The 72,089-nt window shown below is 44.0% G+C and overlaps 1 long non-coding RNA gene across 1 annotated transcript; it reads left to right on the top strand.

The window, feature by feature from the left end:
- The first annotated feature begins 23,322 nt into the window (after positions 1-23,322).
- LOC130366934 (uncharacterized) lies at positions 23,323-58,803 on the top strand. Its single transcript, XR_008892006.1, has 3 exons — positions 23,323-23,528; positions 49,284-49,346; positions 58,694-58,803. It is a non-coding gene; the product is annotated as an uncharacterized LOC130366934 (long non-coding RNA).
- The last annotated feature ends 13,286 nt before the right edge of the window (positions 58,804-72,089 follow it).

Here is a 72,089-nt window from a genome sequence, read left to right as displayed (position 1 = left end):
AGGAGGAAGAGGAAAAGGCCAATCTACGAAATGCATTCTTCTCTACTGTATATAAACAGGAAAATCCACTGGTAGATGACAGGAGAAAGGGATATTGTAAATTTTCCAGCAAATCTCACTTGTTTAACCTCTTAAGGACCGAGCCCTTTTTCACCTTAAGGACCAGAGTATTTTTTGAACATCTGACCACTGTCACTTTAAACATTAATAACTCTGGAATGCTTTTACTTACCATTCTGATTCCGAGAATGTTTTTTCGTGACATATTCTACTTTAACATAGTGGTAAAATTTTGTGGTAACTTGCATCCTTTCTTAGTGAAAAATCCCAAAAGTTGATGAAAAAATTGAAAATTTTGCATTTTTCTAATTTTGAAGCTCTCTGCTTGTAAGGGAAATGGATATTCAAATGACATTTCTTTTTGGTTCACATATACAATATGTCTACTTTATGTTTGCATCATAAAATTGATGTGTTTTTACTTTTGGAAGACACCAGAGGGCTTCAAAGTTCCGCAGCAATTTTCCAATTTTTCACAAAATTTTCAAATTCAATATTTTTCAGGGACCAGTTCAGTTTTGAAGTGGATTTGAAGGGTCTTCATATTAGAAATACCCCATAAAGGACCCCATTATAAAAACTACACCCCCCAAAGTATTCAAAATGACAATCAGTCAGTGTTTTAACCCTTTAGGTGTTTAACAGGAATAGCAGCAAAGTGAAGGAGAAAATTCCAAGTCTTCATTTTTTACACTCACATGTTCTTGTAGACCCAATTTTTGAATTTTTACAAGGGGTAAAAGGAGAAACTTTTTACTTGTTTTTGTAACCCAATTTATCTCGAGTAAGCACATACCTCATATGTCTATGTAAAGTGTTCGGCGGGTGCAGTAGAGGGCTCAGAAGGGAAGGAGCGACAAGGGGATTTTGGAGAGAACATTTTTCTGAAATGGTTTTTGGGTTGCATGTCACCTTTAGGAAGCCCCTAGGGTGCAAAAACAGCAAAAAAAAAAAACAAGACATGGCATACCATTTTGGAAACTAGATCCCTTGGGGAACGTAACAAGGGATTAAGTGAGCCTTAATACCCCACAGGTGTTTCATGACTTTTGCAAATGTAAAAAAAAAAAAAAAAAAATTACCTAAAATGCTTGTTTTCCCAAAAATTTTACATTTTTAAAAAGGGTAATAGCAGAAAATACCCCCCAAAATTTGAAGCCCAATTTCCCCGATTCAGAAAACACCCCATATGGGGGTGAAAAGTGCTCTGCTGGCGCACTACAGGTCTTAGAAGAGGAGTCACATTTGGCTTTTTTTTAAAGCAAATTTTACTCTGGGGGCATGCCACATTTAGGAAGCCCCTATGGTGCAAGAACAGCAAAAAAAAAAACACATGGCATACCATTTTGGAAACTAGACCCCTCAGGGAACGTAACAAGGGGTAATGTGAACCTTAATACCCCACAGGTGATTCACGACTTTTGCATATGTAAAAAAAAAAAAAAATTTACCTAAAATGCTTGGTTTCCCAAACATTTTACATTTTTAAAAAGGGTAAAAGCAGAAAATACCCCCAAAATTTGTAAAACAATTTCTCCCGAGTACGGTGATACCCCATATGTGACCCTAAACTGTTGCCTTGAAATACGACAGGGCTCCAAAGTGAGAGCGCCATGCGCTTTTGAGGGACTTGCATAGAGGTGGACATAGGGGTATTCTACGCCAGTGATTCCCAAACAGGGTGCCTCCAGATGTTGTAAAACTCCCAGCATGCCTAGACAGTCAGTGGCTATCTGGCAATATTGGGAGTAGTTGTTTTGCAACAGCTGGAGGCTCCGTTTTGGAAACAGTGGCGTACCAGATGCTTTTTTGTTTTCTTGGGGAGGGGAGGGGGGCTGTGTAGGGTTGTGTATATGTAGTGTTTTTTACTTTTTATTTTATTTTTTGTTAGTGTAGTGTTTTTAGGGTACAGTCGCACGGGCGGGGGTTCACAGTAGTTTCTCGCTGGCAGTATGAGTTGCAGCCGGATACTTACTGCAGCCGGATACTTACTGTAAACCTCCGCCCATGTGAGTGTATCCTGTACGTTCACATTGGGGAGGGGGGAACATCCAGCTGTTGCAAAACTACAACTCCCAGCATATACGGTCTATCAGTGCATGCTGGGAATTATAGTTTTGCAACAGCTGGAGGCTCCGTTTTGGAAACAGTGGTGTACCAGACGTTTTCATTTTTATTGGGGAGGGGAGGGGGGCTGTGTAGGGGTATGTGTATATGTAGTGTTTTTTACTTTTTATTAAATTTTTTGGTAGTGTAGTGTTTTTAGGGTACAGTCGCACGGGCGGGGGTTCACAGTAGTTTCTCGCTGGCAGTTTGAGCTGCGGCAGAAAATTTGCTGCAGCTCAAACTTGCAGCCGGATACTTACTGTAAACCTCCGCCCATGTGAGTGTACCCTGTACATTCACATTGGGGGGGGGGGGGGGGGAGAAACATCCAGCTGTCGCAAAACTACAACTCCCAGCATGTACAGTCTATCAGTGCATGCTGGGAGTTGTAGTTTTGCAACAGCTGGCGCCACACGGGTTGTGAAACACCGAGTTTGGTAACAAACTCAGTGTTTTGCAACCAGTGTGCCTTCAGCTGTTGCAAAAGCTACAACCCCCAACATGTACGGACAGCGGAAGGGCATGCTGGGTCTTGTAGTTATGCAACAGCTGGAGGCATACTACTTTGGCTGGGGATGCTGGGGATTGTAGTTATGCAACAGCTGGAGACACACTGGTTTGCTACTTAACTCAGTGTGCCTTCAGCTGTTGCAAAACTACAGCTCTCAGCAGTCACCGACAGCCAACAGGCATGCTGGGAGTTGTAGTTATGCAACCAGCAGATGCACCACTACAACTCCCAGCATGCACTTTAGCTGATTGTGCAAGCTGGGAGTTGTAGTTATACAACAGCTGAAGGTACACTTTTCCATAGAAAAAATGTGCCTCCAGCTGTTGCAAAACTATAAGTCCCAGCATGCCCATAATGGAATGCTGGGAGTTGTGGTGGTCTGCCTCCTGCTGTTGCATAACTACAGCTCCCAGCATGCCCTTTTTGCAACGATCCACGCCGCGCAGGTCAGTCCCTCGTCGTCGCCGCTGCTCCTGGGGCCTCGATCCCAACATTAACGCCGGGGATCGGGGTCCCCAGCTCCCGGGGTGCACGTCCCGCACCCACTCACGTCCTCCGGAAGAGGGGCGGAGCGGGTTGTGGGAGTGACACCCGCAGCAGCGCCCTGATTGGTCGGCCGGTAATCCGGCCGACGAATCAGGGCGATCGTGAGGTGGCACCAGTGCCACCTCACCCCTGCAGGCTCTGGCTGTAATTCCGGGTCACCGGGTCACTGGAGACCCGATTGACCCGGAATCGCCGCAGATCGCTGAACTGAATTGTCCAGCGATCTGCGGCCATCGCCGACATGGGGGGGCATAATGACGCCCCCTGGGCGATATGCCAGGATGCCTGCTGAACGATTTCAGCAGGCATCCGGCTCCGGTCCCCAATCGGCTAGCGGTGGGGACCGGAATTCCCACGGGCGTATGGATACGCCCTCGGTCCTTAAGGACTCGGAATGCAGGGCGTATCCATACGCCTTATGTCCTGAAGAGGTTAAAAGAAGATAAACAGTTGAAGATTACTATTGTATGCCATGCTCTTATTTATTGATAGACTGGGGAGTATAGAGCCTCCAGCTTGCATGGTTTAACACATCCAATGTGTCTAATTGACCTGTCTACTATTAGACAGAAAAATCATAGCATTAACTCAATTTGTGAATACAGACTCAGGGGAGGTTTATAACGACTACATATCCTGATCTGAAAGAGGTAGCAGCAGCATACATATAGAGCTGGGAGGTTTGGGAAGGGGTCTAGGAGCTGCATGGAAGGATCTCATAGGTGATAATGTCATCCTGTAATTCAGAGGAAGTCAGCTGGCCCAGGACAGACCACTTCATGAGATACATAAAGCCATGTAAATTTCTGGTTGTCTGAATGCTGGTCACATGACACAGCTACAATAATGAAGTAATATGGATGCAGTTGTGATGTGATTAAACAGATGGCATCTTGGAATAGTGATGATGAGTGTGCATCATATGGTAAAAAAAATGTAATCTTTCTTTAGGAAATTTTCACACGGGAAGCTTTACAGCGAGTTTCCTGCTGCGAGTTTGAGCCATAGCAGATTTACTGCTGACTTCAGTGGGGCTGAAACTCACAGTGGGAAACTGCTGTAAACCTGCCTGTGTGAAGATGCCCTTAACCTAGTGGTTAACCCCTTGGTGACTGAGCCCATTTTGACCCTAAGGACCAGATCATTTTTTTGCAATTCTGACCACTTTCACTTTAAGCATTAATAACTCTGGGATGCTTGTACTTATTAATTTGATTCAGAGACAGCTTTTTCATGACATATTCTACTTTATGTAAGTGGTAAATTTTCATCAAAATGCTGCATTTTTATAACAAGCTCTCTGCTTGTAAGGAAAATAGACATACCAAATAAATTATATATTGATTCACATATACAATATGTCTACTTTATGTTTGCATCAGAAAGTTGACATGTTTTTACTTTTTGAAGACATCAGAGGGCTTCAAAAATCTGCAGCAATTTTCCAATTTTTCAAGTAAATTTCAAAATCTGAATTTTTCAGGGACTCGATAAGTTTTAAAGTGAATTTGAGGGTCTTTATGTTAGAAATTTCCCATAATGGACCCCATTATGAATACTGAACCCCTCAACGTATTCAACATGACATTCAGAAAGATTGTTAACCCTTTAGTTGTTTCACAGGAATAGCAGCAAAGTGGAGGCGAAAATTCAAAATCTTCATTTATTACACTAACATGTTCTTGTAGACCCATATTTTGTATTTTTACTATGGGTAAAAAGAGAAAAAGCCCCACAAAATATGTAACCCAATTTCTCTCGAGTAAGGAAATACCTCATATGTGGATATTTTTGGGGGGCATTTAGGAAGCCCTTATGCCAGAAAAGCGAAAACACCCATCATGGCATACTATTTGGGAAATGACACCCTTCAAGGAACGTAACAAGTGGTACAGTGATCCTTAACACCCCACAGGTGTTTGACAGATTTTCAATAAAGTTGGAAGTAAAAATGAAAAATTTATTTTTTTTCTTTTCACTAAAATGCTGATGTTACTCCAAAATTTTTAATTTTCACGAGGGTAATAGGTGAAAATGTCCCCCAAAATTTGAAACACCATTTCTCTCGAGTAAGGAAATATATCATATGTGGATGTAAAGGGATCTGTGGGTGCATTAGAGGTCTCAAAAAGGAAGGAGCAACATTGGGCTTTTGGAAAGTGAATTTTGCTGAAATGGTTTTTGGGGGGCATTTTCATTTTGGAAGCCCCCATGGTGCCAGAACAGTGAAAAGCACCCCACATGGTATACTATTTGGGAAACTAGACCCCTCAAGGAACGTAACAAGGAGTACAGTGAGCCTTAACACCCCACAGGTGTTTGACAACTTTGCGTTGAAGTTGGACGTGAAAATGAAAAATGTTATATTTTTTTAATAAAATGCTGATGTAACCCCAACATTTTCATTTTCACAAGGAGTAATAGGTAAAAATGTCCCACAAAATGTGAAACCCCATTTATCTCGAGTATGGAAATACCTCATATGTGGATGTAAAGTGATCTGGAGGTGCACTAGAGGGCTCCAAAGGGAAGGAGCGACATTTGGCTTTTGGAAAGCGAATTTTGGTGAAATGGTTTTTGGGGGGCATGTCACATTTAGGAAGCCCCCATGGTACCAGAACAGCGGAAAACAACCCACATGGCACACTATTTGGGAAACTACACCCCTCAAGGAACGTAACAAGGGGTGCAGTGAGCATTTACACCCCACTGGCGTTTGACAGATCTTTGTAACAGTGGGCTTTGCAAATGAAAAATTACATTCTTCATTTTCACGGACCACTTAGTCACCTGTGGGGTGTTAAGGCTCACTCTACCCCTTGTTATGTTCCGTGAGGGGGGTAGTTTCCAAAATGGGGTCACATGTGGGTATTTATTTATTTAGCGTTTATGTCAGAACTGCTGTAACCAGCAGCCACCCCTGTGCAAATCACCAGTTTAGGCCTCAAATGTATATGGCACTCTCTCACTCCTGAGCCCTGTTGTGCGTCCGCAGAGCATTTTATGTCCACACATGGGGTATTTCCGTACTTGGGAGAAATTGTGTTACAAATTTTGGGGGTCTTTACTTCCTTTTACCCCTTATGAAAATGAAAAGAATGGGGCAACACCAGCATGTTAGAATAAAAATGTTTTTTTTATTTTTACACTAACATGCTGGTGTAGACCTCAACTTTACCTTTTCATAAGGGGTAAAAGGAGAAAAAGCCCCCCCCAAAAAAAATTTGTAGCGCAATTTCTCCCGAGTACGGAGATGTGTGGCCCTAAACTGAAATACGACAGGGCTCTGAAGTGAGAGAGCGCCATGCGCATTTTAGGCCTAGATTAAGGATTTTCATAGGGGTGTACCCAGATGCAAGCGTTACACTTGCCTCCTCCACCAAAAATACTGTACGTCAGTTTTCCCAAAACAGGGTGCCTCCAGCTGTTGCAAAACTCCCAACATGCCTGGACAGTTAACGGCTGTCCTCGCAATACTGGGAGTTGTTATTTTGCAACAGCTGGAGGCTCCGTTTTGGAAAAACTGACGTACAAGAGGTTTTTACTTTTATTGGGGGGGGGGAGGGCACAGTGCAAGGGTGTAGTGTATATGTAGTGTTTTACTCTTCATTTAGGGTAAGTGTAGTGTAGTGTTTTTAGGGTACATTCACACAGGCAGAGGTTTACAGTGAGTTTCCTGCTGCAGCGGAAAATTTGCCGCATCTCAAACTTGAAGCAAGAAACTTGCTGTAAACCCCAACCATGTGAATGTACCCTGTACATTCACGTGGGGGAGGGGGTGGGGGGGGGGGGGGGGGGAAACTACAACTCCCAGCATTCACTGACAGAACATGCATGCTGGGAGTTGTAATTATGCAACAGCTAGAGGCACACTGGTTGGTATTGGGAAAAACTGAGTTAGGTAACAGACTACTGCAGTGTTTCTGCACCACTGTCTGTTTCCTAACTCAGTGTTTCTCAACCCATGTGCCTCCAGCTGTTGCAAAACTACAACTCCAAGCATGCATTGTCTGTCAGTGCATGCTAGGAGTTATAGTTTTGCAACAGCAGGAGGCACACAGGTTGGGAAACACTGAGTTAGGAAACAGACAATGTTTCTCAAACAGTGCGCCTCCAGTTGTTGCAATACTTCAACTCCCAGCATGCCCAGACAACCGAAGTACATGTTGGGAGTTGTAGTTATGCAACAACTGGAGGAGAACAGTTTGGAGACCACTTTGTAGTGGTCTCCAAACTGTAGCCCTCCAGATGTTGCAAGACTTCAACTCCAAGCAAGCCCAGACTGCCCAGGCATGCTGGGAGTTGTAGTTCGGCAACATCTGAAGGGCCAGATGTTGCCGAACTACAACTCCCAGCATACCTGGACAGTCTTGGCATGCTTTGAATTGACATCTGGAGCGCTACAGTTTGGACACCACTGTATAGTGGTCTCCAAACAGTGTCCTTCCAGATGTTGCAAAACACACAGCATGCTGTCCAAGCATGCTGGGAGTTGTAGTTCTGCAACATCTGAAGGTCCAGATGTTACAGAACCACAACTCCCAGCATGCCTGGACAGTGCTGAGAGTTGTAGTTTTGCAACATCTTGAAGGACAGTGGTCTCCAAACTGTGGTCCTCCAGATGTTGCAAAACTACAACTCCCAGCATGCCTAGACCGCCAAAGGCTGTCTGGGCATGCTGGGAGTTGAAGTTTTGAAACTCCTTTATGGCAATGTTTACTGCAGTATCTGGGAAACCGCTGCCTCCTGTCAGCTGCTGGCCCCTGGTCCTCGGTTCGCCGGAAACCAGGTAACCGGCACCGGTGGTCCCCGCAACGGACATTCGCACATTGCCCCCATCTTCCTCCGCTCTGCCCCGACATCCAGGGGCAGGCAGAGCGGGGGAAATGAACGTTCACCCCACCCCTGCCCTGTAATTCACTGATCTCAGTCCTGATTGGCCAATCGCAGGGCATAGGAGGAGGTGACACCCCTGCCACCTCGCTCCTATCCTTCAGTATGGTCGGAGCTGTCTCTGACAGCTCCGATCATCCCTATTTTCCGGGCTATCGGGTCATCAGAGACCCAATCCGCCCGGAATCAGTGCGTATCACCGATCTGAATTGAGTATCAGGACCCCCCAGGCATTTGCACGGAATGCCTGCTGAATGATTTCAGCACGCATCCCGTTCGGATCCTTGTCCGGCTAGTGGCGGGGATCGAAATTCCCACGGGCGTACAGGTATGCCATTGGTCTTTAAGTACCAGGACACAAGGGCATATCCATATGCCCATGGTCCCCAACAGGTTAAAGGGGTACTCCGCCCCTAAACATCTTATCCCCTATCCAAAGGTTAGGGGACAAGATTTCTGATTCCTGGGGTCCTGCCACAATCTGTCTTGCAGCACCCACTTGTCATTAGCTGCATGGAGCGAAGCTTGCTCTGTGTCTGATAACTCATGATACAGGGGCCGAAGTATCGTGATGTCATGGATCCGCCCCCTTGTGACATCACCCCCATCAATGCAAGCCTATGGGAGGGGGCGTGATGGCCGCCATACCCCTCCCATAGACTTGCATTGTAGGGGTGGGACATGATGTTACAAGGGGGCGGAGCTGTGATGTCATGATATTCCGGCCCCTGTATCGTGAGTCATCAGACACGGAGCGATCTTCTCTCCATGCAACTAATGACAAGTGGGTGCTGCAAGACAGATTGTGGGGGTCCCCAGTGGCAAGACCCAGCGATCAGACATCTTATCCCCTATCCTTTGGATAGGTTATACGATGTCTAGGGGCAGAGTGCCCCTTTAAGACACATATTTCTGTTTCCTTTAAATTACTTACTTATCAACAAGGCAACAATGGAAGAGATATATTTAAAAAAAAATCTTAGGAAACCTACATATGATTCATATATATGATGTTCAGAAATCATAATACAAAATTTGCTCTCTTCAAACAAACTTGTTTTCCAAGATAAGAAAGTGAAATAATATAATAAGCACCACTTTTAATGCACGTGTTCTAATAGAAGTTGGGCCATTTGCTGTGATGGTGCTATTGAATTTCAAAAACATTGTTGTCATCCACATTATAAGATAACATTATAATGAAATTGAGCTAGCGAACAAATCCATTGAAAAGAATATTTTATCATGTGTCTTACATTGTGGAGCTTTTCATATGTAACAGCCTTATCCAGCCATCGTTTTATATTACACAAGATCATATCTGAACATTATGAATCAGTAATTGAAGCAATTGCAAGTCTATCTGTGTCTGTATTAGAAAACTTGTTGCAAAATCCTAACATAAGCCATTGTCTTCAATCCAACTGGAGTTTGTGTTACCTCTATATTTTGTGCTTTTATTAAGTTGCATCAGCCACCCATTGTGCAAGCATGGTGGTACTCATTGTGCCAGCATGGGGGTACTTATGGGGGTACTCCGGTGGGGGGAAAATACATTTTATATGAACTGGATCCAGAAAGTTAAACAGATTTGTAAATTACTTCTATTAAAAAATCTTAATCCTTCCAGTACATATCAGCTGCTGTATACTACAGAAGAAGTTGAGTTGTTCTTTTGTCTGACCAAAATGCTCTGGTGACACCTTCCTCTAGAACAGCAGCTGATAAGTAGTGGAAGGATTATGATTTTTTAACAGAAGTAATTTACAAATCTGTTTAAGTTTCTTGAGTTGATAGTTGATAAGAAAAAAATTGTTTTCCACCAGAGTACCCCGTTAAACATAAACTCTCATCTTCATTCTATGGATTCATGGGGTTTCTGCAATCGGAACTAAGCTATTAGAAAGATTCTAACATATGAAAATAAAAAAGTAAGATTATAATTTTCAAGCAACTAAAATTTTTACTCCACCTTCCACCGCTTGTTATGCTCCAACCCAGTAAGGAAGAGGTTAAGTAGCACTACTCAGCAGTACTCCATGGGGCGAATGGGGGGGTGTATACATTATATTATTATATTATGTATACAGTGAAGAGAGGGATGATTACCATCTCGTTGCTGGTGCGGGCCTCTACTTGTGTAGCCCCGTAGCCTCTAGCGATGACATTACAAGGGAGTGGAACTTCTCAAGAAGAGGCCCGGACCAGCTGGTGGCAATTATTACTATCTTTAATGCATACATTACTCAGCCATATAGATGGCTGTATAATGTATAACCCCCCCCCCCCCACCCCCCCCCCCACCCCCCCAGGAGTTAACTAGCACTGCTCAGAAGTACGGCTGTCAGATTATTATTTTTAGCAAGCTCTAAAATTTTAAATCCACCTTCAGTATTTACTAGGACTTATAAATATCAGAGCAGATGACTAATGTGGCCATACTGTATAATACTGTATATACACTGCTCAAAAAAATAAAGGGAACACCTATACAACACAAAGTAAATCCAAATCAATCTCACTTCTGTGAAATCACACTGTCCGCTCAGGAAGCAACACTGATTGACAATAAATTTCACATGCTGCTGTTCAAATGGAACAGACAACTGGTGGAAATGATAGGCAATTAGCAAGACACCCTCAATAAAGGAGTGGTTCTTCAGGTGGTGACCACAGACCTCTTCTCAGTTCCTATGCTTCCTGGCTGATGTTTTGGTCACTTTGGAATGCTGGCGGTGCTTTCACTCTAGTGGTAGCATGAGACGGAGTCTACCACCCACACAAGTGGCTCAGGTAGTGCAGCTCATCCAGGATTGCACATCAATGCGAGCTGTGGCAAGAAGGTTTGCTGTGTCTGTCAGCGTGGTGTCCAAAGCATGGAGGCTCTACCAGGAGACAGGCCAGTACATCAGGAGACATGGAGGAGGCCGTAGGAGGGCAACAACCCAGCAGCAGGACCACTACCTCTGCCTTTGTGCAAGAAGGAGCAGGAGGAGCACTGCCAAAGCCCAGCAAAATGACCTCCAGCAGGCCGCAAATGTGCATGTGTCCACCCAAACGGTCAGAAACAGACTCCATGAGGGTGGTATGAGGGCCTGAGGTTCACAGGTGGGGATTGTGCTTAAAGCCCAACACCGTGCAGGACGTTTGACATTTGCCAGAGAACACCAAGATTGGCAAATTCGCCACTGGTGCCCTATGCTCTTCACAGATGAAAGCAGGTTCACACTGAGCACATGTGACAGACTTGACATAATCTGGAGATGCCGTGGAGAACGTTTTGCTGCCTGCAACATCCTCCAGAATGACCGATTTGGCGGTGGGTCAGTAATGGTGTGGGGTGGCATTTGGCATCTGGGACATTATGTCTCGCTCCATACACCAATGTCACGTTGCATTACAGACTGTCCAGGAGTTGCCGGATGCCTTAATCCAGGTCTGGGAGGATATCCCTCAGGAGACAATCCACCACCTCATCAAGAGCATGCCCAGGCGTTGTAGGGAGGTCATACGGGCACGGGGAGACCACACACTCTACTGAGCCTCATTTTGACTTGTTTTAACCCCTGAACTACACAGGATTTAAATGTACGTCCTGGTGAGCTTGTACTTAACGCACCAGGACGTACATTTACGTCCTATACATAACCGCGAGCATCGGAGCCATGCTCGGGTCATGCATGGCAGGTCCTGGCTGCTGATGGCAGCCAGGGACCCACTGGTAATGGCCAACATCCGCGACCGCATGGATGTCCGCCATTAACCCCTCATATGCCCTGATCAATACAGATGGATAAAATGGATGATCGGATCACCCGCAGCATTGCCGCGGCGATCCGATCATCCAGAATGGCAGATGGAGGTCCCCTTACCTGCCTCTGCTGCCTTCCACAGGTCTTCCGCTCTGGTCTAAGATCGAGTAGACCAGAGAAGATGACCAATAACACTGATCAGTGCTATGCCCTATGCATAGCACTGAACAGTATTAGCAATTGAATGATTGCTATAAATAGTCCCCTATAGGGACTATTAAAGTGTACAAATAAAAGTTTAAAAAAAGTTTTTTAAAAAGTTTAAAAAATTGGAAAAAAGCCCTCCCCTAAAAAAAAACGTAAATTGTCCCATTTTCCCTATTTCGCCCCCAAAAAGTGTAAAGAAAAAGAATGTAATATACATATTTGGTATCGCCGCATGTGTAAATATCCAAACTATTAACCCCTTAAGGACCCAGCCATTTTACACCTTAGGACACGGCTATTTTTTGCACATCTGACCACCGTCACTTTAAACATTAATAACTCTGGAATGCTTTTACTTATCATTCTGATTCCGAGAATGTTTTTTCGTGACATATTCTACTTTAACATAGTGGTACAATTTTATCGATACTTGCATCCTTTCTTGGTGAAAAATCCCCAAATTTGATGAAAAATTAGAAAAATTTGCTTTTTTTCTAACTTTGAAGCTCTCTGCTTGTAAGGAAAATGGATATTCCAAATAATTTAGTTTTTTATTCACATATACAATATGTCCACTTTATGTTTGCATGATAAAATTGACGTGTTTTTACTTTTGGAAGACGCCAGAGGGTTTCAAAGTTCAGCAGCAATTTTCCAATTTTTCACAAAATTTCCAAACTCACAATTTTTCAGGGACCAGTTAAGGTTTGAAGTGAATTTGAAGGGTCTTCATCTTGGAAATACCCCACAAATGACCCCATTATAAAAACTGCACCCCCCAAAGTATTCAAAATGACATTCAGTAAGTGTTTTAACCCTTTAGGTGTTTCACAGGAATAGCAGCAAAGTGAAGGAAAAAATTCACAATCTTCATTTTTTACACTCGCATGTTCTTGTAGACCCAATTTTTGAATTTTTACAAGGGGTAAAAGGAGAAAATTTATACTTATATTTGTAGCCCAATTTCTCTCGAGTAAGCACATACCTCATATGTCTATGTAAAGTGTTCGGCGGGCACAGAGGGCTCAGAAGCGAAGGAGCGACAAGGGGATTTTGGAGAGTTCATTTTTCTGAAATGGTTTTTGGGGGGCATGTTGCATTTAGGAAGCCCCTATGGTGCCAGAAGAGCAAAAAAAAACAAAACATGTGGCATACCATTTTGGAAACTAGACCCCTTGAGGAACGTAACAAGGAATAAAGTGAGCCTTAATACCCCACAGGTGTTTCACGACTTTTGCATATGTAAAAAAATAAAAAATGTCATTAAAATGTGTGTTTCCCCCCAAATTTCAAATTTTTCCAACGGTTTATAGCAGAAAATACCCCCCAAAATTTGTAACCCCATATCTTCTGAGTATGGAGGTACCCCATAAGTTGACCTGAAGAGCACTACGGGCGAACTACAATGCTCAGAAGAGATGGAGTCATATTTGGCTTTTTGAGAGCAAATTTTGCTCGGGGGCATGTCGCATTTAGGAAGAACCTATGGTGCCAGGACAGCAAAAAATACCCACATGGCATACCATTTTGGAAACCAGACCCCTTGAGGAACGTAATAAGGAATAAAGTGAGCCTTAATACCCCACAGGGGTTTCACGACTTTAGCATACGTAAAAAAATAATAATAATTTAACTAAAATGTGTGTTCCCCCAAAAAATTTCACATTTTTGCAAGGGTTAATAGCAGAAAATATCCCTCAAAATTTGTAACTCCATCTCTTCTGAGTATGGAGGTACCCCATAAGTTGACCTGAAGTGCACTACGGGCGAACTACAATGCTCAGAAAAGGAGTCATATTTGGCTTTTTGAGAGCAAATTTTGCTTTGGAGGCATGTCGCATTTAGGAAGCCCCTATGGTGCCAGGACAGCAAAATAACCCCCACATGGCATACCATTTTGGAAACTAGACCCCTTGAGGAACGTAACAAGGGGTACAGTGAGCATTTACCCCCCACTGGTGTCAGATCTTTGGAACAGTGGGCTGTACGAAATTTTTAATTTGCACAGCCCACTGTTCCAAAGATCTGTCAGACACTAGTGGGAGGTAAATTCTTACTGCACCCCTCATTACATTCCGTGAGGGGTGTAGTTTCCGAAATGGGGTCACATGTGTTTTTTTTTCTTTTTTGTTGCATTTGTCAAAACCGCTGTAACAATCAGCCACCCCTGTGCAAATCACCTTAAATGTACATGGCGCACTCTCCCTTTTGGGCCTTGTTGTGCGCCCCCAGAACACTTTGTGCCCACATATGGGGTATCTCCGTACTTGGAAAAAAATTGCGTTACAAATTTTGGGGGGCATTTTTCCCTTTTACCTCTTGTGAAAATGCTGGTGTAGACCCCAACTTCACCTTTTCATGAGGGGTGAAAGGAGAAAAAGCCCCTCAAAATTTGTTAGGCAATTTCTCCCGAGTACGGCGTTACCCCATATATGACCCTAAACTGTTGCCTTGAAATACGACAGAGCTCCAAAGTGAGAGTGCCATGCGCATTTGAGGCCTGAATTAGGGATTTGCATAGGGGTGGACATAGGGGTATTCTATGCCAGTGATTCCCAAACAGGGTGCCTCAAGCTGTTGCAAAATTCCCAGCATACTTGGACAGTCAACGGCTGTCCGGCAATACTGGGAGTTGTTGTTTTGCAACAGCTGGAGGCTCCATTTTGGAAACAGTGGCGTACCAGACGTTTTTCATTTTTATTAGGGAGGGGGGCTGTGTAGGGGTATGTGTATATGTAGTGTTTTTTACTTTTTATTTTATTTTGTGTTAGTGTAGTGTAGTGTTTTTAGGGTACAGTCACACGGGCGGGGGGTTACAGTGAGTTTCCCGCTGCGAGTTTGAGCTGCCGCGCAAAATTTGCTGCATCGCAAACTTGCAGCCTGATACTCACTGTAAGCCCCCTGCCCATGTGAATGTACCCTGTACATTCACAGGGGGGGGGGGGACCTTCAGCTGTTGCAAAACTACAACTCCCAGCATGCACAGTCTATCAGTGCATGCTGGTAGTTATAGTTTTGCAACAGCTGGAGGCACACGGGTTGGGAAACACTGAGTTAGGAAACAGACAATGTTTCCCAACCAGTGTGCCTCCAGTTGTTGCAAAACCACTACTCTCAAACATTCTCAGGCATGCTGGAAGTAGTAGTTCGGCAACATCTTTAGAGCCAGATGTTGCCGAACTACAACTCCCAGCATGGTTGGAGTTGTAGTTTTGCAACATCTGGAGGACTACAGTTTGCAGACCACTAATACAGTGGTTCCCAATCTGTGCCCTTCCAGATGTTGCAAAACTACAACTCCCAGTATGCCAAAACTGTCCAGGCATGCTGGGAGTTGTAGTTCTGCAACACATGAAGGGCCAGATGTTACAGAACTACAACTCCCAGCATGCCTGGACAGTAAGGACATGCTGAGGATGTGTAGTTTTGCAACATCTGGAAGGGCACAGTGGTCTCCAAACTGTGGACCTCCAGATGTTGCAAAACTGCAACTCCCAGCATGCCCGGATGCCAAGGGCTGTCTGGGCATGCTGGGAGTTGTAGTATACAGGGTCCCATTACAGCAATGCATATCGCTTTACGGCGACGTGCATTGCTGTAAAGGGCCCGACCGCGGCTGAAGAGGAACTCACCTGTCGCCGCCGTCTTCATCGCCGGGATCCGGGTCTTCAGGGACGAGGTAAGTACCGGGGCCGGGCCTCAGCACTCCCCCGTCCCCCGCCGTGTCCTCTGGTCTTCCTCCCGTCCTCTCCGGACTTCCAGGGGCCGGGCAGGGCGGGAGGAAGTAACCCCCCCCCCCCCTTGCGATTGGTCGGTTAGCTAACCGACGGATCGCAGGGGATAGGAGGAGGTGGCAGGCTTGCCACCTCGCTCCTAGCCTTCAGCATGGTCCTGGCTGTCTGTGACAACCGGGATCATGCAAAATTACCGGGCGGTCGGGTCCCAGAGACCCGATCAGCCCGGTATGGCCGCAGATCGCAGGGGCCCCCCTCTGCGTTTGCCCTGGATGCCTGCTGAAGCATTTCAGTAGGCATCCGCTTCCGATCCCCGCCCGGCGCGCGGCAGGGTCCAGAATTATCCATGATGTACGCGTATGTCATGGGTCCTTAAGTACCAGGTTGTCATGACATACGCGTACCTCAAGGGTCCTTAAGTGGTTAAAATATAATGTTTATGATAGCATATGGTGAACAGCATTAACATAAAAAAAAAAAAAAAGAGTCCAAAATTGCTGCTTATGTATAACATTCTATTCCCCATAAAATTGATACTAAATGTATTAAAAGTTTTATATGTGCATATATGGTATCAATAAAAAGTACAGATCACAGCGCAATAAATTAGCCCTCATACTGCCGCTAATACAAAAAAAATAAAAAGTTATAGGTCTTCAAAATAGGGGGATTTCAAACGTAATAATTTGGTAAAAAATTTTGCCTTTTTCTTTCAGCACAACAGTAATAGAAAAGTATGTTATCATGGGTATCACTTTAATAGTATACGGCAAAGAGAACAAATAGCCGGCACCACTACCTCCCCTTCTTATGTCTATCTAACAGTGCTGCGTAGCAATACCAATTTCCCAAGGCTGGGTAATACGTTCGTGCTGGTAAGCACAAAAACCTGAGTGGTTCCAAGTCCCTATAGACAGTAGCAATCTTGGAAATGCAATCACAAGAAAAAGCAGGGACGACACTCACAAGGATGCTGTTCAATATTCTTTAATTTCAACGGTGCAGTTACATGGTGCTCGGACGATGTCTGTAGGACTTCCGGGTGTGGGGCGGTATGAGGGCAAATTTTGTGCGTCATGATCTGAAGTTTTTAGCGGTACCATTTTTGCATTGATAGGACTTATTGATCGCTTTTTATTCATTTTTTCATGATAGAAAAAGTGACCAAAAATGCACAATTTTAGACTTTGGAATTTTTGGACTTTGAAAACCGTGCGGTTTAATTAACGATATATTTTTATATTTCAGACATTTCTGCAAGCGGCGATGCCACATATGTTTATTTTTATTTACAGTTTTTTTTTTATGGGAAAAGGGCGATGATTCAAACTTTTATTAGGGAAGGTGTTAAATTGAGCATTATTTAATAGGGATTAAGCAGGGATTTAATAGGGATTTAAATCCCTGCTTAATTGTGGATCGCAATATGTTATCTATCTCCTGCAATGCCCATGTGGCTTGCAGTACGTAGGGAGGACGATCAGATGCTTTAGAGAACGTCTTAATAAACACCGGAACAATAAAGTTCACGGATTTCTCTTACATAGTGTTTCTCGACACCTGACTGAGAAACACAATAGTGATTTAAATTCTGTTTATGCCACTCCCATTAAACACATCACTAAAAGTGTGAATCAGAGATATGATTTGTTGAGAAGGAAAGCTAATTTTTGGATTCACACTTTGGGCACTCTATCACCTAGGGGACTGAATGAGATGATTGAATGTAATTTATGATTTGTCATCTCATTATCTCCCGCATTTTTGTAGTGTGAATTTTTTGTTTTGTTTTTACTCTGCAGTGTAAACTTTTTTAATATTTTATATATATATATATATATATATATATATATGTATGTATTTTTTTATTTATTACATTTTGTATTGTATTTTTAACTCTATTGACATGATACTATATTATGTAGCCATGGTTTTACTGTATCCCATGGCCTTATAATTATTATTATTATTACTATTAGCATATAGCCAAGTTTACTGTGCAGCCATGGTTTTATCACATCCCATGTTTTATTACTTAGTCATACCTTTATTTATTTTTTTCTATTATCTATTTAACCATTACTCATTTATTTATTTATTTATTTATTTATATGAGCGCACATTTTTGCACCTTGATATCCCCCTGTCCCATTACCTCTGGAGGTCAGGTATATTGTCCAGTATTTATATTTTCCGGAATACATGAACATTGCCCACTGCATGTGTCTCTGGTCTCTTTTAGTATACTTACCTGCGGCCTCATTGATTTACGTTACAGTCCGATCTGCTCATATATGCTAGAGCTTCACCAATACTTTCTGACAGCTTAGAATTATTATGCCGACATCTCTGTATGTTCATTGGCTCTTTGTGGTCACGTGACGGCCGCTCCTTAGCGACGCGTCCGTGACTACATGTTCATTGGTTCACTGTTATCACGTGACGGGCGCTCCATAGGGACGCGTCCGTGACAGCAGTGTTTACCTTCAGACAACTGCACCAGCGTTCCGGTGCTTAACGAAACACCACTCCTGACAGCAGCCCGTTCCTAGCACGGCCCGGATGTTTACTTTTCTCATTCTGGATGCTGTCGTGAGCGGTGTATGAAGTACAGCCCAGATGTTTACATTTAACAGTCTGGATGCTGTCATTCTCTATTTATGAACTTATTTGATGTTTTGGTATATTCTTCTGTTAGTAACATGATGGAACGTATGGCGATCTTCTTCATTGTCATTATATTTAAGTTATTAATTGCTTATTTCTGTTTTTTGTGTTTGTTTGTATATCTTCACACAATGTACCATGTGATGTATGTGTGACTAGCTCCTCCCACTTAAGTGGTTGGCGCTCAGTCTTCATGTATTTAAACCCTGTCTGCATCTTGCTGTACACACTCTGATTTGAAGAAGGGGGTGGCTCCCCCGAAATGCGTAATCTGTATTTTATTGTTTTTTATTACAATAAACCTCCCAGTGCTTTGTACTATTACTACATGTCTGGTTTGATTTACTTTGTGGGAATCTGCAGCACCTATTGGGGTCTTGATGTTCTATATGCCTAAGTTTCATCAGGATTGGTTGTCTTTCCTCCCCTGTGGCAGCAGTCCTACCATCTCTGCAACTTCTGGTAACTCCACTGTGGGTTAATACGCAAGTTTTCACTTGCTCTCAGGTAAGCAGCCACTACCTAGGGGTGTGTCTTAGTTGACCCCCGATCTTTTGTGTTGCTTACCCATACGGTATAACACGAGGCGCCTCCCGCTGGTCTCTCCTTTTTTTCTCTTTTACAGGCTAAAAACAAAGGGGAGGAGTTACAGTGAACAGGTAAAATCACGGTACATTATACACAATAGTAATATGACATAATATATAATGTGGGCATATATAAAAACACATATTTATTAGGATATAGTACAGAAATGAAGCAGGGTTCATAGGCAGGTGTGTTTTTGCATTTTCTGCAGAACCGCAGTGGGCCGGAAGTGACCCACTATGGTGTGTAAATAGAAGCTCTGTTTTGTGAAAGTTGGATGTGTAAATGAAAAAATTTTTATTTTTCACAAAAATGCTGTTTTTTCCCCAAATTTTACATTTTTAGAAGGGGTAATAGGAGAAACTGACCCCCAAAATCTGTAACCCCATTTCTTCTGAGTATGGAAATACCCCATAGTCGGATGTCAAGGGCTGTGCTGGCGCACTACAATGCACAGAGAAGGAGCACCAAGAGAATTTGTTTGGAATGGAAGTTGGGGGCCATGTGCGTTTACAAAGCCCCCCGTGCTCCCAGAACATTTTTCATTTTCAAGGATCACTGTTCCAAAAATCTGTCAGACACCTGTGGGGTGTAAATGCTCACTGCACCCCTTATTACATTCCGTGAGGGGTGTAGTTTCCAAAATGGGGTCACATGTGGGGGGGTCCATTGTTCTGCCACTATGGGGGCTTTGTAAACACACATGGCCTTCAATTCAGGACAAATTTTCTCTTCAAAATCCCAATGTCGCTCCTTCTCTTCTGAGCATTGCAGTTCGCCCACAGAGCACTTTACATCCACATATGGGGTATGTTCTTACTCAGAAGAAATGAGGTTACAAGTTTTGGGGGGCTTTTTTCCTATTTTCCCTTGTGAAAAGGAAAAATTTAGGGTAACACCAGCATTTTAATAAAAAAAACATTTTTTTTTCATTTTCCCATCCAACTTTAATGAAAATTTGTCAAACACCTGTGAGGTGTTAAGGCTCACTATACCCCTTGTTATGTTCCGTGAGAGGTGAAGTTTCCAAAATGGGGTCACATGTGGGAATTAATTTTTTTGCGTTTATGTCAGAAACGCTGTAAAATCAGCCACCCCTGTGCAAATCACCAATTTAGGCCTCAAATGTTCATAGTGCCCTCTCACTCCTGAGCCTTGTTGTGTGTCCGCAGAGCATTTTACGCCCACATATGGGGTATTTCCGTACTCAGGAGAAATTGTGTTACAAATTTTTATTTTTATTTTTGCTTTTACGGCTTGTGAAAATAAAAAGTATGGGGCAACACCAGCCTGTTAGTGTAAACAATTTAATTATTTTTTACACTAACAGGCTGGTGTAGCCCCCAACTTTTCCTTTTCATAAGGGGTAAAAGGAGAAAAAGCCCCCCAAAATTTGTAGTGCAATTTCTCCCGAGTACCCAAATACCCCATATGAGGCCCTAAACTGTTTCCTTGAAATACGACAGGGCTCCATTGTGAGAGAGCGCCATGCGCATTTCAGGACTGAATTAGGGATTGCATTGTGGTGGACATAGGGGACTATACCAGTGATTCCCAAACAGGGTGCCTCCAGCTGTTGCTAAACTCCCAGCATGCCTGGACAGTCAGTGGCTGTCCGGAAATGCTGAGAGTGGTTGTTTTGCAACAGCTGGAGGCTCCATTTTGGAAACAATGTCATACGATATGTTTTTTTATTTTTATTGGGGGGGGACAGTGTAAGGGGTGTATATGTAATGTTTTACCCTTTATTTTGTATTAGTGTAGTGTAGTGTTTTTAGGGTACATTCACACTTGCGGGCATTTACGGTGAGTTTACCGCTAGGAGTTTGCGCTGCGGCGAATGGGGGGGGGGCAAACCTCCAGCTGTTTCAAAACTACAACTCCCAGCATGTACTGACAGACTGTGCATGCTGGGAGTTGTACTTTTGTAACAGCTGGAGGCACACTGGTTGGAAAACCTTCAGTTAGGTTCTGTTACCTAACTCAGTATTTTCCAACCAGTGTGCCTCCAGCTGTTGCAAAACTTCAACTCCCAGCACATACTGATCACCGAAGGGCATGCTGGGAGATGTAGTTATGCAACAGCTGGGGGTATGCAACTACAACTCCCAGCATGCTGAGACAGCTGTTTGCTATTTGAGCATGCTGGGATTTGCAGTTTTGCAACATCTGGAGGGCTACAGTTTAGAGACTACTGTATAGTGGTCTCAGACTGTAGCCCTCCAGATGTTGCTAGACAACTCTCCGGCTTCCATAGGATTCAGTGAGCCAGCCGCACGACATTGCCGCCCGCCGATCCCCGTCGCCTGCAGGGTAAGTGGGTAAGTGGATCTTCTGCCGCGGGTCCCCGTCAGTTTTGCCGTTCTGCCCGCCTATTGCGGGTGGGCAGAACGGGGAAACCGAAAGTTAACCCCCCACCCCCGATCTGCTATTGGTCGTCGCGTCTTGACCACCTCACTCCTATCCCTTCAGGGGGACCGTGGGTGTCTTGGACAACCGCGATCCCCCTTATATTCCGGGTCACCATAGACCTGTGTGACCCAGAATTGGCGCAAATTGCAGGTGTGCATTCACCGGTGATTAGCGCCGATCACCGGCATGGGGGATCTAATGACCCCCCTGGACATTTGCGCAGGGTGCCTGCTGATCGATATCAGCAGTCACCCTGGTCCGCTCCCCGCCCGGCGTGTGGCGGGGACCAAAATTCTCACGGGCGTACAGGTACACCCTGGTTCCTTAAGTACCAGGGACCGAAGGCGTACCTGTACGCCCTGGGTCCCTTTGTGGTTAAGGCCCAAATGGGGTGAGTCCTTAAGGGGTTAAGGACATTACATCAAAGTTGGATCAGCCTATTGTTGGGTTTTCCACCTTGATTGTGAGTGTGACCCCATATCCAGATCTCCATGGGTTGATAAATTTGATTTCCATTGATAATTTTTGTGTGATTTTGTTGACAGCACATTCATCTATGTAAAGATGAAAGTATTTCATATGATTAGTTCATTCATTCAGATCAAGGATGTGTTATCTTAGTGTTTCCTTTATTTTTTTGAGCAGTGTACTTCTGGAGAAATGTCCAGAAGGGACAACCTATTTAAGAATGTCCAGTTCTAGTAAGTAAATGGTGCACTGTTTTTACCATGTAATTTATTGTGAAATATTAGGAATATATAATAATGTGGTGATTCTTTTAACTCCCTAAATATGGATGGACTTCTTGATTTTCTTCATAATTTCCCAGCGAAAAGATTGTGTGAAGTAAAAAATATTTTTTTTAAAAAGTCATGAAGTATAAAATATACATACTGGTGTTCAATAATGGATAGATATGTAGAAGTACGTTTAAAATTAAATGCACTAATGCCAATAAAACTAAATCTCTCACCACTTTATAATGATAAACTTGCTATTAATCCTGGTGGGAGCAGATGTGGTTATGGACACAGATTAAAATTTGGCAGAAATTCAGAGCTATCTGTGTGATGTCAATGTGTACAGATGAATTATTGAAAATGCTAAACTTGACATGAAGAGAAAAGTTAAGATATCAGTTAATAATGCCAAAGACATCCTTAACATTGTATCAAAGGGATGTCTTATGGTTAACCCCTTAACCCCTACAGGACCCGTGATGTAACGGTACGTCCCGACACCCTGGGTCTTAAGGACTAAGGACGTACACAGGGCCGGATGAACGTAGGTGCGGATAGAGCGGCAGCTCCAGGCCCCTGCGTTAAAATAGGCCCGGCGGCCCGCACAAACGGCCCGCACAGACCGTCCGGCGTATAACTTGTATTGCCCGACGCCCAGACATGCATGCATTTAGTGCTTCAGGCGAGTAGCGCTAAATGCTGGAAGACTTCACTTACCCCGTCCTCCTCCGCGTCTCCGGTTGGCCGGCCTGAGTCTGATGAGGGACGTTGCGCATGCGACGTCCCTCCGCAGACCCGCGCAGGACGTCAGGGATGTCACTCGTCAGGCCGCCGCCGTAGAGGAGAAGCGCAGCGCAGGACAGGTAATGCGTCTATGTGTGTGTGTGTCTCTGGCCCCCACCCTTTCACTGATGGTGATTGTCCAGGAGTAAGGAGGAAGAAGAACTGGGGGAGTAGATGGCCTCTGTGTGAGGTAACTAGGAGAGTGAATGGGGGGCATGTAGTGGCACTGCCTACATTGTCAGTGCTTTTTGGCTGCCCAGCCTGGCACATAGATTGTAGGAATCACAGCAGTACTTATCTTATTATGCTGCACATGCTCTACAAGCGCCGTCCTGCTGTCGGGTCCTAAAGCAGGGGAAGGAACCTCAGAGCTCAGCAGCCTGCTAGCATGAAACATGAGAGCAAAGTAGGAGGAGAACTGTCTGTGCCCCTCCTCCACATGACGTAATCCTGAGGTCAGGGGTCTTGACTCCTGACCCCCAGCACTGGAAGCCATATGAGGATCCTGTCAGCATCTCAGAAAGTTAGGGTATGTGCATTTATAGTTAGGGTATGTACACTTGTGTATAGGTGTGTGTATCTATATACATATGGATGGATGGATGTGTGTATGTATTTGTCTTTTTAGGCATCCATGGTACTGTAATTGCCAGGCTGGGTTTACACTTGCATTGAGGCCTCCATCACTGCATAGAGGGCTATTTTGTCTAGTAATATTCCAGGCACCTTGCCAGAAACCTGCAGAGCCTGTGTAGACCTGGAGGTCACCAATATATGGACCTGTGTTTTCCAACCAGGGTGCCTCAAGCTGGTGCAAAACTACAAATTGCTGTCCGGGCATGCTGGAAGTTGTAGTTTTGCTACAGCTGTAGGCACCCTGCTTGGGAAACACTAATATGGGATCTACATGCGGGATATTGGTCTGTAGTATTATCCTGTCACTATATAGTGGTAATTGGAGTGGTCATAGTGTGGCTGAAATATTTGTAATAGTGGTGATATTGGTGATCCTAATCTGTGTACAGTGGTCATTGTTATTTTTTTACTGATGTAGTAATATGTTATCCTAATATGGAGGTGTTAATTTGCCAGTAAACCCCAATCCTTGAGAAAATCCCTCTGCATCCTCCCTTGTGAGTGGCGATACATACACTGAGGGAAATTTATCAAAACCTGTCCAGAGGAAAAGTTGCCCAGTTGCCCATAGCAACCAATCAGATCGCTTCTTTCATTTTTAACAAGGCCTCTGCAAATTGAAAGAAGCGATCTGATTTGTTGCTATGGGCAACTGGGCAACTTTTCCGCTACACAGGTTTTGATAAATCTCCCCCACTGTGCGTATCACTGTTGTCTTACATTCACCATGGGGGTAGGGGTGTATTGGGTGCTGCCCACCCATGCAACGTCATAATAGTTCATCAGCAAGGGCCTCATGTTTAAGCCACCTCGGATTTGGATTTAACTAAAATACAAAAGCTTGTGAATGCTATGCCCTATTATCCCCCATATGCACAGCGGCATCACAGTACTAGTACACCCTGTACTGTGACATCACTGTGTGTATTATTGCTGTACTGTGACATCACTGTGTGTATTATCCCTGTACTGTGACATCACTGTATATTATCCCTGTACTGTGACATCACTGTGTGTATTATCCCTGTACTGTGACATCACTGTGTGTATTATCCCTGTACTGTGACATCACTGTGTATTATCCCTGTACTGTGACATTACTGTGCGTATTATCCCTGCACTGTGACATCACTGCATGTATTATCCCTGTACTGTGACATCACTGTGTATTATCCCTGTACTGTGACATCACTGTGTATTATCCCTGTACTGTGACATCACTGTGGTCGTTATCTCTGTTATGTGACATGACTGTGTATTATCCCTGTACTGTGACGTCACTGTGTATTATCCCTGTACTGTCACATCACTGTGTATATTATCCCTGTACTGTGACATCACTGTGTATATTATCTCTGTACTGTGACATCACTGTGTGTATTATCCATGTACTGTGACATCACTGTGTGTATTATCCCTGTACTGTACTGTGATGTCACTGTGTGTATTATCACTGTACCCTGACAGCACTGTGTGCACATTAACCCTCTAGTGTGACATCACTGTTCATATGCATATTAACCCTGTACAGTGATGTCACTTTGAATAATAACCCTGTTCTTTGAGTGAGTACAGGGTTGATATGCACAATGATGTCACAGTACAGGGATAAGACACAGTGATGTCACAGTACAGGGATAATATACACAGTGATGTCACAGTACAGGGATAATACACACAGTGATGTCACAGTACAGGGATAATACTCAGTGATGTCACAGTACAGGGATAATACACAGTGATGTCACAGTACAGGGATAATACTCAGTGATGTCATAGTACAGCGATAATATACACAGTGATGTCACAGTACAGCGATAATATACACAGTGATGTCACAGTACAGGGATAATACACTGCGATGTCACAGTACAGGGATAATACACTGCGATGTCACAGTACAGGGATAATACACACAATGATGTCACAGTACAGGGATGACACACAGTGATGTCACAGTACAGGGATAATACACACAGTGATGTCACAGTACAGGGATAATACACACAATGATGTCACAGTACATGGATAATACACAGTGATGTCACAGTACAGGGATAATACACACAATGATGTCACAGTACATGGATAATACACACAGGGATGTCACAGTACGGGGATAATACACACAGTGATGTCACAGTACATGGATAATACACACAGGGATGTCACAGTACAGAAAAAATACACAGTAATGTCATAGTACACAGTGATGTCACAGTACAGCGATAATATACACAGTGATGTCACAGTACAGGGATAATACACTGCGATGTCACAGTACAGGGATAATACACACAATGATGTCACAGTACAGGGATGACACACAGTGATGTCACAGTACAGGGATAATACACACAGTGATGTCACAGTACAGGGATAATACACACAATGATGTCACAGTACATGGATAGTACACAGTGATGTCACAGTACAGGGATAATACACAGTGATGTCACAGTACATGGATAATACACACAGGGATGTCACAGTACGGGGATAATACACACAGTGAAGTCACAGTACATGGATAATACACACAGGGATGTCACAGTACAGGAAAAATACACAGTAATGTCATAGTACAAGGGTAATGTGCACAGTGATATCATAGTACAGGGGTAATGTGCACAGTGATATCATAGTACAGGGGTAATGTGCACAGTGATATCATAGTACAGGGGTAATGTGCACAGTGATATCATAGTACAGGGGTAATGTGCACAGTGATATCATAGTACAGGGGTAATGTGCACAGTGATATCATAGTGCAGGGGTAATGTGCACAGTGACATCGCAGTACTAAGGATACTATACCAATTGTGTTCTGTATGTAATTCATTTTATTATCGTGTGCATATCTTGTGTTCGTGGGGGCCTCAAGCTCAAGTTTCGCCTAAGGCCTCACAAAGTCTAGAGCCACCTCATGTATATATGTGGGGACGACGACAATGCTACCTAATGTGGGGAGCCTGCTACTACCTAATGTGGGGAGCCTGCTACTACCTAATGTGGGGAGCCTGCTACTTACCTAATGTGGGGAACCTGCTACTTACCTAATGTGGGGAGCCTGCTACTTACCTAATGTGGGGAGCCTACTACTTACCTAATGTGGGGAACCTGCTACTTACCTAATGTGGGGAACCTGCTACTTACCTAATGTGGGGAACCTGCTACTACCTAATGTGGGGAACCTGCTACTACCTAATATGGGGAGCCTGCTACTACCTAATGTGGGGGACCTGCCACTACCTAATATGGGGAACCTGCCACTACCTAATGTGGGGAACCTGCTACTACCTAATGTGGGGAACCTGCTACTACCTAATGTGGGTAACCTGCTACTGCCTAATGTGGGGAGCCTGCCACTACCTAATGTAGGGAACCTACTAATAGCTAATGTGGGAGCCTTCTACTGCCTAATATGGGGAGCCTGCTACTGCCTAATGTGGGGAGCCTGCTACTGCCTAATGTGGGGAGCCTGCTACTGCCTAATTTGGGGAGCCTGCTGCTGCCTAATATGGGGAGCCTGCTACTACCTAATGTGGGGAACCTGCTACTACCTAATGTGGGGAACCTGCTACTACCTAATGTGGGGAACCTGCTACTACCTAATGTGGGAAGCCTGCTACTACCTAATGTGGGGAGCCTGCTACTACCTAATGTGGGGAACCTGCTACTGCCTAATGTGGGGAGCCTGCTACTGCCTAATGTGGTGAGCCTGCTACTGCCTAATATGGGGAGCCTGCTACTGCCTAATATGGGGAGCCTGCTACTGCCTAATGTGGGGAGCCTGCTACTGCCTAATGTGGGGAGCCTGCTACATAACCTAATGTGGGGAACCTGCTACTACCTAATGTGGGGTACCTGCTACTGCCTAATGTGGGGAGCCTGCTACTACCTAATGTGGGGAACCTGCTACTGCCTAATGTGGGGAGCCTGCCACTACCTAATGTAGGGAACCTACTAATAGCTAATGTGGGAGCCTGCTGCTGCCTAATGTAGGGAACCTGCTACTACCTAATGTGGGAGCCTGCTACTGCCTAATATGGGGAGCCTGCTACTGCCTAATGTGGGGAGCCTGCTACTGCCTAATGTGGGGAGCCTGCTTCTACCTAATGTGGGGAAACTGCTACCTACCTAATGTGGGGAACATGCTACCTATCTAATGTGGGGAACATGCTACCTACCTAATGTGGGGAACATGCTACCTACCTAATGTGGGGAACATGCTACCTATCCTGGTAATTTAATGTGCATAAAATGTGACAAAATTGCTTTGTGTTGCGTTTTCATTTTATATACTTTGATAAAAAGGCCCATCACAATTTTCAGCACCAGGCCCTTGATGCTCTTAATCCGGCCCTGGACGTACAGTTACGTCATGGGCAGTTCTGGTCCCCGCCGTGCGCCGGGCGGGGATCGGACCGGGATGCCTGCTGAAACCATAACTAAAATGGGGTACAGTGGGACATAAAATAATAAAACAGGTTATGTTCCCAGAATGATGACCCAGAGCATAGCCAAAACTAAAAAATATGCCCACCCCAAACCTTATGCTCTGACTCATCATTCTGGGAATGTGATGTGTGTGGCCGTCCCTAAACTGTTACCTTAAATGCGCACCCCGCTCAGGTGGAGAGAGAGCGCTGCACATTTGAGGCAACATAAAAAGTCCCCGATGATAGTGACTCAGTGACCCATGACCCATTTTTGGAAAAAATACCCCCAGAGATCTTATCAGGTTTTTTTTTTTTTTTTTATGAAACATTTTTTTGGGCAATATAGTGGTTTATGGGGTTAAAACTTGGAATGTACTCTGGACTTGGTACATTGGGGTCAAATTATGGAAAATTAAAATGAGAAGGGAAAATTTTGCACTCCATGGAAGTGTGATACTCCCTGAAGCAGTTTTTAATGCAGAGGCCCGGATGATCGGGGCAAGTGTCACACTGAGTGGTGGTGTCCTTCCATATCCCCCTCTTGTAACACACTCTGCATCTTTTCTGGGATCGTCCCTTATTTCCAGTGTGGGGGACCTCACCTGGAAAGTGTTGACCTGGGACAATCCTGACACCTATAACTTCAGTTCCTTGGGAAGTCCGGCCTGATCTTTCCCGGTCAGCAAAGATCAGGACCTTTAGGACTTCTTCTTGGAACTGAAGGTATGTCCCTGTGTTGCAAGCGTACTGGTACAATACAAAAGAGTTTCACATGGCAACCTGTACCAAGTAGACCGCAACTTTTTTGTACCATACCCGTGTTTTCTGCATGGCCATATATGGCTTGAGGACTTGATCAGAAAGGTCAACTCCCCCATATACCGATTGTAGTCCAGAATACAATCGGGCTTAAGGACCGGTGTTGTGGTACCTCGCACAGGGACGGGTAAGCTGCCGTTACCATGAATTCTGGTAAGCATAAGGACATCCCTCTTATTCTTATACTTGACCAGCAACAGGTTTTCATGGGTAAGGGCACGGGATTCACCCTTGGGAATAGGTGTCTGGATAAAATTTTGAGGGAGGCCTCTCTGGTTTTGCTGCATGGTCCCACAAACGGACGTGGATCTGGCCGCAAGGGATGTGAACAGATGGATGCTGGTATAAAAGTTGTCCACGTACACGTGGTACCCCTTATACAGCAATGGGTGCACAAGGTCCCAAATGAGTTTTCCGCTAACTCCTAGAGTGGGGGAACAATCTGGGGGTTTAATACGGGAATCTCGTCCCTCATATACTCTAAACTTGTAAGTGTACCCGGAGGTACTCTCACAAAGTTTATAGAGCTTCACGCCATACCGCGCCCGCTTCGAGGGAATATACTGGTGGAATATGAGTCTCCCCTTAAAACTGATAAGAGACTCATCTACCGAGAGCTCCCTACGTAGGCCTTCGAAAATTTGGCCCCAAAGTGATCGATGACCGGCTTCTCTTTGTAAAGCCGGTCATAGGCGGGATCACCTCGGGGGGGACATGCCGCATCATCTGCATAATGGAGGCATTTCCAAATGGCCTCGAACCGCTTCCGTGTCATGACCATACTGTAAAGCGGGGTCTGGTATAGGATATCCCCTCTCCAGTACTGCCTGACACTTGGCTTTTTGACCAGGCCCATATGCAGCAAGAGGCCCCAAAATGTCCTCATTTCTGCTGCATCAATAGCACACCATTCATTGGACCTGGCCAAAAAAGAATTAGGGTGGTGGGCATTGAACTGCTAGGCATACAGATCCGTCTACTCCACCATGTGATTAAAGAGGTACTCCGGTGAAAAACTTTTTTTTTTTAAATCAACTGGTGCCAGAAAGGTAAACAGATTTGTAATTTACTTCTATTAAAAAAAAAATCTTAATCCTTCCTGGACTTATTAGCTGCTAAATACTACAGTGGAAATTCTTTACCATTTGAAACACAGACCTGTCTGCTGAATCACGAGCACAGTGCTCTCTGCTGACATATCTGTCCATTTTTAGGAACTGTCCATGGTAAAAGGAAATCCCCATAGCAAACATATGCTGTTCTGGACAGTTCATAAAATGGACAGAGATGTCAGCACAGAGCACTGTGCTCGTGATGTCAGCAGACAGTTCTGTGTTTCAAAAAGAAAAGAATTTCCGCTGTAGTATTCAGCAGCTAATAAGTACATGATGGATTAAGATTTTTTTAATAGAAGTAATTTACAAATCTGTTTAACTTTCTGGCACCAGTTGATTTAAAAAAAAAATGTTTTTCACCGGAGAACCCTTTTAACAAAGCCGTCACTGAAAAAATAACTAAAATAGTCAATTTCAGTGAACGCAGCTGTGTCAATCCGGATTCCGGAGTCGCCAACAAACTCCGGAATCTGTGGGTGATAAGCCTCTGGGGGTCTCCAGACAGGTTCACCGGAAGGGGGCACCGGTAAACTTGTCTGGGGGGTCGGACTCCTAGTACATTGGCGCTCGTACTAGTGCCGGTCACTGGGCCACTTTCATGGGGGGGGGTGGCCTCGCCTGGCGGCATCTCTGCCGCCTTCTGGGGGGCTCATCATCAGTACTGGATGATGAGGAGGACGAGGAAGAACACAGGAATGTAGGATCTTCTTCGTCCTCACTGGCAGATTCGGAGGCAAGTAAAGCATGTGCCTCCGCTGCCAAAAATGCTGACGGGCCATCGCTTTTTTTCTACGGTGGCGTGGGCGGGGTTGGTGGAGGGGTGATGGTGTGTGGGAGGGTGTAGTATGTAGTGTGTGTGCTTGGTGTGACTGTAACTGTATGGGGGGGGGGAAGCGCTGTGGCCACAAAAAAAAATGGGGGGACAAATGCAGAGCCCTGAACCCCTAATAGGGCCCGGGTCATGCTGAAATATTGCAACGGACCCTTTGGGGAACTATTAGGGGGTCAGGGGGGGATTTTTTTTTACTTTTTAATCCTACCTTTCCCTGGGTTTTATTTTGTCCCTACTCTATGGGGGCTTCTTCTGTTCTGAGGGGGTACTGATCTCGGCAGAGGGGGGTCCACGGCTCCTTCTCGCAGCTCTGACCGCTGACTGAACTCAGCCAGCTGGCAGAGCTGCTAGAAGATGCTGTTAACCCCTCTACTGCCGGCTAATATTGGCTGGAACAGCGAATAGCAGCGCTCCTGGGGGGGGGGTGACGAAATCGCCATCCCCATAGATACAGTGGGTGATCCTACATCCCTGATCACCATGTATCTCCGGGTCAGCGGGTCCGCATGACCGGAATCGCCACAAATCGCAGGTGTGAATTCACCGACACTGGGGGGTCTGATGACCCCCCTGGGCATTTGCATAGGATGCCTGCTAAATGATTCCAGCAGGCATCCCGGTCCGATCCCCGCGCGGCGGGGACGGGAATTCCCATGGACGTACGCGTACGTCATGGGTCCTTAACTACCAGGGTCCCATGACGTAGGCGTACGTCAAGAGTCCTTAAGGGGTTAAAGGGGTTATCCTGCAGTAGGAGTGGGTGTTACAACTTTGCCCACTGGAAAGTCTTAAAAAAAAAAAAACTGTTACTTACCTCCAGTGCTCCAGTGGTGCCTCCTGTGTCCTGCTCTGATCCCCGGCTGCACTCCTTTTTTGCTCAGAAATCATGATGCCTGGTCCCAGAGTGATGTCCGAGCCTGTAGTGTCACACGTCTTCTCATCCAATCTCAGGCCGAGGTGAGAAGAAGCTAACATGTATCCCCAGAATTATTGATATGATGCTTAAAGGGGTACTCCACCTCTAGACATCTTCTCCCCTATCCAGTGGCAGGACCCCGCGATCTCTCCTGCAGCACCCTGTGTCATCTGCTGCACGGAGCGAACTTCGCTCCATGCCTCATGACAGGTGATACAGAGGCCAGAGGCTGCACTTGCTCACAGACATACAAAATAATTATACTTCTATGAAGGTTGCAGGTAAAAACTTCTTATTTCTTTATTTGAAGATTCTGCAGTACAGGGTAGATAGTCTGACGCGTTTCGCTAAAGAGCTTAATCGTAGACTGCCGTACAATCACAGAGAGCAACTTAAAATACCGGAGGTGTAAGTCACATGACTAACCTCGTAATTGTTAGTAACATATACATATAAAACCCGGAATTGGAATCTATTTAGAACGTTACATGTGGTGTCTGTTCACACTCATCAAGTACTATGCACTGCGTTAGAAACTATTTCATATTTATTATTTACAGGACTAAGAGCTTCCATAACAATAAATTATGTTTTAAACATGGATTTTAACCTCTATTAATTAATGTTTTTAGAAACCGCAGTGCATGTAAATGAAGTGTGAACTGGACATACAAATTATCATGTATATGAGAAAACCAAAGGGAGGAGGGAGGAAGGGAGGGGGGGGGGGGTAACGAGGGAGAGGGAATCGACTTGGCAAGGGGAAGAGAAAGATTTTTTGTATTTATTATTATCTAAATGCACACGGGAACGGCACACATTGCGATTAGTACACTATGTTACACACTATTGCATATTATGTGAAAAGATGTCAATATTAATGCGTAAATATTAATAGGATGTAATAAAAGAGACCTCTATAATGATGAACAGTTTTTTTTTATTATTATTTTTTATTATTATCTATTATTACTTGTTATTATACCATAGTATCCTTGATAATATTAAATCTTTTTCTATTATTTTCATTATTTTTTATTTTTATTATTATTTTTATTTTTTATTATTTTATTTAATTTCTGTTTTTCATTTTTATTATTGTTTATTTCATGTTATTATTTTTATTTTTATTATTATTTATATTTTTTATATTTTTATTAATATTTTTCTCATTACTAATAATATCCAGGTGTAAATACTATCATACTGTTCCATAACATAAGGTTGACCCATAGTTACCCTGCATGGTTGGATGAATTCTGTCAATAAATACAGTATAGGTTATTGCATTATTAATCTATTCTATATTATATAGCCTATCAATATTAGTTTAACTATAAATACTGTTTTTGCAAAACATGACCTAGCAACAATGCAGTTCTATGGACAAGTTAACATCATGTCCATTCTTTTATTTAAACCCTCTGGGTACCTGGTTCCCAAAAGGAACATCCAGTAGGTCTCACGTTTATAAATCCTATACTTGAGATCTCCGCCTCTTGGCCCCAGGGATATTTTCTCTAATCCCGAGACACGGAGGCTATTTGCCTCCCCCCCCCCCCCATGTGTTTCCCTGAAGTGACGGGATAGCATGGAGATGCCCGGTAGATTACTCCTAATATCCGAGACGTGTTTTCTGAATCTCATTTTTAGTGAGTTGCCTGAGCAACCCACATTTTGCAATTTGCAAATTGTGCATGTCGCCACATACACAATATTTTTAGTATTACAATTTATGTAACTCTGTATATTGTGTGCCTTTCCCGTAGTGCATGATATCACTTGGTTTGAGACATTCATGTAATCACAAGTTAAACACCTGTTGTGTCCACATTTCCAATTGCCTTTGGCGTTGAGCCAATTCTGGCTGTTTGTTTTGTTATTACTTTTACTTTCAAAAAGGCTTGGGGATATTTTAGACCCTATGGAGGGACCCTTCCTAGATACAATGGCAATACCTTCCGCTACAATATTTCTTAAAGCTGGATCAGTTTCAAGGACTGGAATGTATCTATTTATTATATTTTTTATTTTATTAAATTGGACACTATAAGGTGTAACAAAGTAGGGTCTCTTAGATTTAAATTTACTACTTTTGCCCCCTGCGTTATGTGATTCTTCCTGTTCTTGTCTCCTCCTAGAATATGCAACTAGATCTCTCCGATCAATCTCATTAATTTTCCTGTGTGACTGGTTCAAGATTTTATCATTATAGCCTCTGTTCTTCAGCCTGTCACACAGGTCTTCTGCTGCCACTTTAAACTCCTCATCTCTAGAGCAATTGTACCTGATCCTACAAAGCTCCCCAAACGGGATATTATTCAGAACATGTTTTGGGTGGCAAGAGGATGCCCCCAATATGGAGTTAGTCGCCGTTTCCTTCCTATATGGAAGGACTTCTATAACATCCTCTCTGCCCACCAATGTAAGATCTAAGAAATTAATGCTATCTTTGTTAAAGAATTATGTGAACCCCAGATTGAGATCATTAGACCCACTGTACTTGACAAATTTCTCAAATTCATCTTTTGAATCCTTCCAAATTATTAGAATATCGTCAATGAAGCGCCCTAGCCAATAAATACTATTCAGGTATGGGTTATCAATATTAAATATAAACTGGGATTCCCAATGGAACATAAAAATGTTCGCAAATGAGGGGGAGTATTTAGCCCCCATCGAGGCTCCCCTGGTCTGAAGGAAATAATCACCATCAAACATGAAATAATTGTGTTTCAGCAAAAATTCGGTTGCGATGGTGATAAAGTCTCTCAGACCAGGGGAGTACGGGCTATATTTTTCCATATGCAAGGATAGGGCTTCTAGGCCTTTAGACCAAGGGATAGATGGATATAATCCTATAACATCACAAGTTGCCCATGACAACTCATTGCCCCAAGTGATATTTTCTAGGATATTAATGGCATGTTTTGAATCCTCTATGTATGTGGGGGTTATCTTGGTGAGGGGCTGCAAGTAGTGGTCCACCCACTCCCCACGGCGCTCCAACAAAGACCCAATGCCGGCGACAATGGGTCTCAGGGGAGGTGGAAAAACCCCTTTATGTACCTTGGGGAGTGAGTGGAACACAGGAATTATAGGGTGGGAGACAAAAAGATATTCTTCTAGTTTCTTATCCAATACCCCTAAAGCTACACCTTCCTCTAGCACCTTTTTGAGTTTCAGTTGAAATGTTTTAGTGGGATCTCCACTTAATTTGCAGTACGTTTGTGCATCTGACAATATTTCCATATTTAATTTTCTTATATAAGCCGACATCTAGTACTATGATGTTACCGCCCTTGTCGGCGTTGCGAATTACAATGGATTTATTATCAACCAAATCCTTCAGTGCACCTCTTTCACTTATATTCAAATTATCATGTATACTAGTAGTGCAAGATTCTTGTTTTAATTTAACTAAATCCCTCTCTACCAACTTCTGGAATCTATCCAGGGCCTCTGGTCTGAAGGGCACAGGATAGAACCCAGGGTTGGCAGAGAGGTACGGCTTATCCAATTTGTCTTCACATTCCACATTTTCCATCTGTAAACTTATCAAATTTAACTTAGTTATTTGATCTTAAAAATCACAACACAAATCTCTCCCACCTGACCCCTGCTACACCCTCCCCCCTTAAGTCCACATCATGTCCATAGCCGTCTTGCAGATCCTCCAGGCATGAAAAATGTCTTTTCAATGTTAATCCTCTCGCTAGTTTGTTGACATCTAACAACGTATTGAACAAATCAAATTGACAAGATGGTACAAAATTCAAACCTTTACTGAGGACATCTGTCTGTGCCGGAGTCAGGATGCAGGAGGATAGGTTCATAACTGTATTCAACGTGGGGTCAGTAGAGAGCGTAGTGGATATCTTCTACCGTTTGTGTTGGCGACCTGCTCACCGGGTCTTTTTTTTTTTTTTTTATCCTTCGTACCTGTGCGTTTTTTTGGAACCGCCCCCAGGTCTCTCGGGGGAACACCGGATGCAGCAGGCTTCTTTTTCGTTTGTTACTGTTGGGTGTGGGCTCGAGGAACTTCATTAGACTCCTCCTGTGGACTGTCAGGCTCTGAGAAGCTGACTCTGCTATTGCCTCTGGATCTGGAGTTATTCCTGCGTCTGGATCTGGAGCGGGATGTTCTCAAGATTGAGCGTGATGTATCTTCCTTACCCTCCTGCGATAAATGCCAGGTAAATATTTGATCCTTGTTATAATCTGTTATAATCTGTAACAAAAAAAAAATGTGTACTTTTTTTAGTAAAAATTACTAGTCTTGGTATTTTCATATGTAGGAAGTTTATAGTCTATTTTACGCAGCAGATTTAGCAAATCTTCGTGTTCTACGCTTCATGGGTTTGGTTCAGAGCACTCTTTCCATAGAGAGAAAGGAGCTCAGTGGTTGTGCATGCCTGTTTACAGTATAGGGGAAAACTCCTGTCATTTAATTTTAACCCCTTAACAACCACGGACGTATATAATTATGTCCTGTGGCTGGCTCCCAATCTGTGAAGCTTCTGAGCGTGCTTCATATCTGCGGGGTACTGGTTGCTATCAGCCCCACGGCTAATACCGGTCATCGCCGATCAGGCTGATGTGCTGTATTAACCCTTTAGACGCCGCAATGAAAGTTGATTGTGGGGTCTTAAACGGGAGAATACACTTAGCTCAGTCTTAAATGGGAGAATACACTTAGCTCAGCTGAGTTGTTTGGGACTGCCGTGGGGAAATCATGGAGTCCCGAACAGCTGAGAGGACAGCAGGAGGTGTCTTACCTTCTTCCCACCTGTCCGATCAGCGTTTGATTGCTCCAAGCCTGAAATCCAGGCTTGAGCAATCAAGCGCAGAAAAAACACTGATCAATGCATTCCTATGGCAATGCATTGAACAGTGCCTGCAATCAGTATATGCAATGATACAGCCCCTAGAGGGGGCTATAACACTGCATACAAAAAGTTTTTAAAAAAATCAATTTTATAAAAGTGATTTAACCCCTTCCCTAATAAAGTGTGTGAATAAAAATAAAAACAAACATATGTGGTATCACCGTGTGCGTAAATGTCTGGACCATAAAAATATATCATTAAAGAGGCACTGTCATTGTTAAAAACTTTTCATATATTGCAGGACTCATTATAATATGACATTTCACAATATACACCTATTAAAATAGCCACCACTAGGGGTCACCTGTCTTTTAGCCAGACAGACTAGTTTAGATTTTACAGCATACTGGATACCGGCCGTAAAGCATACCGGTATCCAGTATAGGAGATTTCTATTGTGTATGCAAAACTACAGATAAAGGATGTGTGGACATGCTGGGAGCTGTAGTTTTAAAACAGCTGGAAGAAACACTGCTCTAACACAGTTATTTACAAACATTGCAGCTTCAGCTGTAAATAAACTACAACTCCCAGCATGCTGAAAAAGCTTTCTCGGACTCCAAAGAAGTTGATCAGACATTCAGGAGTCTGTGAAAGATGAATGGCACACATAGTGACAGCTATGCTGATTAGCATCCAGCTTTACAGAACATGTTTTCATAAAAATGCTGTACTTTTATCAAAAAAAATCCTTGCACTAATTTTATAAAGATCTATTCTTATATTTATACATTTTATCCTGTTATGAATTCACCATAATGTCTTCTGATTACTGCAGGCAAGCTCCAAGTATCTTCCTCTGACACATGACACAGCATAAAACCAGAGAGGAAAGGGTTACAGAGTAGAGAGTACTGATTGGCTGACTGCACAGGCTTGCTCCTGTGAGGCAGACAGACTGACACGCCCCCTCCAGCCTGCACAATGAAAAGGTAACTCACCAGCAGATAAATGCTTATATCTCCGGATATATAGGTCAGAGACACATGAAAATTATATGCACATGATCAGGACTGGGTCCTGAGTAACATATCACTTTTTTAATTTTTTTTGCACTATGACAGGTACGCTTTAATTAAACTGCACGGTCAATGGTGTACACGGAAAGCAAATTCCAAAGTCCAAAATAGCTTATTTTTGTCACCTTTTATACCATAAAAAATGAATAAAAAGTGATCAAAAAGTCAGTTCAAAACAAAAATAGTACCAATAAAAACTTCAGATCATGGCACAAAAAATTTGCCCGATACCACCCCGTTCATGGAAAAATAAAAAAAAGTTATAGGGGTTAGAAGGTGACAATTTTAAATATTAATTTTCATGCATGTAGTTATGATTTTTTCCAGAAGTACGACAAAATCAAACCTATATAACTAAGGTATAATTTTAATCGGATGGACCTACAGAATAAAGATAAGGTGTAATTTTTACCGAAAAATGTACTGCTTAGAAACGGAAGCCCCCAAAATTTACAAAATGGCATTTTTTTCTTCAATTTTGTCACACAATGATTTTTGTTTTCTGTTTCGCTGTATATTTTGGGGTAAAATGACTGATGTCATTATAAAGTAGAATTGGTGGCACAAAAAAAAGGAAGGAAGAAGTTTATTAGCACTTCTGAGCAGAACTCCTTGGAGGTGCATGAGGTATACATTATACAGGCATCTATATGACTGTATAATGTATACAGTAAAGAGAGTGAAACTTACCATCTCATCACTGGGCTGGGCCTCTGCCCCACCTATAGTGATGATATCATGAGGAGGGCGGAGCTACATAAGAAGAAGCCCCGAAGTTCCGACCGAATCCAGGTTCGGAGGGCTCCGCTCGCTCATCTATAATCAAGAGAAAGGGAGGGAAAGATGTTAAGTCCCCATAGAGGAGCAGAATACCCATCATTCAGACAAGTGTTCTGCTCTTCAGTAAGATTGCTGCTCCATAGTAAGCAGAAAATTCATGACAATGGCTTTCACCAATTTCATAGAGAAGTACAGAAATTGGAGAAATTAGAAATACGGGGAGAAAAACATGTTGTAAATTAAATTTTCTGCACTCTTCGTGGCTGTTCCAGAAAAAATGTATATTATAACCTTTGAAACCTAATTAGTAAACTAACTATTTAAGTAGCATGGCATGGACTGAAATAGTGCACTGGCATCTGGAGAGATCAGTCATTTTGTCAATTGTCATAAAGACAAAAATGTAGTCCATAAGCTTTTCCACTCTGCCAGGCTGCCATCTGGACAGAATCTGTACATCCCTTCATACTAGGTTTTCATGTGTTGTGATCATTTTGTGAAGACTACAACGGTGAGATAATTGCTTATTATATTTTACTGTTCGATCAAAGTTATCTATATTAAGGCACAACTGTAACATTCACAATAATAATTAAGGCTAAAACAAGATAAATGCCTATAAATATACACATGTTTCAAATGTTATTGTTATAGTTCTGCAACATTCAAGATGCTGAACAGAAGTATATTAAAGGAGCAAGAAAGCGATTTGATTCCATTGTGAGAAGTTGACAATTGAAAAGTCAAATATGTGCACATAAAGAACTCAGGCGGCACTGCTATATACCCTAATAGCTTATACTTATTGGATATAGGTCAGTATATGAGCTGTAGGGTGGAGGTAGCTGGGGTCGTAGTCCGGAGGTGTTGGGGAATAATGTAAGTAATGAAATGTATTAGTAGGAGTCAGTGCAATGCACCACAAAGAACTGGACTGATGCCTTTGAGCACCCCAAGCTGTTCATGTAGTCTCATCCGGCCTGTCCAGCGTTGGAACTTGAAGTCGCCTGTTAGGTGAGTGCAGGGTTCTTTGTTGTGCATTGCACTTATACATGACAGGTCAAATATAACTGCATGGAGTATTTCAATAAAAGCTTTTGCATTATCATGTTTAATGAATCAGTATACGGTAGGGTCACATGTGTCGAATTCAGCTGCATATTTTCTTACCCACTGAAGTCAAAGGGTAGCAAAATCAGCTTCATTTATTCTGCTACACATTTACTTCAATGTGTAGGAAAATACGCAGCAGCAAAATATGGCATGTGTTACCCATGCCACACATGCATATTTTTTGTTGCAGATCTGCTGCAGATTTGGTGCTGCAGATTTTGCTTCCCCTTTCTTCCCCAGGAAAGTGCTGGGTTGGTGTGATAATGAGACCAAGGATGGGAAGGAGGAGGGTCTGAGGAGAATGTGGATAAGAGGGGGAGAAGTGTGAGAAGACCGAGGATGGGGGGGATGTATATGTGTGTATGCATGATAGATGTGTGTATGATGGATGTGTGTATGTAAGATGGTTGTGTGTATGTATGGTGTGTGCATGTATGATAGATGTATTATGGATGTCTGTATGTATGTATGATAATAGTATGTATGTATGATAGATGTACAGTCATGGCCTTAAATGTCGGAACCCCTGAAATTATTCAAGAAAAGGAAGTATTTCTCACAGAAATGGATTGCAGTAACACATGTTTTGAAATCAGTCATTTCCTATAACCATCAATAAGCTTCTTACACCTCTCAGCCGGAATGTTGGACTACTCTTCATTTGCAAACTGCTCCAGGTCTCTCTTATTGGAAGGGCGCCTTTTCCCAATAGCAATTGTAAGATCTTCCCCCAGCTATTCAATTCACAGGATTTAGATCTGGACTCATTGCTGGCCACTTCAGAACTCTCCAGCACTTTGTTGCCATCCATTTCTGGGTGCTTTTTGACATATGTTTGGGTTCATTGTCCTGCTGGAAGACCCAAGATCTTGGATGCAAACCCAGCTTTCTGACACTGGGCTGAACAATGCGACTCAAAATCCGTTGGTAATCCTCAGGTTTCATGATGCCTTGCACACATTCAAGGCACCCAGTCCAGAGGCAGCAAAACTACCCCCAAACATAATTGAACCTCCACCATATTTCACTGTAGGTACTGTGTTCTTTTCTTTGTAGGCCTCATTCTGTTTTCAGTAAACAGTAGACTGATGTGCTTTACCAAAAAAGCTCTATCTTGGTCTCATCTGTCCACAAGACATTTTCCCAGAAGGATTTTGGCTTACTCCTGCCATAGAGTTTCATTTCATTTAAATGTCGACAGATAGTTTGCGCTGACACCGATGCTCCCTGAGCCTGCAGGACAGCTTGAATATCTTTGGAACTTGTTTGGGGCTGATTATTTACCATCCGGACTATCCTGTGTTTACACCTTTCATAAATGTTTCTCTTCCATTAACACCCAGGGAGATTAGCTACAGTGCTATGGGTTGCAAACTTCATGATAATGTTGCGCACTGTGGACAAAGGCAAATCGAGATCTCTGGAGATGAGATTGTTGATTTTTGAGATTGTTGATATTTTTCCACAATTTTGGTTCTCAAGTCCTGAGACAATTCTCTTCTCCTCTTTCTGTTGTCCATGCTTAGCGTGGCACAACACAGAAACAATGCAAAGATTAAGTGAACTTCTCTCCTTTTTATCTGCTTTCAGGTGTTAATTTAATATTGCCTACACCTGTTACTCGCCCCATGTGAATTTAAAGGAACATCACATGCTTGCACAATCTTATTTTTTACAATTTTGAAAGGGTGCCAATAATTTTGTCCAGCCCATTTTTGGAGTTTGGTGTCACATTATGTCCAATTTGCATTTTTTTCGCAAATTTTTGGGCTTAGTTCCATTACACACAAAGTGAAATAAAGAAACAGACAGTGCTCCATAGTGTGATACAGTTGTTAAACGGAGTTAGGGTTGTAGAAGTGGCGCTTACCACATAGAGTTACACACTTTTTTGCCCCACTGTACATACATACATCTATCATACACACACACACACATCTATCATACATACATACATGCACACATCTATCATACACGTATCTATCATGCATACATCTAGCATAAATACACACATCTATCATGCATACATCTATCATACATGCATCTATCATACATACATACACACATCTAGCATAAGTATGTCTATCATACATACACACATCTACACCAGTCATATACACATCTATCATACATACATACATATACTATACATCAATGTGATGGGGTGGGGGGGCAGGAGGCGATGTGGTACGGGTCAGCCTAGAGGTGAAAAAAACTAAAATACAACACAAATAGGTTGGTGAATTTTGGTTTAGATTGGTGTTGTCCAATCTGTTGCTCTCCAGCTGTTGCACAACTACAACTCCTATCATATTTTGACAGACTTCTAAAGCAGGACTTTAGGATCTGGGGAGGCAGAGGAGCCTTGAGGAGGATTTAGGGTGTCGGAGGGGGAGGGTTATCAAGGAGCCAGGAGGAGGATTTAGGGGTCTGGGGGGACAGAGAAGCCTGAAGGAGGAGGACAGAGGGGTCTGGAGGAGGATAGTGCAGGGGTAAGATTCAGATGGAGAAGAAACAGTGTGTGACAATATTATTTTTATGGGCACAGTATGTGGCAGGGTTACATTTGGAGGGTACGGTGTGTTGCAGTATTTTATTCAAAGGGTACAGTGTGCGGCAGTATTATATTTAGGAGGTACAGTTTCTGGCAGTATTATATTCAGAGGATACAGTGTGTGGCAGTATTCTATTCAGCGGGTACAGCGTGTTGCAGAATTATATTCAGGGGGCACAGTGTGTGTCAGTATTATTTTCAGGCGACAGAGTATTTGGCAGGTATATAATGATTTTTGTCATCATACAGAGGATAAGGAACTGCTAACAAATGAAGGAACCAATAGTGTCCAGACGTCAGACTCTGCAAAGAAGATGCCTGGCATCTGGACCAGATGAAGAAGAAAAATCCTGGCATCTAGACCAGATAAAGAAGAAAGGGAAAGACAACAGAGAAGACATCACTCAGGTCACTGATGTCATTGTGTACTCTTCTGACTGCCCATGAAAGCTGTAATCACTTGATAGTTCTGCAGTGATGATGGGTGACACCCCATGGATAGATGTACCCCAAAACTACAACCCCCAGACTCTCCAGGCAAGATGGGAGTTGTAGCTTTGCAACAGCTGGAGAGCCACTTGAACCGAGGTGACTCCACCTTATGCCTTGTGCCAAACATACTTGACAACAGAGAGGTTACAGCAGAAGTTAGTTATGTGTACTTTTGCTGATAACATATAAGCATTTTTAACAGTTGACATTTTTTGCAATAGTGACAACAGGAAGTGCTGTTATACTGGTTGTGACTCTGCTTTCTAGAAACTGAGAATATTTTTGGCATCCGTTAAGGACATGTAAATGTCCCTACTTAGGTTTAGCTCATATTCGGCATTCATATGGCCAGCAGTTTTGTAGAACAGTGACATCTAGTGGTAATTATGCAAATTGCGTTTAGGTAATCACAGAAACTGTATTTGTTAAGTGGGTACATTTTGTTTTGTGAAATATTTAAACAATGCTGTTGAAACTTTGTTAAAATAAAAGAAGGCAGAAAATATTTAATACTGATATTACTGCTTTTGTTCATCTTTACATTTTACTTAGAAAGTCTATAGCAGAACTCAGTGGGCAAAAACAGGATGCCCCAGTGTAAGGAAAGTATAGTAGGACATAACTATAGGAGTGCAGAGGGTATGGTTGAACTTAGACTCAGCATCCTTAGGCCACGTTTACCTGCCTGGAATTTCCGTGCGGAACTCCGCATTGGAATTCCGCCAGAGATAACAGAGCAGCAGAGTCCCATTATATTCAATGGGATTCTGCTGCGCTTTGTACATGGTGGAATTTCCACGCCAGATGTTTCTGGCATGGAAATGTCGTTTTCCGTGTCTGCAGAAAGAATAAACCTGTTCATACTTTCTACGGACTCTGCATAAATGCATAGTCGTCTATGAGACAACGCATTCCTGTATAGTTTTATTATGCCTCTAGTATACACAGTAGTAACCGAGTTATTTCAATGTGTAGAGTGTATATACAACTCCCATACGACTGACTAAGGGGGCTTGCCCCTGAAACGTTGGGCCATGACTGAAGGGAGCACGGAGCTTGTATCCACCTTTGCTGCTTGCATATTATGCTGCTAACCTGATGTCCTGCGAGACAATACCCGAATATACTTGAATAAACAAGAAAGAAATTTTCTACTAAACCGTGAGTCAGAACATTCATGTGTATACTCACCTAAAATCCTGTTGCCGGCGTGTCAGCTGGAGTTGCGCCCTATACCTGTGTGTCTAATCATTAGTTTTATTATGCCGGCAGCCGCAGTCTCCGAAATGTCCGCACAGAGATTTTCTGCACAGACATCCCGGAAATGGCCTAAGGGACCCATCTCATCCAATCTCACCCCCATTATTTCTAACAATCTAACAGTAACTGTGAGTTATGCAATGTATTACTGTATCCCCTTACATGCAATTGAACAATAGAAAACTGTTTTTAAATGAAAGTGGCCCTCTTATAAACTGGACATCTGTGCAGCTGAATAGGTAACACATACTGTATCGTATGTTCATTCTTTGTAGACCTAGTATACAGCGGATAAATAAGTATTGAACACTTTACCATTTTACTTACTAATATATATTTCCAAAGGTGCTATTGACATGAAATGTTACCAAATGTTGAAAACAACCAAGTAATATATACATACAAAGAAACCAAAACAAATAAGCTTGGAAATTAAGTTATGTGCAATAATGTGAAATGACACAGGGAAAAAGTACTGAACACATTTACTGATATTTAATACTTTGTACAAAAGCCTTTGTTAATATTGAATCAAGATGCCTCCTGTATGGAGAAACTAATCACATGCATTGCTCTGGTGCGATTTTGGCCCATTTTTCTACACAATTATAAAATCTTGAAGGTTTTTTCGGTCTCTTTTATGAATTATATATTTCGGCTGTTTCCATAGATTTTCAATGGGATTTCATGTGATTGGCTGGGCCATTGTAGCAGCTTTATTTTTTCTTTCTTTGACCATTTGAGAATTTCCTTAGCTGTGTCTGGGATCATTGTCTTGCTGAAATGTCCACCCTTGTTTCATCATCCTGATAGATTGCAGCACATTTTTGTCAAAAATGTCTTGGTAAGTTTGCCCATTCTTTCTCCCTTCTATTATGTAAGTTTGCCAATATCATATGCTGAAAAAGCCGCCCCACACCATAATGTTCCCACCTTCAAACTTCACTGTTAGTATGGTGTTTTTAGGGTCATAGCCAGTGTTATTTCTCCTACAAACATGGTGTGTATTATGGCATCCAACCAGTTTCTTTTTGCTCTCATCTGTGCACAAATATTCTTCCAGTATTTCACTGGCTCTTTCAAATGTTGTGCAGTAAACTTTACACATATTTCAACATGTTTTTTTCAGCAATGGAGTGTTGTGTGGTGAGCGTGTATACAAGACATAACCAAAAAATTCCCAGAGGATTCCAGGGCAAAAATCTCCAAACAACAACCTTTAGGGGTCACCACCCCAAGGGGTATGCCCTAAACTAGAACCCCCCCCCCCTAAAATAGATACTTTATTGAATTCATAAATAAAAATTCTGTGGATATCTTATTAAACGCGGTGATTTTAAAATTTCAGACTGCGTTATATATCACACATCCTTAGGTTACACTGATTTGTGTTAACCAGTAAGTTCAGTTTAGAAACATAGAAACATAGATTGTGTCGGCAGAGAAGAACCATTTGGCCCATCTAGTCTGCCCAATAATCTGAATACTATGAATAGTCCCTGGCCCTATCTTATATGAAGGATAGCCTTATGCTTATCCCATGCATGTTTAAACTCCTTCACTGTATTTGCAGCGACCACTTCTGCAGGAAGGCTATTCCATGCATCCACTACTCTCTCAGTAAAGTAATACTTACTGATATTACTTTTAAACCTTTGCCCCTCTAGTTTCTCTGGATGTGTTCAGTACTGGTGTTATAAGGACATGGATCTGATGTTAAAATAAGTCTCAGCTACCCCCCCCCCCCCCCCACGACATTTCATCAGCTGTGCTGAATTTCTCAAGGGAATGAGGCTAATGGCTATTGAAACCAGACCGTCAGACATATATGTGTTCTGTTTGTGACGTTTCCCTTCACAGCATCATTGTGCGCATCAGGGCTAGCCAATGACAGCCAAGTACGTCACAACTCCACTCCTTCTATCCAATGCGCTGAGGTCCTGCGTGTCATAGATGTATTTATGTTTAGCCTATCTGAGTTTGGTCATGTAATGTGCACGTCATCGTACACATTGCGTAAATTCAAAGCGCCGTGCCTTTCAGTGGATATCCCCTATATCCCCTGTTTACATCATCGTCTGCGGCTGCACCTACTCCGGAATGGCAGTTAGTGTGTTGTTCCTCCCTCTTCCGGGTTAGCTTTGCACATGACATGGCACTAAGATTTTATTGTGTATCTTACTGCGTCTGCATCGGAATCCCCATGGCAATGCGCATGTCTGTGGATTTTTGGATTTTCTATGTATTCAAATTGTCAGACTGAGCTGATGAGAGATGAAAGAACCCATATCTGTTGCTACATTTAGTTGAATGTCTCTGTCAGTATGTATGCTGGATATAGAAAATATACCTGATGTCACCAAAAAATTTAAATAAATTCCATTTCTCTTGTGGTGTCCATCATTTGTAATTATATCACTGACACCAATGTGATTGTTATGGATGTTGTCACGATCCCGGCTGGTAGGAGGTGGATCCTCTGTGCCAGAGAGGGATTGGCGAGACCGTGCTAGTGGACCGGTTCTAAGTCACTACTGGTTTTCACCAGAGCCCGCCGCAAAGCGGGATGGTCTTGCTGCGGCGGTAGTGACCAGGTCGTATCCACTAGCAACGGCTCAACCTCTCTGACTGCTGAAGATAGGCGCGGTACAAGGGAGTAGGCAGAAGCAAGGTCGGACGTAGCAGAAGGTCGGGGCAGGCAGCAAGGATCGTAGTCAGGGGCAACGGCAGGAGGTCAGGAACACGGGCTAGGAACAAACAAGGGAACGCTTTCACTAGGCACAAGGGCATCAAGATCCGGCAAGGGAGTGCAGGGGAAGTGAGGTGATATAGGGAAGTGCACAGGTGGAAACTAATTAAGCTAATTGGAAGATTGGGCCAGGCACCATCATAGGTGCACTGGCCCTTTAAATCGCAGAGACCCGGCGCGCGCGCGCCCTACGGAGCGGGGCCGCGCACGCCGGGACCTGACCGACGGAGAGCGAGTCAGGTACGGGGACCGGGGTGCGTATCGCGAGCGGGCGCCACCCGCATCGCGAATCGCATCCCGGCTGGAGGCGGGACCGCAGCGCACCCGGTCAGTGGATCTGACCGGGGCGCTGCAGCAACGAGGATGAGGCGAGCGCTCCGGGGAGGAACGGGGACCCGGAGCGCTCGGCGTAACAGTACCCCCCCCCCTTGGGTCTCCCCCTCTTCTTGGGGCCAAAGAACCTGAGGAAAAAAAAGTCAATTTTTCCGTGATGAGGTCCGATGCACATTAGGAGGGGTTCTGTGCGGAAACGCATGAGACAGTCCAATCTTTTATTGTTAATACAATAGATGTAGAGGGGTCTGGCGAGACTGGTCACAGGGACGTAGAACCTGTTGATAAGAGAGGCCAAAAATTTTTTTCCTGCAGATCCGGAATCCAAGAAGACCATAGTAGAGAAGGAGAAGGTAGAGGCAGATATCCGCACAGGCACAGTAAGGCGTGGAGAAGCAGAGTTGACATCAAGAACTGTGTCACCTTTGTGCGGAGTCAGCGTACGTCTTTCCAGGCGGGGAGGACGGATAGGACAATCCTTCAAGAAGTGTTCGGTACCGGCATAGTACAGGCAAAGATTCTCCATGCGGCGTCGTGTCCTCTCTTGAGGTGTCAAGCGAGACCGGTCAACTTGCATAGCCTCCGCGGCGAGAAGCACAGGAACGGATTGCAGAGGACCAGAGGAGAGAGGAGCCGGGGAGAAAAAACGCCTCGTGCGAACAAAGTCCATATCCAGGCGGAGCTCCAGACGCCATCCGGAAGAACGCATGTCAATGCGAGTGGCAAGATGAATGAGTTCATGCAGGTTAGCAGGAGTTTCTCGTGCGGCCAGAACATCTTTAATGTTGCTGGATAGGCCTTTTTTAAAGGTCGCGCAGAGAATCTCACTATTGCAGGACAACTCGGAAGCAAGAGCACGGAACTGAATGGCGTACTCGCCAACGGAAGAAACACCCTGGACCAGGTTCAGCAGGGCAGTCTTGGCAGAAGAGGCTCGGGCAGGCTCCTCGAAGACACCACGGACCTCAGCGAAGTAGGACTGGACTGTGGCTGTGGCAGGATCATTGCGGTCCCAGAGTGGTGTGGCCCCAGACAAGGCCTTTCCAGAAAGGAGACCACGGCAGAGTCCAGAGTCCTCATCAAATTTGTCCGGCAGGGACAAGCAGGGGTTAGGAGCGGCCGGTTGCTGCGGAGGAGTTGCAGGAGCCGGCGGAGGAGATGGTTGTTGTAGCTGCTGTGTCTGTGGCAGCAGCTGCTGTATCTGTGACTGAAGTTGCAGTGTCACGGTGGTCAAGTATGCCAGCTGGTGATTTCGCTGGGCAATCCGTTGGGCTTGCTGGGCAATCTGTTGGGCTTGCTGGGCAATCACCGTGGTGAGGTCGGCGACAACTGGCAGAGGAACTTCAGCGGGATCCATGGCCGGATCTACTGTCACGATCCCGGCTGGTAGGAGGTGGATCCTCTGTGCCAGAGAGGGATTGGCGAGACCGTGCTAGTGGACCGGTTCTAAGTCACTACTGGTTTTCACCAGAGCCCGCCGCAAAGCGGGATGGTCTTGCTGCGGCGGTAGTGACCAGGTCGTATCCACTAGCAACGGCTCAACCTCTCTGACTGCTGAAGATAGGCGCGGTACAAGGGAGTAGGCAGAAGCAAGGTCGGACGTAGCAGAAGGTCGGGGCAGGCAGCAAGGATCGTAGTCAGGGGCAACGGCAGGAGGTCAGGAACACGGGCTAGGAACAAACAAGGGAACGCTTTCACTAGGCACAAGGGCATCAAGATCCGGCAAGGGAGTGCAGGGGAAGTGAGGTGATATAGGGAAGTGCACAGGTGGAAACTAATTAAGCTAATTGGAAGATTGGGCCAGGCACCATCATAGGTGCACTGGCCCTTTAAATCGCAGAGACCCGGCGCGCGCGCGCCCTAGGGAGCGGGGCCGCGCGCGCCGGGACAGGACCGACGGAGAGCGAGTCAGGTACGGGGACCGGGGTGCGTATCGCGAGCGGGCGCCACCCGCATCGCGAATCGCATCCCGGCTGGAGGCGGGACCGCAGCGCACCCGGTCAGTGGATCTGACCGGGGCGCTGCAGCAACGAGGATGAGGCGAGCGCTCCGGGGAGGAACGGGGACCCGGAGCGCTCGGCGTAACAGATGTCCTCAATGTGGTAAATTAAATCCGTTATTGTGTCAATTTGCTTACAAGATGATGCGTAATATACAGTTCAATACGAATATATGAATATGAATTTCACTGGAATGAATCAGGGAAACTGACATCAGTTATCTTATGTCAACTTAAATTCAAAGCTTAATAATACGTTATTAATTTTTTATTATTTATTATTATATTATATATGAATTACTAATTTATTATTCAAATTCTACTTTTATATTATAGGGCATGACTCAATTATCCCCAATGGGAGCTTAACCCCCACTCCAGGGAGAAAAAGATGCCGCGGTAAGTATAAGTTTATTGACTGTGTGAATGAATATTATATACCATATACCTTATCATCCCATAAATGTTATAACTAGTTGGTCTAATAAATGGGTATCTCGCTTATACAGATCTGGGATCCTACCTTCCTTCCTTTTCATTCAATCTATCATGAATCTAATATGCATTATATAATATTTAATGGCCCTGGTGGATCACAACACATTTTCTGTGTATTCTTGATGCTAAACTCTTCTTCAGTTAGTAGTCTGAAATAATGGTCCTTATAAAACATGTTTAACAGGAAATTATTTGAATAATATTTAAGAATTATATGTCGCTCCAGAAAAGCCATGAATGAGAAGCCTTCATTGAGTCCCATTGGACTCCTACTCTGTAATCTATAAATCCATTTTGCCTCTTCTCTCAAAAGGACTCTATCTGCATCTCCCTTTCTTTCCCCATCTGGATCAAGCCAGATCTGGCTTAATCTGGCTATCATTGGCTAGCCCTGATGCGCACAATGATACTGTGCAGGGAAACGTCACAAACGGAACACATATAAGTCTGACGGTCTGGTCTCAATAGCCATTAGCCTCATTCCCTTGAGAAAGTCAGCACAGCTGATGAAACGTCGGGGGGCTAACTGAGACTTGTTTTAACATCAGACCCATGTCCTTATAACACCAGTGCTAAACACATCCAGAGAAACTGAACCTACTGGTTAACACAAATCAGTGTAACCTAAGGATGTGTGATATACAGTATAACAAGGAACACAGTCTGAAATTTTTAAATCACAACGTTTAATAAGATATCCACAGGATTTTAATTTATGAATTCAATAAAGTATCTATTTTAGGGGGGGGATTTCTAACTTAGGGCTTAACCCTTGGGGGGTGACCCCTAAAGGTTGTTATACAAGAAATGGCGGAGAAGTGTATTACTTACTGCTAATGCCATAAAAAAAAGAACTAAATAAAACAAAACAATAGAAAAAATGTGGTACTGCCAAGTGCGACAATGTTAAAAAAAAAAAAAAAACACCAAATGTAATGTCCATTTTTATGTTTTTATGTCTTGGGGTCTGTTCAGACAATGGTATTCTTGTCTGATGCAGTTTCTGTTCTAATTCTTCCTATGCTTGGAAGAGTTAATGCTCTGAGCCAATTGCAACTTGGGTGAGGCTATTTAAACCCTAGCTTTGCTGCACTCTGGTTGCTGGTGATTGAACTTCTATGTCTGTTTTATCATGCTCCTTGTATTTATTTTGTGATATTATCTGAGTTTTAGCCATGGTTAATAGTCCTGTTTCCTATTGATTTTAGTCTGTGGTATATCTGTCGGTTTTAGGATTGTATGTCCGTTCTGCATGTACCTTGTTTCTTAGTCTCTGTTCACACTGTAAGAATCCTGACCTGTGTCGCTTCACTTTGTGAAGTTTGTTTTTTAGTACATGCACAGATCATAGAGTTCATGATCACTGATCTAGGGTTTCCATTGGTCTATAGTGTCCTCTGTGCTTACTCACTGATCTGTGTCCTCGGAACTTAACCCCTTAAGCGCCCGGGTTTTTCCGTTTTTGCATTTTCTTTTTTTCCTCCTTACCTTTAAAAAATCCTAACTCTTTAAATTGTGCACCAAAAAATCCATATGATGGCTTATTTTTTGTGCCACCAATTCTACTTTGTAATAATGTCAGTCATTTTACCCAAAAATCTACGGCAAAATGGAAAAAAAAAATAACTGTGAGACAAAATTGAACAAAAAAGACGCCATTGTGTAACTTTTGGGGGCTTCCATTTCTACACAGTACATTTTTTGGTAAAAATGACACCTTCTCTTTATTCTGTAGGTCCGTCCATACAATTAAAATGATACCCTATTTATGTAGGTTTGATTTTGTCGTTCTTCAAGAAAAAATCATAACTACATGCAGGAAAATTTATACATATAAAATTGTCATCTTCTGACCCCTATAACTATTTTAATTTAATTTTATTTATTTATATAGCGCCTACAGATTCCGCAGTGCTTACAATTATGAGATACAAACAAAGACAAGTATCAGACATAATATTACACAATAACTATTCAAACAAGAGGTGTGGGGATATTTTGAGGATATGTTGAGGCCAATTAGAGAATGTTATAGGCCTGTCTGAAGAGATGTGTTTTTAGGCCACGTTTGAAACTATGGACGTTGTTGTCTTGGAGACGGGAGTGAGAAGTTCGGATTATAGAAGATGTTAGTGTGAGATTATATGCAGATCATAGAGAATGTGTAGGATGGTAGACAGAGATGAGAGAAGAGATGTAGGGAGGTGCAGCAATGTGGAGAGCTTTGTGTGTGAGACTGAGTATTATGTACTGTATTCTGGACTGAATTGGTAACCAGTGTAGTGACTGGCACCGGGAGGAGGCGTCGGTGTAGCGGCTGGAGAGGAAGATGAGTCTGGCTGCGGCATTAATGATGGACTGGAGAGGAGAGAGTTTGGAGAAAGGAAGGCCTATTAGTAAAGAGTTACAGTAGTCGAGGCGGGAGTGAATCAAAGCAATAATAAGAGTTTTAGCAGTTTCAGTAGTGAGAAACGGGCGGATTCTGGAAATGTTTTTGAGATGCAGGTGACAAGGACGTGAAAGAGATTGAATATGGCGAGTGAAAGACAGATCAGAGTCAAGTATAACTCCAAGACAGCGAGCCTGCTGCCCAGGAGTTATGGTGGTACCACATACCAAGATGGAAATGTCAGGGTTAGGTACAGTATCAGTTGATGGAGAAAAAACAAGAAGTTCTGTTTTAGAAAGATTTAGTTTCAGATATAAAGAGGACATGATGTCTGAGATGGCAGAGAGACAGTCACTGGTATTCTGTAGGAGTGCAGGGGTGATGTTGGAGGAAGAGGTATAGGGTTGGGTGTCATCAGCATAGAGGTGGTACTGGAAACCAAATCTACTGATTGTTTTTCCAATGGGGGATGTGTAGAGTGAAAAGAGTAGAGGACCCAGGACCGATCCCTGGGGAACCCTGACAGCAAGGGGAAGAGGAGAAAAGTAGAGCCAGAAAACGAGACGCTAAAGGAGCGGCCAGAGAGATAGGAGGAAAACCAGGCGAGAGAAGTCATTGAGACCGATGGAGCGGAGACTACTGAGGAGAAGTTGGTGATCCACAGTGTCAAAAGCCGCAGACAGGTCCAAGAGAATCAGTAAATAAAAATTGCCATTTGATTTGGCCGTCAGAAAATCGTTAGTGACTTTGGTTAGGGGCGTTTCTGTGGAGTGAAGGGAGTGGAAACCAGACTGTAAGGGGTCAAAAAGAGATTTCTCGGAGAGATAGCGGATAAGGCGGGAGTAGACCAAGCGTTCCAGGAGTTTGGAGATAAAGGGGAGATTTGAGGCGGGTCGATACTTGGCTGCACAGGATGGGTCCAGAGATGTTTTTTTCAATAGTGGGGTTATGATAGAGTGTTTGAAGGAGGAAAGAAAGACACCAGAAGAGAGGGAGAGGTTAAAGATTTTAGTTAGGTGACAGCTGATAGCAGGAGAGAGAGATTGGATGAGGTGTGAAGGCATGGGGTCACTAGAGCAGGTAGTGGGGCGGGCAGAGGAGAGGAGCCTGGAAACCTCATCCTCCGTTACAGGCCTAAAAAACTGAGAGTGATGAAGAGGAGACGTGGCTGGGAATTGGATCAGAACTTTTCGGCGACTGGGAGAGGATATTTCCGTGTATGGGGCAATATGAGGGCAAATTTTTTTGCGCTGTGATCTGAATTTTTTAGTGGTACAGTTTTTGCATTGATAGGACTTATTGATCTTTTTATTCATTTTTTCATGATATAAATAATGACCAAAAATACACTATTTTAGACTTTGGATATTTTTTGCGTGCACGCCATTAACCGTGCGGTTTAATTAACGATATATTTTTATAATTCGGACATTTACGCACATGGCGATACCACATATGTTTATTTTTATTCACACAGTTTTTTTTTTTAAATGGGAAAAGAGGGTGATTCAAACTTTTATTAGGGAAGGGGTTAAATGATCTTTATTCACTTTTTTTAACTTTTTTTTTTTGCAATGTTATAGCTCCCATAGGGGGCTATAACACTGCACACACTGATCTTTTACATTGATCAATGGTTTCTCATAGGAAATCATTGATCAGTGATTCTACCGCTTGACTGCTCATGCCTGGATCTCAGGCACTGAGCAGTCATTCGGCGATCAGACACCAGGATGCAAGGGACCTTTCTGCTGTGTCACAGCTGTTTGGGATGCCGCGATTTCGCCGCGGACATCCTGATCAGCCCCCTGAGCTAACCCGCAATGATTTACTTTCACTTTAGATGCGGCATTCAACTTTAAACGCCGCGTCCAAAGGGTTAATAGTGTGCGGCAGTGCCGCGCGCTATTAGCCACGGGTCCCGACCAGGCCCCGCTATGACGCAGTGATTTTCTGTCTAAGTGCTCTCTGGTGACACCTGTCTCGGGAACTGTCCAGAGTAGAAGCAAATCCCCATAGCAAACCTCTTCTACTCTGTGCAGTTCCCGAGACAAGCAGAGATGTCAGCAGAGAGCACTGTTGCCAGACAGAAAAGAAAAACTCAAATTCAGCAGCTGATAATTATTGGAAGGATTAAGATTTTTTAATAAAAATAATTTACAAACCTGTTTAACTTTCAGGAGTGTTACGCCGAGCGCTCCGGGTCCCTGCTCCTCCCCGGAGCGCTCGCGGCGTTCTCCCTTCTGCAGCGCCCCGGTCAGACCCGCTGACCGGGAGCGCTGCACTGACATTCGCGATGGGGATGCGATTCGTATAGCGGGACGCGCCCGCTCGCGAATCGCATCCCAAGCAACTTACCCGTCCCGGTCCCCTGCAGTCATGTTCTGGCGCACGCGGCTCCGCTCTCTAGGGCGCGCGCGCGCCAACGCTCTAAGATTTAAAGGGCCAGTGCACCAGTGGTTGGTGCCTGGCCCAATCAGTCTAATTAGCTTCCACCTGCTCCCTGTGTATATTACCTCACTTCCCCTGCACTTCCTTGCCGGATCTTGTTGCCTTGTGCCAGAGAAAGCGTTTAGTGTTGTCCAAAGCATGTGTTCCAGATCTCCTGCTATCCTCATTGACTACGAACCTTGCCGCCTGCCCCGACCTTCTGCTACGTCTGACCTTGCCTCTGCCTAGTCCTTCTGTCCCACGCCTTCTCAGCAGTCAGCGAGGTTGAGCCGTTGCCGGTGGATACGACCTGGTTGCTACCGCCGCAGCAAGACCATCCCGCTTTGCGGCGGGCTCTGGTGAAAACCAGTAGCAACCCTAGAACCGGTCCACCGACACGGTCCACGCCAATCCCTCGCTGACACAGAGGATCCACATCCAGCTAGCCGAATCGTAACAGTAGATCCGGCCATGGATCCCACTGAGGTGCCGCTGCCAAGTCTCGCTGACCTATCCACGGTGGTCGCCCAGTAATCGCAGCAAATTGCCCAACAAGGAGAGCAGCTGTCGCAGTTGAACTCCACGTTACAGCAACTTCTGCCACTGCTACAGCAGCAACCATCTCCTCCGCCAGCTCCTGCACCTCCTCCGCAGCGAGTGGCCGCTCCTAGCCTCCGCTTGTCCCTGCCGGACAAATTTGATGGGGACTCTAGACTCTGCCGTGGCTTCTTGTCTCAATGTTCCCTACACATGGAGATGTTGTCGGACCAATTTCCTACAGAACGGTCTAAGGTGGCGTTCGTAGTGAGTCTTCTGTCTGGAAAGGCCTTGTCTTGGGCCACACCGCTCTGGGACCGCAATGATCCTGCCACAGCCACAGTCCAGTCCTTCTTCGCTGAAGTCCGTAGTATCTTCGAGGAACCAGCCCGAGCTTCTTCTGCCGAGACTGCCCTGCTGAACCTGATCCAGGGTAATTCTTCAGTAGGCGAGTACGCCATCCAATTTCGTACTCTCGCCTCCGAATTATCTTGGAATAACGAGGCTCTCTGCGCGATCTTTAAAAAAGGCCTATCCAGTAACATCAAGGATGTGCTGGCCGCACGAGAGATTCCTGCCAACCTGCAAGAACTTATCCATTTGGCCACCCGCATTGACATGCGTTTTACTGAAAGACACCAGGAAAAAGACCTTGATCTCTGGGCACCTCTCTCACAGTATCATTTGCAATCTACCCCTGTGCCTCCCGACGAGGAGGCTATGCAAGTGGATCGGTCTCGCCTGACCCATGAAGAGAGGACTCGCCGTAGGGATAAAAATTTATGTCTGTACTGCGCCAGTACCGAACATTTCTTGGTGGATTGCCCTATTTGTCCTCCACGTCTGGGAAACGCACGCACCCAGCTCACGTGGGTGTGGCGTCTCTTGGTACAAAGTCTGCTGCTCCACGTCTCACTGTGCCCGTGCGGATTTCTCCTTCTGCCAACTCCTCCTTCTCAGCCGTGGCCTGCTTGGACTCTGGTGCTTCTGGAAATTTTATTCTGGAAATTTTATTCTGGATTCTGCATCCCGGTGACCCGTCTCGTCAAGCCGCTCTACATTTCTTCAGTCAACGGAGTGAAGTTGGACTGCACTGTGCGTTACCGCACAGAGCCCTTGCTTATGAGCATTGGACTGCATCACGAGAAAATTGAATTTTTCGTCCTTCCCAACTGCACCTCTGAAGTCCTCCTCGGTCTGCCATGGCTCCAGCATCATTTTCCCACCCTTGACTGGACCACCGGGGAGATAAAGAATTGGGGCCCTGCTTGCCGCAAGAAATATTCACGTCTGCTCCCAGTCCTGTCTGTCGGGCCTCAGCGTCTCCTCCTGTGCCTGGTCTCCCCAAGGCCTATTAGGACTGTGCAGTGCCTCCTCATAGCCCCCGTCCTGGTGACACTCTGCCCCGTGACAAGCTTTACCCTCTGCCCCCCCTCCCCATTCCCACTTCTTCCGGATTACCGGCCGCTGATGTAGCTACCCAGGACTGTTTTTTGTTCCGGAAGGAAACTCAAGAGACGCCCCCTATGTTCTCTTCTCAGTTAAAGGGACAAGGAGACAAAGAGAGGGGGAGACCTAAGGGGGGGGGGGGTACTGTTACGCCAAGCACTCCAGGTCCCTGCTCCTCCCCGGAGCGCTCGCGGCGTTCTCCCTTCTGCAGCGCCCCGGTCAGACCCGCTGAACGGGAGCGCTGCACTGACATTCGCGATGGGGATGCGATTCGCATAGCGGGACGCGCCCGCTCGCGAATCGCATCCCAAGCAACTTACCCGTCCCGGTCCCCGGCTGTCATGTTCTGGCGCGCGCGGCTGCGCTCTCTAGGGCGCGTGCGCGCCAGCGCTCTTAGATTTAAAGGGCCAGTGCACCAGTGATTGGTGCCTGGCCCAATCAGTCTAATTAGCTTCCACCTGCTCCCACCTGCTGCGAATCGTAACAAGGAGCCAGTTGATATAAAAAAAACAAATTTCTGGGAATACCCCTTTAATCTGTTTATGTTAGTGTTCCGTGTATTATATGTCTGTGTCCTTCTAGGCCAGTATCCGGTTCACATGGTAGAGTGTGCCCACTGGCTAGAAGTCTATCTGGAGTTATTATTGCTGTCTACTCCTTTTGTGGAGTGGGGTGTCCAGTGTGTTTCTGTTCTGTGTCTCAGTATGAACCGTGTTCTATGTTCCTAATAAGTTTAGTGTTTAACATTCAGTTTGTAAGGAACGGAAGGGAAAACTTGCACTGAGAACTTTTTGGTCTTGTTGCTTTGGTTACTCCTGTCTGCTGAGACTGGGCAGCTGACATTGATTGAACACCTGGTCTGGATCTATTTAAGCTGGCAGTCTACTCCCAGTCTTTGCCTTCTAACGAGCTCAGTTTTTGTACTCCTTGCATGCTTTCTATTGTATCTGTTATACCTGGCATGTTGACCCTTTGGCTCCACTCTCTGACTCGTCTCTCTGGTATTAGCGATTTTTGTATTTTGACAAACTCCTGGCTTTTGACGTGCATAGTGGACTTGGACTTATTGTGTGAGTGTGTTAGTTTTGCTTTGTTAGTCTGTCTGTTCTCTACTGTTCCTTGACCTGAGTCTGTATTATTGTATTTTATTATTTTGACAATTATGTCCCTCACTTGTCTAGGGAGGGACTGTCACTGTGGTTACGGACCTGTCACCTAGGGCAGGCATGTAAGTAGGCAGGAATAGGGGAGTGGGTGAGAATAGTGTGCACTCCTTCCCTACTCATATGTGACACAGTTCTTCTGTTCATCCCCTGCACATTCTGGTTTCTGATGTATACTTGTTCCATGCCTAGACTTGTTCATTTATTCATAACTGTCGTTTATCTGGATTCTGGTTTCTGAACTGTTTGTTAGTACACTATTTTCTGCCCTGTTTGTTGTGTAGATATTCTTTCATGCATATCTGCTTGTTTGGTTATGTTATTGTCGGTTATTGCTGTTATGTTTCTGGCCTGCAAGCGACTATGTATATTATTTGTTTTTACACCAACTGCACTTTAGCTCAGGAAGGGACCCCCACCGTGGTTGTCAATCCACCATTTAGGGCAGATGGGCAAGTAGGCAGGGAGAGTTAAATGTAGAAAAATACAAAAGGAATTTACTCGAGTAATTCCTCTTGAATTCTCCACTCCAAATGAATGCACATCTCCTCTGCCTATTGACTTTAATGCTTTTTCTGCTGTCCTGTTCACATTGCGGAAATTCCACTAGCAGAATTCCGACGCTGAATTCCTTTCCGCTTGAAGAAAGAACATGTTCATTCTTCAAGCAGAATCCACGAGCAGAATCCAATAGTCAATGGTAAAAAAAATTCTGCCCAACATCATTTTCAAGCGGAATTCAAGAAGAATTTGAGCGTAATTCAAGCGGAATTTGAGCGGAATTCTAGCGGAATTCAGAAAAGTAGATTAAATAGCTCCTCATTCATGCCTCTTCATTTCTGCAGAGAAATTCCGGTTGAATTCTGCTTGATGGATAAAATAACAGAAGGCAACAATTTTCTGACCAAAATTATTCCTCGTGAATTCCTCTTGAATTCCTCAGTGTGAACGGACTCTTAAGTGCACTGCGTAAAAAAAAAAATTCCCCAAAATTAGAAAAAAAAATTTTTCTTTCAATAAGAGGGAGAAACTACATTTCCCAAAAGACTCTGTCAGAAAGCAACTGGCCCAAAAAGAAGTGGGCAATCACAAAAGAAAAGAGAGATAGCCAGCACCACCAAAAAAATGTAACTACTGTTCTGGTGTGTATGGATGGCAATAACAGGTGAATTCAAATTAACCAGGTAAGCGCTGCATGCTGAAAGGTTAGGCAATCACATATACAACTCCAATGAGAAGAGAAAAAGAAAGCGGAACACTCACCATTCTGTAATCGGCAGGTCACTCAGGTGCGGTGATCCTCAGACTGGGCATCGGTCCTGCAGGGAGGCGGCTGATGGTAACCGGGGGGAGCTCAGACATCGGGCCACGGACCGTTACACGCCACCAAACACTTCGTCAGGCCGCTGAGAGATGTCATCACGTATGCTCCACGTTTTATACTTTTCCCAGGATTCATCTTGCCAGTGCGTGAAAAAACCAAACAGGTGAGTGTTAATTAATTTAACTCTTAGTGATAGAAAAAAGTAAAAACAAGTATAGTGAATATCCGGTTCTAACTCATAAAACAAGGATGTTGCTATGGGTTACAGCAAAGCACCAAATTCTTTTTTTTCTCATTCAGACCCAGCGGTCCGGTTGCATTCAACGTTAGGATCCATCTGGATTCCTTCTGAAACAAAATCTGGTGTCTGTTCTTATTTCTATTAGGGAATTCTACTCTCTCAATGGCTCCAAATTTTAAACCTTCTGAACTACTATTATGATATGTAGTCATATGTTGGATAAATCGATGTGAACCTTTTCCAGTTTTTATGGACCAAATGTGTTCCCTAATTCTATGAAAAAGAGGGCGTATTGTTTTTCCAATGTAGTATAAACCGCACGGGAAAACAATGCAGTAAACCACATAGGAAGATCTACATGTTATAGATTGTTTGACATAAATAGTATACCCTCCTATTGTAATTGTTTTACCTTTGATATTCATTCCACAAAAGGAGCAAGAGCCGCACGAGAAATTACCTTTAGCTCGCGTGTCAGTTAACCAATTAGATTTTCTTTTTTCTATTTTCTGTTTAGATTTTATATAATCTCTGATGGTTTTGTTCCGTCTGTTTGTAATAATCGGCTTCTGATGTGTTACCTCGGATAAGTCTGCATCTCTTTCCAACATAAACCAGTTGGCAAAAATCGTGTTTTTTATCTTGTCATTTAAGGGAGTGTTTTTAAAAGAAAACACTGCTCTGGGTGACTTGGTAGCATCCTCTTCAGTTTTTTTTTTACTATTAGTAAGTAACAAGTCCTCCCTAGGGATAGCATTGATCTTACTACGGGCTTGGGTGATGACTTTTTTGGGGTAACCCCTATGTAGCAGTCGGTCAGATAATTCATCTATTTGATGGTTTAATATCTCATCACTATTATTGATGCGCTTCAAACGCATAATTTGACTAGTAGGGAATTGCATTTTTTGTCTGCACCGTATGGGAGGAATTGTAATGCAAGTATGCGTTTCTTGCAGTTTCTTTCCTGAAACCTGCAGTTAGGATTTTATTATCACGTATCGTGATCATCACTTCCAAAAATTCCAAAGAAGCCCTCCAAAAACAGATGTGAACAACATGTTCACATCGTTTATATCATTGAGGTATGTGACGAACTCGTGGAACTGGTCTTGGGACCCTGACCAGACCAACAGAATGTCGTCCACATACCTCAAGATTAACTTGATGTAATGTAGAAAGGGGTTCAAAGACGTGAAGATATAGCTCTGTTTGAAAATGCTTAAAAAAATATTTGCATAAACAAAACATACTGGGGACCCCATCGCGGTCCCCAGTAATTGTTTGTACCAGTCTCCTGCACATTGGAAACAATTGTTGGTAAGGACCAATGTTGTGGCTTCTGTAACAAACTGTACAAACTCGGCCGACCTGTTCGACAAAAATGTTTCAAGAGCCTGCACACCCGAATCGTGTGGGATTCGGGTGTACAGGCTCTCCACGTCAATGAAGGCTAAACTGTATCCCTCCTTCCATTGAAAATCATGGAGCGCACCAATTAAATCCCCTGTGTCTCGTAAGAAGGTGGGTATACTTTGTAATAGGGGAGACAGGAGCCAGTCCAGGTAAGTGGACAAGAACTGTGTTGGTGATCCAATTGCTGCGATAATGGGGCGCCCCGGAGGGGGATTATTCTTTTTATGGATTTTGGGGAGGATATACATATAAGGTTTACTGGGATTGGTTGGAATTTATTTTTCAGCAGTTCTTTCTGTAAGCACTCCCTTTTGTACATTCTTCTTTAGCAGGCTGCGGACTTTATCAACAATTTTTTCCGTGGGGTGTGACTTGAGTTTTTCATAGACCCGCTTATCACTAAGCTGCCTATTTATCTCATTATTATAATCCTTCGTCCACCAAAGCACTGTGGCTCCCCCTTTATCAGCTTTTGAAATTGTGATATCTTCGCTGTTCGCTAACCATTCCAAGGCTCTCTGTTCTCGAGTAGATATATTGTTATGTACTTTCGGTTAACAAAGGGCTTTAACTTCTTTGCAAACTGTAGTGTAAAATAAATCTAAAGGCCTCCCTGGGGTTAGTGGTGGGTTGAACGTGGACAGATTTCCACCTCTAAAACCTTTTGGTGAACCCTCCTGTTCCACCCCAAAATTCTGTACACTATCCTCTTCCTCCATCAGTTCTACTAACTCCCTGGTGATCCCATAGTCCTGTGGTTCCAATCCTTTGATTGGGCAAAAGCCAAGCGAACTGATAGATAATTGTACTTCACCTTCAAATTTTAGTGCAGATTCTGGATTTTTATTTTCATTTTTCATATGATTCTGTGCAAAAAAATTTTTTACATTTAATTTCCTAACACCCTTGAATAAATCCTCCTCAAACATCACAAGATCAAAAGCTTCCTTGAACCCAAAATTCAAGCCTTTTTCTAGGACCGATACACATTCTGACGATAATTGTATAGTGGTGAGGTTGACTACCAAACTTTGGGGTTGATTTATCGCCATGAGACTGTCTTCCGTTTGTATACCCTTTTCCGGGCTGACCTTTTTCGTCTACCACCTCTCCTGATTCAGCCCCTGTTGGGGGTTGGGTCCGGTCCCCCGACTCTGTGGCGTTCTTATTCACCTCACTGTCATCTGGGCTTGAATCCGATTCGGTGGTGAAGTAGTCTGAGGCTTTTCCTACTCTTCCCCGATTTTTTGGTTTTTTAAATCTCCTGTTGGTTTTTCCTCCCGTACTTGGTTAATGCTGGACTTATTCCACGTAAAGACCTGCTTGTTTTCAAAGTCCCTTTTATCCCTTAACAGTTTATCACGTTTTGTCTCTTTAATGGTAATTTGCAGCGTGGTGAATTTTTTCTCTAGATTTGTCATATATGTCGAGAACTGAGCATCTGACAGTCTTATTTTCAATTCCTGCCGTGCTCTGCCGTTGTAGCTTAAGTGAGTGTTGCAGGTGCAGTTCATCCCATTTTGTCACAAACTCAGGGTTATTGGTGAACTGGGAGGGTGGTTTGTAGACTCTTAAGCCTCTTGGGGTGCTTTGATCATTATACGCTTGTAGGGAATTAACTGTCCAAAATAACTTGGTTTCACGTTTTGCCAGTGAGAGCACCTTAGATTCCAATGTCTTAGTGCTAAGCATTTGTATCTCATCCTTGAGTTCACAAGAAGAAAAGAACTCCCCCACACCTGCTCTCCCTGCATTAAAAGTTCTGCCGTAATTTCCACCTGATGTATCCATTTTCACTGATTTAGTGTGACACATTGTGACACAATCTTAACCAGTATGTAAAATGGCGTGCTAATGGCTGTAAAGTGTCAATACATGCAATCACAAAAGAAAGGAGAGATAGCCAGCACCACCGAAAAAATGTAACTACTGTTCTGGTGTGTATGGATGGCAATAACAGGTGAATTCAAATTAACCAGCTAAGCTCTGCACGCTGAAAGGTTAGGCAATTACTTATACAACTCCAATGAGAAGAGAAAAAGAAAGCGGAGCGCTCACCGTTCTGTAATCGGCAGGTCACTCAGGTGCGGTGATCCTCAGACCGGGCATCGGTCCTGCAGGGAGGCGGCTGATGGTAACTGGGGAGAGCTCAGACGTCGGGCCACGGACCGTTACACGCCACCAGGTGCTTCGTCAGGCCACTGAGAGACGTCATCACGTATGCTCTACGTTTTATACTTTTCCCAGGATTCATCTTGCCAGTGCGTGAAAAAACCAAACAGGTGAGTGTTAATTAATTTAATTCTTAGTGATAGAAAAAAGTAAAAACAAGCATAGTTAATATCCAGTTCTAACTCATGAAACAAGGATGTTGCTATGGATTACAGCAAAGCACCAAATTTATTTTTTTTCTCATTCAGACCCAGCGGTCCGGTTGCATTCAACCTTAGGATCCATCTGGATTCCTTCTGCAACAAAATCTGGTGTCTGTTCTTATTTCTATTAGGGAATTCTCAATGGCTACTCTCTCAATGGCTCCAAATTTTAAACCTTCTGATATGTAGTCATATGTTGGATAAATCATTGTGAACCTTTTCCAGTTTTTATGGACCTAATGTGTTCCCTAATTCTATGAAAAAGAGGGCGTATTGTTTTTCCAATGTAGTATAAACCGCACGGGAAAACAATGCAGTAAACCACATAGGAAGATCTACATGTTATAGATTGTTTGACATAAATAGTATACCCTCCTATTGTAATTGTTTTACCTTTGATATTCATTCCACAAAAGGAGCAAGAACCGCAAGAGAAATTAACTTTAGCTCGGATGTCAGTTAACCAATTAGATTTTCTTTTTTCTATTTTCTGTTTAGATTTTATATAATCCCTGATGATTTTGTTCCGTCTGTATGTAATAATCGGCTTCTGATGTGTTCCCTCGGATAAGTCTGCATTTCTTTCCAACATAAACCAGTTGGCAAAAATTGTGCTTTTTATTTTGTCATTTATGGGAGTGTTTTTAAAAGAAAACACTGCTCTGGGTGACTTGGTAGCATCCTCTTCAGTTTTTTTTAAATTATTATTAAGTAACAAGTCTGTACCCATAGCAACATCCTTGTTTCAAGAGATAGAACTGGATATTCACTATGCTTGTTTTTACTTTTTTCTATCACTAAGATGAATCCTGGGAAAAGTATAAAACTTGGAGCATACGTGATGACGTCTCTCAGCGGCCTGACGAAGCGCCTGGTGGCGTGTAACGGTCCGTAGCCCGACGCCTGATCTCCCCCCCGGTTACCATCAGCCGCCTCCCTGCAGGACCGATGCCCGGTCTGAGGATCACCGCACCTGAGTGACCTGCCGATTACAGAACGGTGAGCGCTCCGCTTTCTTTTTCTCTTCTCATTGGAGTTGTATATGTGACCCAAAAAGAAACTCTTGTAGATGTAACCAGTACTAACAACGTGAAAACATCATCATACCACTGGGGCACTTTGGGGTTATGGGGTTTTCAATAGACTAAAAAATTATTAAAAGGTGACAATGAACCATACGTAAGACTGTGGATATGCTACTTTACATAGTACTATCTGGTAAGCCTCATGTACATGACTGCATTTTTGGTCTGTGTGCGGTCTGTATATTTCCTGCCAAAAACAGAAGCATTTCTCATCAGAAAAGCCTTCCTAAACTGCACCATACATCTTCTTTTCACACATTCCTATCAATATTTCTCTCTGAATTCCCATGATAATCATCTGGCAAACACAACGACAAGAGTCAATGTTACTGAAAATATATCATTAAGTAGCAGAAACTTTCATTTTTTTCCATTGTTATACCATTGTTTTTTTTGTAATTTTTTCACTGGATAAGATATATTTTAACTTCTACTTGTTTGATGTACATAGAACCCATTGATTAACTATTATTCAGGTATTTTAGGTTGTATTTAAAGTGTACCTGTAATTTCAAAAGATTTTTTTTTATTAACCTGCATGGTGTTGTTAGATTGGCATCAGAGTGCTGATTTTAGTGGTCTCCTTATTGTTAGAAAGCCCCTGAGGGGCCCCTCTATGGTGCACAGCTATTTCTCATTTTCTCCATTTCAGGGGAGCTAAACCGTTTGACAGTAATGCTGACATCGTTATATTCTCTCTTACTTTTCTCACTAATCACAGCACAACTCACTAAGTACTCCTCTCTGCTATGCCATAACACAGTGCTGATGAAAGTTATTGGTGTTTCTGTTCACTCAGTGAATGGGAACAACCCTTCTGGTGTTGCCCTTGACATTGGCATAACTAGAGTCCCCATTGCCCCAGAGCAAATTCTGGACCTGGACCTTCAACAATTAGTAAACTATTATGTAAAAAAGTATATACTATATAGACAATATTCTATGCATGAGATATTATTACTGACAAATCCTGTATACTGAAACCAATATTACCAATAATGCCAGTGCGAAAAAACTAAAATGATTAGGACCTCTAGACAAAATTAAATATGTGCACAGGTACACACTGCAAATGTTATGAGTTACCAATAAGGGGCAAGGGACAATTTATGCTGCCACACCATTACCACTTACTAATGGTTGACTAATACTGCTATACTGTTACTGAATAAGATTTACAAAGACCAATATTCCCACATACAGTGACCATACAGAAGTAGATACAGTTGTATGCTAGCACTCTGCAGACCATGTGAGTGATGACTGTGCAGTTAGTCACCGGTGATTTCTTCTCCGATTGTAATTGTTCACTTTTGTTTTACTTCTCCATTAGGCCCCCTCCATGCCCCATATAGTAGGTAGGCCCCTTCTGTTCCCCCATATGGTAGTAGGCACCTACTGTGTCCCCATATAGTAGTAGGCCACTTACACTGTAACCATATAGTAGTTTGCCCCTCATAGTTACCTCATTTAGTAGTAGGCCCCCTCAGACTGCCCTCATATAGTAGTTACTGCTTCCATTCTGCAGGCCCCATGTTTACACCATTCCCTGGCAGGTCTGGGCACACTGCTCCCATTGACTCCTCTTCTCTCTGAGTTTCCAATGCAACATAAAGATATTGTCTAACTAAAGATGGTGTCGCCTGGTTGTGTTCCCTAAGCTTTTGTTAATTATTATCTTAGTTCTGGCCAGCGCCTAGTGATGCTTGAAACTAAACAACTGACCTTGGAAAGTAGAAGAATGAGTTACTTTTAGAATAATGGACTTTTTGGAGAATAATGAGAATTTGTTACATTATGAAAAGATTTGTAAAAGGAACAATGTGATTGGTAATAAAGATGTCACGATGCCGGCTGGCAGGAGGTGGATCCTCTGTGCCAGAGAGGGATAGCGAGGACCGTGCTAGTGGACCGGTTCTAAGACACTACTGGTTTTCACCAGAGCCCGCCGCAAAGCGGGATGGTCTTGCTGCGGCGGTAGTGACCAGGTCGTATCCACTAGCAACGGCTCACCTCTCTGGCTGCTGAAGATAGGCGAGGTACAAGGGAGTAGGCAGAAGCAAAGTCGGACGTAGCAGAAGGTCGGGGGCAGGCGGCAAGGTTCGTAGTCAGGGGAGATAGCAGAAGTTCTGGTACACAGGGTTTTAAACACACAAAACGCTTTCACTAGGCACAAGGGCAACAAGATCCGGCAAGGAAGTGCAAGGGAGGAGGTTAGATATAGTCAGGGACCAGGTGGGAGCCAATTAAGCTAATTGGGCCAGGCACCAATCATTGGTGCACTGGCCCTTTAAGTCTCAGGGAGCTGGCGCGCGCGCGCCCTAGAGAGCGGAGCCGCGCGCGCCAGCACATGACAGCAGGGGACGGGAACGGGTAAGTGACCTGGGATGCGATTCGCGAGCGGGCGCGTCCCGCTGTGCGAATCGCATCCCCAACGGCCATGACAGAGCAGCGCTCCCGGTCAGCGGGACTGACCGGGGAGCTGCAAGGAGAAAGACGCCGTGAGCGCTCCGGGGAGGAGCGGGGACCCGGAGCGCTAGGCGTAACAGTACCCCCCCCCTTAGGTCTCCCCTTCTCTTTATCGGGTAACTGCCTCCCCTGGGATGAGGACACCGGGAAAGGATGGAGGGATTCCTCAACGGCAGGCAGAACCGCAGGAGTAGGAATGGGGAGAGAGGGCAGAGGGCGAGACCTGGCACGGGGCAGTGTGACACCAGGACGAGGGCCATGAGGGGACACAGAAGCTTGCCTGATGGAACTGGGAGGGGGGGAGGGGCATTTCCTGTGGCAGGCAGAGTCCTTAATGACCTTAGGGGGACCGGATACAGGAGGAACCACAGGGTCACGGCAGGGAGTACTGGGAACCGGTTGAAGGCAGTCCTTGGAACAAGAGGGACCCCAACTCTTGATCTCCCCAGTGGACCAATCCAGGGTTGGGGAATGGTGTTGAAGCCAGGGTAGTCCAAGGAGAACTTCAGAAGAGCAATTAGGAAGGACAAAAAATACAATCTCCTCGTGATGAGGTCCGATGCACATTAGGAGGGGCTCCGTGCGGTAACGCACGGTGCAATCCAACCTGGCTCCGTTGACCGCGGAAATGTGGAGTGGCTTGACAAGACGGGTCACCGGAATGCGGAATTTATTCACAAAGGACTCCCGAATAAAATTCCCAGAAGCTCCAGAGTCCAGGCAGGCCACGGCTGAGAGGGGAGAGCTGGCTGAAGTGGAAATCCGAACAGGTACCGTGAGACGTGGAGAAGCCGACTTGGCATCAAGAGACGCCACACCCACGAGAGCTGAGTGCGAGCGTGCGTTTCCCAGACGTGGAGGACGGATTGGGCAATCCACAAAAAAATGTTCAGTACTGGCACAGTACAGACAAAGATTCTCTTCCTTACGGCGATTCCTCTCTTCCAGGGTCAGGCGAGACCGATCCACTTGCATGGCCTCCTCGGCGGGAGGCCTAGGCGCAGATTGCAGTGGAGACTGTGGGAGAGGTGTCCAGAGATCTAAGTCTTTTTCCTGGCGGAGCTCTTGATGCCTCTCAGAAAAACGCATGTCAATGCGAGTGGCTAGATGAATGAGTTCATGCAGGTTAGCAGGAGTCTCTCGTGCGGCCAGAACATCTTTAATGTTGCTGGATAGGCCTTTTTTAAAGGTCGCGCAGAGAGCCTCATTATTCCAGGATAGTTCAGAACCAAGAGTACGGAATTGTATGGCGTACTCGCCAACGGAGGAATTACCCTGGACCAGGTTCAGCAGGGCAGTCTCAGCAGAAGAGGCTCGGGCAGGTTCCTCAAAGACACTTCGAATTTCCGAGAAGAAGGAGTGTACAGAGGCAGTGACGGGGTCATCGCGGTCCCAGAGCGGTGTGGCCCATGACAGGGCTTTTCCAGACAGAAGGCTGACTACGAAAGCCACCTTAGACCTTTCAGTAGGAAACTGATCCGACATCATCTCTAAGTGCAAGGAACATTGCGAAAGAAAGCCACGGCAAAACTTAGAGTCCCCATTAAATTTGTCCGGCAAGGACAGGCGGAGGCTAGGAGCGGCCACTCGCCGCGGAAGGGGTGCTGGAGCTGGCGGAGGAGATGGTTGTTGCTGCTGTAGCTGCGACTGTACTTGCTGTAGTTGTGACTGGAGTTGCTGTGTCATGGTGGTCAAGTACGACAGCTGGTGATCTTGTTGCGCTATCTGTTGCGACTGCTGGGCGATCTGACGAGCTTGCTGGGCGACCAGCGTAGGGAGGTCAGCGACAACTGGCAGAGGAACTTCAGCGGGATCCATGGCCGGATCTACTGTCACGATGCCGGCTGGCAGGAGGTGGATCCTCTGTGCCAGAGAGGGATAGCGAGGACCGTGCTAGTGGACCGGTTCTAAGACACTACTGGTTTTCACCAGAGCCCGCCGCAAAGCGGGATGGTCTTGCTGCGGCGGTAGTGACCAGGTCGTATCCACTAGCAACGGCTCACCTCTCTGGCTGCTGAAGATAGGCGAGGTACAAGGGAGTAGGCAGAAGCAAAGTCGGACGTAGCAGAAGGTCGGGGGCAGGCGGCAAGGTTCGTAGTCAGGGGAGATAGCAGAAGTTCTGGTACACAGGGTTTTAAACACACAAAACGCTTTCACTAGGCACAAGGGCAACAAGATCCGGCAAGGAAGTGCAAGGGAGGAGGTTAGATATAGTCAGGGACCAGGTGGGAGCCAATTAAGCTAATTGGGCCAGGCACCAATCATTGGTGCACTGGCCCTTTAAGTCTCAGGGAGCTGGCGCGCGCGCGCCCTAGAGAGCGGAGCCGCGCGCGCCAGCACATGACAGCAGGGGACGGGAACGGGTAAGTGACCTGGGATGCGATTCGCGAGCGGGCGCGTCCCGCTGTGCGAATCGCATCCCCAACGGCCATGACAGAGCAGCGCTCCCGGTCAGCGGGACTGACCGGGGAGCTGCAGGGAGAAAGACGCCGTGAGCGCTCCGGGGAGGAGCGGGGACCCGGAGCGCTAGGCGTAACAAAAGAGATGCATCATGAGCCACCAGTGTTCCTTAGTCAATCAACTTACACTCAGAGTGTTGCTATATAAAAATGGCTGTAATCTTTTCTTCTGTGGAGCTGTTTTTCTGCATGTAAGAGAACATCCACCTGTATCAATACATGTGCATAATATCTGTCTGCTAATCAACACAGCTGGAATTGACTGATGACATGGAGAAATTGATCCTAACACAAGCTGAAAGATTTTCATGGAAAACTTGTCCATTAATAATGTCCATAGAGGGGCAAAGGTTTAAAAGTAATATCAGGAAGAATTACTTTACTGAAAGAGTAGTGGAAGCATGGAATAGCCTTACTGCAGAAGTGGTAGCTACAAATACAGTGAAGGAGTTTAACCCCTTAACGACGAACGACGTATATTTCCGTCCTCAGCCGGCTCCTGCGATATGCCGCGGGGTCAAGCGGTGTCCCCGCGTCATATTGGGTCGGTCCCAGCGGCTATCAACGGCCGGGAACCGCGGCTAATACAGGACATCACCGATCGCGGTGATGCCCTGTATTAACCCTTCAGACGCAGCAATCAAAGCTGACCACCGCTTCTGAAGTGAAAGTGAAAGTAACCCGGCTGCTCAGTCTGGCTGTTCGGGACCGCGGCGGTGAAATCACGGCATCCCGAACAGCTTACACGACACCGGGAGGGCCCTTACTAGCCTTCTCGGTGTCCGATCGACGAATGACTGCTCCGTGCCTGAGATCTAGGCAGGAGCAGTCAAGCGCCGATAACACTGATCACAGGCATGTTAATACACGCCTGTGATCTGTGTAAAAGATCAGTGTGTGCAGTGTTATAGGTCCCTATGGGAGCTATAACACTGCAAAAAAAAGTTTAAAAAAGTGCTAATAAAGGTCATTTAACCCCTTCCCTAATAAAAGTTTGAATCACCCCCCTTTTCCCATAAAAAAAAATAAAACAGTGTAAATAAAAATAAACATATGTGGTATCACCGCGTGCGTAAATGTCCGAACTAGAAAAATATATTGTTAATTAAACCGCATGGTCAATGGAGTACACGTAAAAAAAATTCCAAAGTCCAAAAAAGTGCATTTTTGGTCACTTTTAATACCATTAAAAAATGAATAAAAAGTGATCAAAAAGTGTGATCAAAACAAAAATGGTACCGATAAAAACTTCAGATCACTGCGCAAAAAATTAGTTCTCATACCGCCCTGTACGTTCAAAAATAATAAAGTTATAGGGGTCAGAAAAGGACATTTTTAAATGTATAAATTTTCCTGCATGTAGTTATAATTTTTTCCAGAAGTACTAAGGTGTCATTTTTAACGAAATATGTCGATTTTGTCGCACAATTCTTTTTTTTCCGTTTCCCCGTGAATTTTTGGGTACAATGACTAATGTCACAGCAAAGTAGAATTGGTGGCACAAAAAATAAGCCATAATATGGATTTTTAGGTGTAAAATTGAAAGGGTTATGATTTTTAAAAGGTAAGGAGGAAAAAACGAAAGTGCAAAAACTGAAAAACCCTGCGTCCTTAAGGGGTTAAACATGCATGGGATAAGCATAAGGCTATCCTTCATATAAGATAGGACCAGAGACTATTGATAGGATTCAGATTATTGGGCAGACTAGATTGGCCAAATGGTTCTTATTCGCCAACACATTCTATGTTTCTATGTTTCATAGTGGCTTCAATATTGATGGTTGCTAATCTGTGTGTGGCTCAGAAGAGCCAATAGAAATTACCAGTTATTATAGAAATTATGGGAATTAATAGCAACTCTAGGAAACTCATGTTAAAGAGGCCTAGATTATTACTGTACATCTACACAGGAACTTCCACATTAAAAGCTAAGAAACAGTTCTAGCTAAAGGCTGTCAACAATAACTAACAAATCAGCTTACTATCAATTGGGGAAATGTTTTGCAATATAGTTTTAATAATTCGGTTTTTAGATGCATGGCAATAATCCCATAGGATAAATTCCCTGAATGGAATAGATTTAGTGAGTTAATTGGTTACATACATTTCCCCTTAAGCACTAAAATCCATCATTTTATTAGCAAAGTAATGGGGAAGTAATCAAAGGAATTATACTTTAGAGCTTTAAAAATACATCAGGGCAAATAATTGTGATAATATTAATAATAAATGTAAATAATATAATATAATGTATTCTTCTGCGTGTTAAACTTAGTGATCTGATGTAAAATAAGCTTTAGTTTTATTTCATAAGATAATTTAACAATGCCACAAACAAACTGTTTCTAGTCTAAAGTAGAGGAAGAAAGTAAAATAATAGATTAATCCCATAGGTTAGTAAAATGCTTCATTGTCTATGAAAGTAACTGAAAGAGTTGTGTGGAAGCACATGACTCCCTGCTTCTTTGGTCCACATTAAAAATACTTTAAAAAAAGAATAATAATGGATGACCTTTTAAATTAATGCATGGGAAACTGCTCATTTTAAAGGTTTCTTAAGCAGTTTTTAAAAAGTTTTTCAAAGCCTTATTGCCCTTTTATTGCCACATCAAATAGTATTGTATAATTTGCAAACCGCCAACATAATTAGCCTCCAAAATAAATTAAAAAAAACATTCCAAAAATGGCTGTTTTTTAAGGGTTGTAAATGGTTGAAAAAAATAACTTTCACTAAATTTTATAGCTGTGAAATTACAGTCATAAAATGTTCATTAGATTTCAATAATCAAAAAAAGACATTCTTTGACATGCTCTTTGATCCATAAAATAGACATTTTACAGCATAAAAAAATTGATCATAATACTGTGTATGAAGATAGCCTTTCTATAACTGCCATAGGAGGGGCTGCATGAAATGGCATAGACCTCTTTACCACCCTACCACTCACTTCTTTGTAGGAAGCTCTAGCATCAATGAGGTCACAAAACCCTGTCCTCACAATAGGCAAGGTCCTTAAAGGCAAGACCCCCACTAATTTTATAGGACCAGTACGTTACAATGAGTTGTCTGTAAATTATCTGGTAAAGAAACCTGCCATCAGATTTTATTATATATAACACATAGCAACATCTTTTATGTGTTAATATTTTCTTCTTTACCATGCCTGGGACATGTTCCTGCCAGCAGCAATTGTGAAGATGAAAGGTTTGAAAGGTGTCCTCCGTTGTAGTCACCTGGGCAGGAGCCATCCTCTATTAGTCCAGTCTGCTAGGGCTGTAATCATGCCCCCTTAGCGTGTTTGACAAC

This window comes from Hyla sarda, chromosome 1, assembly GCF_029499605.1.
Source record: "Hyla sarda isolate aHylSar1 chromosome 1, aHylSar1.hap1, whole genome shotgun sequence".
In the NCBI taxonomy this organism is placed as follows: domain Eukaryota; kingdom Metazoa; phylum Chordata; class Amphibia; order Anura; family Hylidae; genus Hyla; species Hyla sarda.
This window is presented reverse-complemented; position numbering and strand designations above follow the sequence as displayed.